Source organism: Podarcis tiliguerta, assembly GCF_965153285.1.
Source record: "Podarcis tiliguerta genome assembly, chromosome: 14".
NCBI classification, from domain to species: domain Eukaryota; kingdom Metazoa; phylum Chordata; class Lepidosauria; order Squamata; family Lacertidae; genus Podarcis; species Podarcis tiliguerta.
In genome coordinates this window covers 23,670,582-23,742,670 of record NC_139547.1, presented here as the reverse complement: position 1 = coordinate 23,742,670, position 72,089 = coordinate 23,670,582, and the positions used below count along the sequence as shown (strand labels likewise).

General features: G+C 42.8%; 2 long non-coding RNA genes across 2 annotated transcripts; one reads left to right on the top strand and one right to left on the bottom strand.

Moving 5' to 3' along the window:
- Window positions 1-16,530: 16,530 nt before the first annotated feature.
- LOC310663889 lies at window positions 16,531-64,426 on the bottom strand. Its single transcript, XR_014504636.1, has 3 exons — window positions 64,230-64,426; window positions 50,597-50,830; window positions 16,531-16,771 (listed from the first exon to the last, which is right to left on the bottom strand). It is a non-coding gene; the product is annotated as an uncharacterized lncRNA (long non-coding RNA).
- Window positions 62,116-71,792, top strand: LOC310663903. Its single transcript, XR_014504653.1, has 4 exons — window positions 62,116-62,222; window positions 62,749-62,869; window positions 66,554-66,657; window positions 71,615-71,792. It is a non-coding gene; the product is annotated as an uncharacterized lncRNA (long non-coding RNA).
- Window positions 71,793-72,089: the final 297 nt, after the last annotated feature.

Genomic DNA, 72,089 nt, shown 5'->3' with positions numbered 1-72,089 from the left:
ATATCCCAAAGGCGGCATGTAGAGGGAACCACCGAGGGGTCTGTGTGAATTAAATGGCCGCCTTGTCCCTTATTAAAATGAAATCTATCTCTTAGGGAGGTCTTCAGGGTTCAATGTCCTCTCTCACCCTCCTTTATATCTGCGCTGTTTGTACGGATTAAATACCCAGGATATCTCTCAGATGTAAAACTGCATCTAATGTGAAAGCGCTACACTGGCTCGTAAAATCTATTAAAGCCAGTCAGATGTTCCTGTCTAAGCAACACGCAGCTCATTGTCTTTGGACAGTCGCAGTGAAGCATGGAAAGGGCTGGCTTTGAAAACCTGATTAAAACAATCTGCGGTAAGTAAAGAAAACTCGTCACAACACAAGGGCAGCCTTCAGCAGAATGGAAAGGTTTGCCAGGGGTCCTTGTTCCACCCCCCGCCACACCCAAACCTCAGCCTGGCTTAAAATAAGGACACGGGAGTGTAGGAACCTACTACCAACACTTAAAAGAGCAGGAGATTCTGGAATAAGGACAGTATTGTCCTAGCAGCACCTCCACATTATATCCTGAAATGACTCTTCCATCACTGTGAGTCATGGAGAATCCTGTGAACTATAGTTTGTTTAGGGTGCTGCAAACTAGCTCTAGAGGTCAACGTTTCATGCTGTGGCACAGATGCTGACAGGACTGAGACTTTGTCAGTACACCAGTTGCTGATTTGCTTCCAGGACAAGTTCAAGGTGTTGCTATTAGTATACACAGGGCCATCTTTCCCATAAGTGCTAGGGTGTGGGGCACCCGGGCGCTGGGCTCTCAGGGGCGCCAGGCCGAGAGTCCGGGGCCTGAGAGTTGAGTTCGGGGAAGAGCCCGCCTGTTGGTCAGAGCTCAGTGGCAGGCTCTTCTGCTGCAGGCAGCTCTGCGCCGCAAGTTCGGGGGTGACAAAGCCAGCGAGATGCTGAGGCGGCTGGCCAGTTCTGCCCTCCTGCTCACCTGGGAGTGGGCGACAGGCAGATTTTTGCACTCCGGCGCCACATATGCTTAAGACAGCCCTGAGTATACAAAGGCCTTAACATCTCGGGACAAGTTTAGTGGCAGGATCACCTTACTCCATATATGCCCACTTGATCACTTTAAACTGGCACTGTTACGGGTGTCTCATAATACTCGTTCCAAATTTAAAAGAAATAAATCTTCTCCTGTGGCAATACCTACACTTTGGAACTCACTGCCAGTTGACATCAGGCAAGTGTTTCCACTGTACTCTTTCTGGTGCCTGCTCACAGCATTTTTATTTAAGGGCTTGGTCCTGTATACCTGAAGGAGTGTCTCCACCCCCATCGTTCAGCCCGGACACTGAGATCCAGCACTGAGGGCCTTCTGGCGGTTCCCTCATTGCAACAAGTAAGGTTACATGGAACCAGACAGAGGGCCTTCTCAGTAGTGGCGCCCGCCCTGTGGAACGTCCTCCCTTCAGATGTGAAGGAAATAAGTAGTTATCCTATCTTTAAAAGACATCTGAAGGCAGCCCTGTTCACTGAAGTTTTTAATATTTAACGCTGTATTGTTTTTAATACTTGCCTGGGAGCCGCACAGAGTGGCTGGGGAGACTCAGCCAGATGGGGGGTATAAATAAATTATTATTATTATTATTATTATTATTATTATTATTATTATTATTATATCAAGCCAACTGCTATTTTTCTAGAAAAAGAGGTGCCAGAACTCACCATGAACGCCTCCCTTGTTCTCTTATACAGTCGTACCTTGGAAGTCGAACAGCTTAGTTTCCGAACGTTTTGGCTTCTGAACGTCGCAAACCCGGAAATGACTGTTCCGGTTTGCAAACTATTTTTGGAAGCCGAATGTCCAACAGGCTTCCGTGGCTTCCAATTGGCTGCAGGAGCTTCCTGAAGCCAATCAGAAGCCACGCTTTGGTTTTGGAAATCGAACGGACTTCCTGAACCGATTCCATTCGACTTCCAAGGTATGACTGTAATGGTAATGGGGCCCGGAGAGGTTCCAGAATTAAGTTCTGGTGAGTTCCGGCTGGGAAAAAGAAAAGCCTTGGGTAAGCCCATCCAATCTTTTAGAATGTTGACATGTGTTTTAATCTGGTTTTTAATCTGTGAACTGCCCTGAGACCTCTGGGTATAGGGTGGTATATAAATTCAATAAAAATATATAAAAAATAGCTATTGTTAATTATTTTTTGAATGTTCTGAATACCGTAGTTTTTAAAAACCTTTTTAATTGATAATTTCATCATTTTATTTTAACTGCTTTGAGGTTTTATCACAACTGAGTGATAATCAATCTTGTGAAAGAAACAAAAAGGAATGAATACAGTTTCCAGGATTCTCCATACTCTTATAATGACATAATGCTTTCTCTGCATAGTGGGGATGTGACCTAGAGGTCTATTCACCTTTCACTCCATTTGTGGGTTTACTTTATTTGGGGGGGATTTTTAAATATACACTGATGGCATCTGAGCTGGTAGGAAGTGATCTTGGGGTTATGGTGGAGACCTCGGTGAAAATGGCAGTGCAATGTATGGCAGCTGTGAAAAAGGGTAAATTCCATGCTCAAAATGGTCAGGTCAGAGTTGCAGAATAAACTGGCAAATATCCAAATGCCATTATACAATACATATGTATGGTGCAAGCTGTCCTGGAACAATGAGTACAGTCATATCTCATGTAACGTCCGCTTCATGTTGTGTTCTTTCAGGATACGTCCCGTGGCGACCCAGAAGTACCAGAAAGTGTTACTTCCGGGTTTCACCGCTCGTGCATGCATAGACACACAAAATGATGTCACACGCATGTGTGAAGCAGCGAATCGCATGTATGAAGCAGCGAATTGCAACCCGTGCATGTGCAGACGTGCCGCTGCGGGTTGCATTCTTTTCATGTTGCGAACGGGTCTCCAGAAAGGATCCCATTCACAACCAGAGGTACCACTGTACATTTCTGGTTGCTGCATCTTCACACATATATTGTAGAGTGGGGAAGGGTGAGCTGAGTAGAAGCTGAGTTGTAGAGCATCTCTTTTACATGCAGTGGGTCCCGGGTTCAATTTCTGGTATCTCCAGCTTGGGCTGGGAGAGATCCCTGACTGAGCCCCTGGAATACTGCTGCCAATCATTGCTGGCAATACTGAGCTAGATTCGAGAGGAAGCTGCTCCTTACACATATAGGATGGGTGGACGAAAAGGATGGGTGGACTGGATCCCCTGTGAGAGAAGTTTGCAACATTTGGGACTTCTTTAGTTTGGGTGTGGGGTGAGGGAGAAAGAAATGCCAGACATAATCAAGGTTTATAAGATTATGCAAGATATGCGGAAAGTGGACTATAATTTTCTCATTCGATGGCGTATTGTGGAAGATCCAGCACAGACAAAAGGAAATACTTGTTCATGCATGGGTACATCGTAGACCTATGAGAGAGCTGGCAGAAAATGTGGTGATGTCCACAAGCTCAGATGGCTTTAACAGGGATTAGATAAGTTCATCGAGGACAAGTCTACCAGTCTCAAGCCACTATGGAAAATATGCAACCTCCATGCTCAGAGACAGAATGCCACTAGGTAGCAGTTCCTATGGAGCAACAGTAGGAGATGGCTATTGTTTCAATACCAGGCTGACTGGGGCTGATGATAGCTGGAGAGCCACGGACTCCCCACCCTGGGGAGATGGGATGAGAGTCGGAGATGGTGGTGTGTTATGTTGTGAACCACCCTATGATGTTCAGATAAAGGAAGAAGAAGGAGAAGGAGAAGGAGAAGGAGAAGAAGAAGAAGAAGAAGAAGAAGAAGAAGAAGAAGAAGAAGAAGAAAGCTAGATGGACCAAGAGAACAACTCAAGATAACTTATGTTGTACCTATTAAAGACTTAAGGCACTGATATGTTGATAAAGCCTCCATTCTTATTATCTTAAATCAGCCTTCCCGATCAGCTACAGTTGTCACCATCACCATCAAACCTTTTATTGGCATCACATACTGCAATTGTCAATGGTTGGGGGGCACCAGGATGGGATGTTGCCATAAATAAAGGAGCGGGGAGGTCTATTGATTTGGGGCTCCTTTCCCCAAGAAATTACATTTGCAATGTGCTCATCTACATCCCAATGAATAATATTTATTATGCGGTCTCGAAATAATGTTTCATTTCATGGGGAAAGGGGTCAACGTGTGCCTTTCAGAGAACCCACAATCGAAATGTATGTGGTTGCCGCCTGTCACTTTCATTGCAGTTCAACTTTAAAAAAAAAAAGTCCCTGGGAAAAAAAATTGTCTTGCTACCAAATTGCAATCATAAAGGCATGGCTTCAGCCTCTGTGAATTGCTTCAGATGGTGAACTTCTGGGTAATATATAACATAAAGAGTTTAATTGAATCAGCCTGCTGGGTTTTTGCCCAGAAAAAGTGGGAATTTAAATGCTGAGGCAGCTTTCGCTGCCAACACCACCAGTCAGCACTCCTTAGATTGGATTGTAAATAATCTTATTTTAGGCCACGCAGTGTGATCGGATAGGCTTCTCCTTAAACTTGCTCACAAAAGTAATTAAATAACTCCATACCAAGACACTTTTTAAAAAGGAAAAAAAAAAAAAGCACACACACAACAACCAATGCTCATGCTCATCCCAAATAAATGTTTAATAAGGATTTCCCAGAACCAAGAGAAAGACATAACTTCTGAGGAATCCACCTTGTCATGGTCTGGAATAGTTCCCCCTGCAGACAGGGAAATTAACCCAGTCTCCCACATGAGAAAGATGTCTCGACCAAGGACTCCCCTTATTTATTCAGTTATTTATCTATGTATTTTAGGCATTTTATATGCAAGCATGCACAAAATGTACCCAAACAACCTCCGAAAGCTATAAAAGCGAAGAGAGAAATGCCAATAAAGTCACATAAAATACAATCCAAAAACGATAAAGCTGATGGCAGACTAAATAAATGAAATGCTATCCAAATCCTGCCTAGGTGGTTAATATGAAGCTCTCTCCAGAGCAACAAATGTCCCAACTTCCCAGGATGCAGCCTGATAGCTAAGCAGGCTTGGTACTGGTTCTCGTCCTCTGCCTGGATGGGAGATTCCATGTGGAGTGTCTTCATGCTGGAAGAACATAAGATCTGCTGGATCAGACCCAATGCCCAACTAGTCCAGCATTCTGTTCACACAGTGGCCACCCAGATGCCTGAGTGAAGCCTGCATGCAGGACCCGAGTGCAATAGCAACACTCTCCCCTCCTGAGATTCCCAGCAACTAGCTTTCAGAGGCAATATTGAGCTAGATAGACAGATGGTTTGACTCAGCATAGGGCAGTTTCCTGTGTCCTAAATCAGCCTCCATCATAGGAGTTGTGGTAGGAAAGCCTAACTGCTGGATCAAGCCAATGGGGCCATTTAGTCCAGCATTTTATTGTTGTTTCCTTGTTTATTATTTAGTGCATTTCTATCCTGTCTTTCTTCCAACTTGGGAATCAACATTTTGCAAACATCATTATAAAATGCAAAGTAATAAGAATAACAATAAACTAGTTAAAAACAATGGTTATCATACAGTAAGACACATTTAGAACTAGTATTAAAATACCAATTGCCCTGTACCTAGTTTTCAAAGGCCTGCTTATTTGGGAAGCTTCCTGGCAGATAGAGTACAAGGAGAATTTCTCTTGGGCAGAAATTCCACAATACAGGAGCAGCCACAGAAAAGGTTCTCTCATGTTACCAACAACGGGGCTTCTGATGTTGATGGGACTGAGAGAAGGTTCTCTCGCAGTGGTCAACCATATAACTCTGAAAAGCCTACAAGGTGGGATATGAATGTATTCTATAAACCTGACAGTGGAAAGAATTGAGAGAGAAAACATAACTCTCTGTCTGTCTGTCTCAGTTGGAAGAGTATGAGATGCCTAATCTTGGGGTCATGGGTTCGAGCCCCACGTGGGATGAAAGATTCCTGCATTGCAGGGGGTAGGCTAGATGACCGTCATGGTCCCTTCCAATTCTATAAGGGCAAGAGAAAGAGAGAGAGAGAGAGAGAGAGAGAGAGAGCGCGGACTGGTGCATCAGATCAAAGGCTCACCTAATCCAGAATTCTGTTTCCAAAATGAACAACCAAACATGATAGTGAGCAGACACAGAATCAACTTCAAAATATGCAAACCTGTATCTGCAAGAAACTATGGAAAGGTTTGGCTTCCATGAAATTTCAAGAGTGAGGTAAAAAAGAAAACATACACCACATTTATAATTAAATTATGAACATACAGCTCTTGCAAGAAAAAAAAGCTTCATAGGTAGATTTATGGAATTATTTTACTGAAAAAGACTTATGTTACATATTTCAGTCCCTAGTGACTACTAATGTTTTATTAAATACAGTGTAAATCCAGCTGCGACCAGGCAATAAAGACCTGCAAGGGGCCAAAGAGAAAAAGAAAGGGGAAGGTGTTTTATATTTTAACCGTATGTGGCTATTGAGAGGCCTAAGTGCTCCTTCCAGGCCAGGTCCTGCTCACCTTGGTGACAATTTTTTTAATATGCATTTTGCACGACGCAGCCCAGCTTAAAAGGGGAGTGCAAAATTTTTGAGCAGCCTGCAATATTCCATAAATCTGGTTCCGGCACCGCCAAGCAAATCTTGTGCTAAGCTATTAGGTAAACACATTGAACACTGTTTAATAGAATACACAAGAACTCAACACACAGTGTGAGAAGTAGATTTCATTACAGATGTTGGAGTCCAATGATGTAATTGTGGACAGATATTAAGCTAGGATAATTAGCTCTACAGATAAATCCCATTTGTTTTGGGTTTTCTTTTTAGGACTGGGGGTTAAAAATAATATTTTGATTTGTTGAAACATGCATTCCCCCCGCCACCACTCCCTCGCTCCTGGCGTCTGGATGGTTTACTTTACATAAAATTAGACCTCTCTAAACTGTTGGCTTCGTCACTTTTCTAATGTGATTGCCCCTTCCCTTGAAAGGGGCCGCCTAATTGAGACCATCCATTGTATGCGACGCACGTCAATAAATAGTGAGCATGAATGCGAATCAATATTGTGTTAGTATTGGGATTAAGTGAGCTATGCTCCCGTTCCACCCTTTCCCCATCACCTCCTCCCCACCGTGTCCCCCACCCCCCGAAGAGATGGATATGAGTAAATAAAGTGAGTGTTTGTTTGAAACTGTGTCTAGGGATTAGGGTTTGTACTTCCCTGCTGAAAGCCCATCACACCAAGATCTCAATATCGCGGTCTATGGGCCAACAATGCAGCCACAGAACATGTTCTGGCCTACACTTGGAAAAGGAAGAAAAGAACACTCTCCCCCCAGGTCAGGTGGAGTTGCAGAAGCAAAAGGTTAGGCTTCTTATGCCTTACTGTTCCTACAAATTAGAGGGCAATTTATGAGGCTTTCTCTGGATGTTAATTTATCAGAACTATCTCGGGTGATGCTTGGGACTGCCTGTTCTTGTAATAGATATGAAATGGGTCTGCTCTGATTATGACTATTATCAAATACAACCCAGTTACTGCAATTTACATTGAAATGTGATACATCTCATCATAGTGGGGGACAAGGATGTGAGCAGGTGACCTATGTGCCTGCCTGCTCTATCTGCTGTCCAGGTGCTGCTAAGTAGAGATAGGCAACTTCAGGGCCCTTCTGGATCTCCTATGGTCCATCTTGAAACCAGACAGCCCATCAGATCAAGGGCACCTTCAAATAGAAGAACGTCCTCTGTAGTAAAGTTCAGCAGGTGTGAGCCACCCTTTAGAGTGGGGTGGGGAACCTTGTCTAGCCTGAGGGGCTCATTCCCTTCCAGGGAATCTTCTGAGGGCCACATGGCAGTAGGTAGGAGCCAATGCAAAACAAGGTAGGAGCCAAACGTGGGCAGTGCAACAAATGTAAATATTACCACTGCACAGTAGGCTTGTTTCTACACACACCACTTTTGTCCTCCATCCAGGCAAGAAATAGACAAATTCCAGCCAGACAACTTCAAATCACTCAGTGATCTACCAGTAGATCTGAGTCTAGCTTCTGCCTGCCCCTGCTCCACACATTTCTACAAATTATTCAGTTATGGATATTGATGCAGCCCATGACCAAGCAAAAATGTCTCCAAAAACACACCACTGAAAGCAAACTCAATGGGCTAGGCTATCTTGCAATGGATTAAACTGCTATGAGTTGGGGACTGGGGTAGAGTGTATGCTAAGACCCTTCAAGTATCTGGCCCCACCTTATAATTCTTGGAATAGCCAGGCTAACTTTCTGGTGAGGTAATGGGTCATTAAGGCAACACAGAAAGTAGATATGTGCCAGACAGCAGAAAGACAAAGGTGAAAATTGAGAGAGAAAAGTGATATGAGCAAGAAGCAAAGCAGCAAGAGAGTCAGAGCAACATTTGGTTTCTGTTTGTATCCAAGGCTGTGCTTCCTATGGGGGAAGCAAGGCCCTTGTGGGGTGTTAATGCTCCCCATCATAGGTTCAGGTTGTATATATGTGTAAATAAACCATATATCATAAGGACACCATAGTCTCTGCTGTGCCTCATTTCTAAAAGGAAACACAAACCCTGGGTAAGTGCCTGAAATCCCTGAAATTTCACACCACTCAGAAATTGTGGTGGCATGCAACATTATTTGTAATTTCCATATCTGAGCACGCATCGAACTTCCTTACGCCCTTGACAGTTTGTAACTCCTCCTTAAAAGGAAGACAATGAAGACTCATCCCCTCCTCGTTGCCCTTCTCTTTCTCCAGGACTGCTCCATAACTTCACAGTACCGATCAATGACTGCGAGTGTGCAGTTCATAGTTTTATTTCAAAAGCACTCTGCTCTTAAGAGCACATCTCGGCAGGCCATCCAGTTGAAATACAGCCAGTCCATAATTAAATGAGCCACTCTGAGAAGAAGCTCAAAGGCAATTCTCTTCCAGGGGTGTTTGAGCATCACCGGATCCATACATTACGTTGGTTAAGGGTATACCTAAGATGGTTGAGGAGGGCGCCTGACAAACCTCAAGTGTGACACGGAAGTGCTTGTGAGCACATGGCTTGACATCAGGCAACTTGGGCTGGCTATACTTTTCTTTTGATTGTACATCCAGGTTTGCATCCACATACATGAATTGGCTATTTTCTTCCAGGAGTGGTAGCTGGTGACCATTGGGACTGGTGGGGCCAGGGCTGTTTTTCAGCTGGAACTCACTGCCAGCACCTCTCAGGTGGGCGTTATTGCCATTATAAGAGAATAAGGGAGGAGTTCATGGTGAGTTCCGGCACCTCATTCTCTAGAAAAAAATAGCACTGGGTAAGGCAGAGGGCAGGGTGCCCAGCAGTAGGTGCAGTTGCGGCCAATAATAGATGGAGCCATAGCCCAAGACAGGCAATGCCAACTAATTCAACTTGTGTCCCCAGACTCCTCCCTGATGAGTTATACAAGGGCAACATGGAAATTATGGTGGAGGAAGCCAATAGGCATTGACACCCCCAGTCTTGCTATAAGTAAGGCAAGCACAGGCTGGCTGAGGGCAGACTGAGGTTGGTGGGGCAATGCATTTGCCCTAGTGAACCTGCCTCCACTGTGGGAGGGGCATTCTAGACCAAACTACTAAGAACACAAGAACAGCCTGCTGGATCAGGCCAATGGCTCATCTAGTCCAGCATCCTGCTCTCACAGTGACCAACCTGATGCCTGTAGGAATCTCACAAGGAGGGTGCAAGCACAAGGGTATTCTCCCCTCCTGTGGATTCCAGCAACTGGTATTCAGAAACATTTCTGCTACATCATTTTTCACCAGTTAGCTCATTTTTGAGAGTAATTTTCAGTGAAATGTACTCTTTTTTTCTACTGACCATTTGTTTGGAGATCTGCACCGCAAAATTCAAGGGAGTGAGAATTTTGGAGGAAATTTCTGATTTGGTTCACATATTGGTTTGGGAAGTGCAAATTTCATTGGTTCTCATTTAAATTGGAAGCATATGAATTTCTACGCCACGCCACCCCCGCTCAAGAAGAGAGTATAGAATTGCAGTCATATACCTTTTTGAATCTGTACTATGACCTGCCCTCTGTTGATATAGGTGATTTTAATTGCCAGTTAGAATTCTCTTTGAAGTTGTCAAATGAAACAGCATTCAAGCTCTAAATGAATGAATTAAGGGGCTTCTATCAGCACACTCCCAGTAACCTAGTCCCTAAAACGATCACACACACACACAATTTATAAACCCTTCTTTTCTTAATTTTGCCTTTTGTCTCAGGGGGCTCTAGTTAAATATTTCTCTTGACCTGAGCCCATAAGCAGCTAACACCTGCATAGTCAAGTGTACATATGCAATTGGGGAACAGCTTGCTGTTTCAGAAAATGTTTAGTTAAGAAACTAGAGATTATCTGATTTCACTGTCATGGTTGATAATCAATCATGTTATGAATTATGCTTACTGATTGTTTTATTCATGTATGCATGTGTGTGTGTTTAACTATGTTGAAACAGGAATGTGTGCTATTTCCAGATAGCATTTAGAACAGTTTTCAAAAATTACAACACTTCCAGAAAGGCAGTGTTTGTGTGTTTCTGAGTTAATACATACGTTTTAACAGCCCAGTTTTAGGACTATACTTTCTCTGCTGCTATGGCCCAGGAGCTGCAGGTCATGAATTCTGCACATCATTCATTAATCCAGATCTATAAAAAGAACCTCAGTTTTTTCCTCAGGTGTCCTGATGATTTTATTGCTGCCCACTGTGAGGAGCAGGCTAAAGAGGCAGGAGCCATATCTAATGCAGAGTAGACACATCACCCAAAAGAGGAATTACATTGCCAGAGAGAGAGAAGTAAAGACACAGATGTATATACAATTTACATATACATTTATGTGTATAAATGTAAATTTAGAAAGAATTACAATAATCTAGACAGAAATGCAATACATCTCACTATAGTGGAGATGGCCCAGTGACCCATGGGCCTCCGAAATCTGCTGCTCAGGTGCTCACTGTGGGTGGGCAACCTTGGGCCCCCTCTTGATCTCCTTTCTTAGGGTTCCTTATCTTTAAACCAGACTTGGCCAGGGCAGCCTTTCAAACAGAGGACACCTTCAAATTGAGGACTGTCTTCTGTAAAATCGGACACATGGTCGCTTCATCAGGTGTTTGTCAACCTTCGATTTCCAGATATTGTTGAATTACAACTCCCTTAATCCCTAGTCATTGGCTAAGATGGCTGGGGAAGATGGAAGTTGCAACTCAGCAGCATCTGGGGCCTCAAGGCTGAAGAAAACTGCCCAAGATCCGATACTGGGTCCACATACGCAGTAGAATGTAGCGGTATAATCCAGAGGTCATAGAGGACTGTACCATTTCAGAGTGCAAGTGAGGAATGAATAGTATGTGGCTTTATGTCATGTGAAAGATCACATAAAATGTGAAAATTAACAGGCAAGGAAATGTCAGGAACAAAGTGCTGTCTGAATGAAGCCATTGCCTACTACTTGATTGCTTGGAGAACAAGGAGGTGTGTGAATGTGTCCCTTTGTGCAACCGAAATGTAGTCTGCTGTACAAAGCTAAGACACATCCATTGCTCTCCCCACCCACCACTGGTATTTGGACCCTGACTAGTCCCCAGTGATGGAATATGGACATTGGGGTGGGAAAATGTTCCCTGCCCCTATTGTAGATGGCCTGACTTGGTATAATTAGGCGCCTTCCTGTGTTCCTAAAGTATAGCAGGCAGTACATCAAGCTCTGTTGAACAGACACGGGAAGAATGCCAAGCTTCTCATATTTATACAAGCCACTGCCAAACCGGAGGCTTCCTTCGTTCTGCCCATCACAGTGGCCGATGCTATGCAACCTTTCTTGGGAGACAGATGGCTGCTAACAATCCCTAGAAGGCCCCTGTGTGATCCAGCATGAGCAACCCTTTAACACAACCTAAGTGATCAAGCTTTGGGAATATGTTTTGGGAGAACAACCTTGGCAGTGCAATTTAGATTGGGTATATATGCACATATATATCTTCATTTCATTGAGAGTAATCATCCACACAAACCCCACAAAAAATCCTTTTATTGGCAGGGTGTCACTGCTTCTGGGGAACATCTTTTTCTGACGAACCTATTATGTTCCATGAGAAACATGCAGTCCCATGAGAAAGACAGAGTATTTCTGTGGGAAACTCCAGGAGTGGTAGGACATGAAATCCTGGGAGACTGAGCAACTGGAACCCAACACGAAAAGTGTTCTTGTTTTTCTTATTCCTATGGAAGGGGGGGGGGGGAGATGCAGGGGTACACACACACACACACACACACACACACACACACACACATCAGGATCAAAGGATGTAAAGCAGTAAACCCAGGTTTTGATGAAATTAACACGGTGCGAATCTTCAATATTTTCTTTCCCTTTTAAAGAAAACACACTCGGTTTTATATAGATCCTCAGATTCCCCATAACTTCCAGTTGTTGGTTTATGATCTTGAAACCATTTTTAAAATTGACTTGAACCTTAACTACATCCCCCTCCTTTCCCCTCCCTTCCACCTCATCTTGTACAAGGCAGGTTTTACAGATGCCATCTTAAAAATCAATTCAAAGAACAGCCATAAACTTGAAAGCTTCCCATTTGAAGTGTATAAGGCACAATGCAATTTTGTTTAATTTTAATTGACAGAGATGTCAGCCTAAGAGAATATTTGAGAATATTAGCCTGAACAGTAAACTCGAGCTTTGACACTTTTATGATATAATGATATAATTCTCTGGGGGAAAGGAGGAGAGGGGGGGGAACCCTCTTCCACTGTCAGATTTTACACAAAAGCTGTACGTGTATTCTTTTTCCTTGGTGGAAGAATGACGAATGTATTACTAATTATGCAATTACTTTATTGCACAGAGCCTGTAATAAAATCTTTGACGTATATTCAGCAAAAAACCTGGTTTAATGGAAGTCAGGATTTTTATTATTATTATTTTAGTTCAACTTCTCAGTAAGAGTAGCATTTAAAGTATGCCTATTATGGAATCAGACCAATTGGTCCATCTAACTCATGACTGTCGATGCTGACTGCCAGCGGCTTTCTAAGATTTCAGAAGGAGACATTCCCAGGCCTCTCCATGGATGCTGTGGAACTGGACCTGATACCTTCTAGATGCAAAGCAGATGCTTTACCACTAAGCCCTTCCCCACAAAGTACGTTTTAAGAACTCTAGAAATGAACGATGCCACAGGTCAAGCCTGTCTCAGAACAACATCCTTTGAATACAAGGTCATGCTCTCTAATACCATAGGTGTGATTACTTCCTGGCTCAAATTAACCCTCAAATTTGAGCCCCCTTCTTAAATTTTAAGCCGATACAGTGGTACCTTGGGTTAAGAACTTAATTCGTTCTGGAGTTCTGTTCCTAACCTGAAACTGTTCTTAACCTGAGGTACCACTTTAGCTAATGGGGCCTCCTGCTACTGCTGCACTGCCACCGCGCAATTTCTGTTCTCATCCTGAAGCAAAGTTCTTAACCCGAGGTGCTATTTCTGGGTTAGCGGGGTCTGTAACCTGAAGCATCTGTAACCCGAGGTACCACTGTATAATGTAAAGGGTAAAGGACTCCTGGACGGTTCAGTCCATCTTGGCTATGGGTTGTGGCGCTCATCTCCACTTTCAGGCCGAGAGAGCCAGTGTTTGTCTTCAGATAGCTTTCCAGGTCATGTGGCCAGCATGACTAAACCGCTTCTGGTGCAATGGAACACCGTGATGGAAACCAGAGCAATACCTATTTATCTACTCACACTGGGAAGCTTTCAAACTGATAGGTTGGCAGGAGCTGGGACCCAGCAACAGGAGCTCACCCCATCATGCAGATTCGAACCGCTGACCTTACAATCAGCAAGCCCAAGAGGCTCAGTGGTTTAGACCATAGCGCCACCCATGTCCCAATGTAATATGGTAGGCTAAAGTGTAGACTCTGAGCCAGGAAGTCTCTGTTTGAAATCTCACCTCAGTTAATGATTTCTTACCCTCAGCTTACATCAGCAATATACCACTAACCCTATGCTACAGAGTTTTGCAAAGATTATTGTGATGATGTACAAGCAACGTCTTGGACACTATATAACAACTTCTCCTTTCCTTCTGACAGGGTAGTAGTAAGGCTATACTGAGATAATGTGCATGTAACATTTTTAATATTCTAATATGCTGCAAATGCTTCTACTCCTCCTTCAATATGACTATTCATGCTTAGTTTTCGTATGCAAGCATTAAGTAATCTCCTTTCCTTCCTACTGGAATGGCCCCACATTTTCAGATAACACCCCAGGCCACTAAATTGATGCTTTCTCAGAATTGAATGACACAGTCCTTACACCAGAATCTGTCACCTTATGCCAACATTAGGAGACTTTTGAACTGCAGTACCTCCTCATGGAACACCCTTAAGAGGACCCTTAGCCATGACCCTAGGATAAGTCCAAAAAATAATAATACAGCTGTTATTATTTAAACTGCTAGTTTGAAGCTGGAACCATATCAAAGAAAATGAAAGATGTGCCCAGCCTCTGCCTGTTTATGTTTCCTAATATTGCTAAGCTGTTTCCTAGTTATGCTAAAAACTACTATTGTTATACAAACAACAGTAAACTTGAAAGCCCCATTATCACTTCATTCATTTGGCAGAGCAAAGAGGGTCTATCCATATAAGGGCAGGGCAGTTTAAAATCTCCCCTCTTAGCTTGTTTCAGTCATATGTGCATTTACAGTGAGTGATAAAGTTATGACTATCTTAAATTCATATTTAGTGTCTACCTCTTTGTTTTCTCATCACTGTGACTATCTAGTGAAGAAGTGCACATTAATGGTAATGATAGCAGCAGAAGCAGCAGAATTTCCTTGCTAGGTCAGTTCAAGGACTATCCACAGTTTCAGGCAACCCTACTTGGAGATGCCAGGGATCAAACTGGGGACCTTCTGCATGCAAATCAGATGCTCTACCAACCACTGAGCCATGGTCCATCCTTAGCTGCAGCCAATACCTTTTGTTGTTGTTGTTGTTTAGTCATTTAGTCTTGTCTGACTCTTTGTGACCCCATGGACCAGAGCACGCCAGGCACTTCTGTCTTCCACTGCCTCCCACAGTTTGGTCAAACTCATGCTGGTAGCTTCGAGAACACTATCCAACCATCTCATCCTCTGTCATCCCCTTCTCCTTGTGCCCTCCATCTTTCCCAACGTCAGGGTCTTTTCCAGGGAGTCTTCTCTTCTCATGAGGTGGCCAAAGTATTGGAGCCTCAGCTTCACGATCTGTGCTTCCAGTGAGCACTCAGGGCTGATTTCCTTAAGAATGGATGCGTTTGATCTTCTTGCAGTCCATGGGACTCTCAAGAGTCTCCTCCAGCACCATAATTCAAAAGCATCAATTCTTTGGTGATCAGCCTTCTTTATGGTCCAGCTTTCACTTCCATACATCACTACTGGGAAAACCATAGCTTTTACTATACGGACCTTTGTTGGCAAGGTGAACTAGCCAATCCCTAGTTCATGGCAAAGGTTTGCAAATCTTTGTTAGCCACGTTCACACATTCTATTTGTAGGCATATGCTTCAAATGTTTTAGGTGCACACCTGGGGGAATAAGGATGTAATAATGTGTGAAGAGGCTATTAAATACAAATATTAAGAACCTAAGAAGAGCCTGCTGGATCAGACCAATGGCCTATCTAGCCTTACATCCTCTTCTCACAGAGATCAACCAGATGCCTGTGGGAAGCCAGCAAGCGACAATAGCACCCTTTTCCACCAGAGTGTGATAGCTCTCTCTTCCACGAAGTTGTCCAATCCTATTTTAAAATTACCCGGGTTGATGTCTATCGCTGCCTCCTGTGGAAGCGTGTACCATAATTAACTAGGCACTGCGTGAAGAAGGACTTTATTTTACATTTGGATTAATTGCTTTCTTAAAAGAAAAAAAGAAAAGAAAAGAAAAGAGAGTTTTGTCTTGGACTAACTAACTAACTAACTAACTAAATGGTACCTCTGAGACAGAATGGCTGATGTGGTACCAGGGACAGCACTGATTTTAGCACCACTGAACCAAATTTGTCATTTAAGGAAACTCCTGCTCCCTTTATTGAGTTCCACTGTAGCAAACAATTTCTGTCTGCATCCCTTGTGTGTCCTTTTGGTTTATTATCTTTCCCTATGACTTCAGCATCCACAATCAGTTCTGCGAGGAGCCTAATTTTCACTCACCGCTTAGAGGGGAGACAATGAGGCCTTCAACCTCCCCCCCCTTCCTGCAACCCCTCACCCACCCACCCATTCAACCCCTCCCTGGCTGCACAGCCGCTGCCCTCCCCTCTCCTTCCCTCTTTCGTCTCTTTTCTCCGAATGTTCTTATCAAATGAAGAATTGTGGATAAGGGTTAGGTGCGGATAAATATGAGTGTAGCACTCCCAGAAAAGGTCGTGATCTCCCCATAAGGTGCTTCTTGTTATTCCTGACCTTCAGATTTTCATCATCAGCCCGCCTGACAACTTAATAATGCAGAGGTTCAGGATTCATTTCTCCCCTCTGAGAGAGCCAGTATGGGACGCCCTTTTCCCTGATTATTTCGCTGCTCTCCGGGCTGCCCTTTATAAGCCAACCAGAACTCCATCAATCACGCGCTCCTCTCCTTGCCTCCTCAGCCTGCAGTCCTGGAAGCTGCAGCAGTGTCCCCTTTTGTCTGTTGCCAGAACGTGCCCTAGAAGAACAACAGGGAAGAAATAACTAAACTAAAGAGAGAGAGAGAGAGAAATCCTCTGTGCCACGCTAACAAAAGCGAGGGATGTATAAAACATGCATCCATTTCAATTATTCAGAACCGTCTCCTCCCCCTGCCCCACAATAATAAATAAAAGAAATGCATGATTTGAATGATCGGGTAATTTTTGGAAGCAGGGTTCAGAATGCACCAAAATATTTGACATTAAAACCAAAACTTTATATATTTCCTCTCATCCCAGCAACTGGAAATACCCATCATGCTCTGTTTTCAATGTAAAAAAAAGGTAAAGGTACCCCTGCCCGTACGGGCCAGTCTTGCCAGACTCTAGGGTTGTGCGCTTATCTCACTCTATAGGCCGGAAGCCAGCGCTGTCCGCAGACACTTCCGGGTCACGTGGCCAGCGTGACAAGCTGCATATGGTGAGCCAGTGCAGCACACGGAACGCCATTTACCTTCCCGCTGGTAAGCGGTCCCTATTTATCTACTTGCATCCAGGGGTGCTTTTGAACTGCTAGGTTGGCAGGCGCTGGGACCGAACGACGGGAGCGCACGCCGCTGTGGGGATTCGAACCGCCGACCATGCGATCGGCAAGTCCTAGGCGCTGAGGTTTTACCCACAATGCCACCCACATCCCACTCAATGTAAACACTCACCTATTTTTTTTAAAAAAAAATTATAACAGAAAAAGGTACAAAATAACATCAGCTCATATTAACAATTAGAATAATCCATCAGCCCTAAATATATCTCATATATTAATATACACCGTCCATATTTCCTAAAAGATATCCAAATGAGATGGGTGATTGTAAGATATATGAACAAATGCAATAATGACAAGTAAGACCACTGAGGAACAGATGATGAGAGTTCCAACTTGAAGTATAAGTCTCTTTGCAATTGTAAGGGCTTATAGGGTCCACATTTGTTTTCTATCCATTAGTCTCCACATTACAGGAATACACTTTAAAAGTGTGTGAATCTTCCTGAATATCAGGCATTTCCCCTGCAAAAAACAAACAATATGAACAGCAATGTGTGACCAAAAAAGAGGACACTACAAGACACACTCACCTCACAGTCCTCAAAAAGGCATTAACAACATTAGGTTGCCCGCATCTCTCTGATCTGACAAATTCCTTCCTATGACGACTCTGTGGAGTTGCCTGATATAATATTGTTATGAGTTGGAGGGGTCTGTCTGGACAACGCTCATGGTCCCTTTGACACTTGTGACCCTGTGACTGCAAGGTTAGGCTCTACAAGAGGAAACCCAGCAAACTGGTCACACTAGTTCCTTTGTTAAGGTAATAGTCACCTGGTCAGTTAAGTACGGCCATCCATATGTGCTAGGAGGTTGCCACAGATAGGGTTGCCATATTTCAAAAAGTGAAAATCTGGACAGAAAAGTTGTTGAGCTTTTTTGTTGCTAAATAATAATTTTAAAAACTAGGTGAGTGTTTACCTTGAAAACAGAGTATTTCCCTGGACATTTCAGTGATTTCCACGCAGACACTGTTTCCGACGGCCAATTACCGACTATGTCTGGGAAATTTCGGATGTATGGCAACCCTCACCTGGCTAGATTCCATGTCATCCTAGTAGGGGGAAGAATAAGCTAAGGGCTGTGTTTGTGTGAAAGCTTTTGGCTGGGGCTGAAAGCTAGAGACATAGAGATATGCCTTGCTCTGTGCTAGACCCCAAAGCTGTGGCTTAGGGCTTCTATGGGAACCTTTTAGAGAAGCAAGATCTTTTGGAGTGCAAATGCTGTGAGTCCCTCCATCAGGTTGCATATATGTGTAAATAAAACCATATACCCTAAAGAAACCACAGTGTCCATCGACCTTCATTTCAAGAAGACTGTAATATGGGTTAGTCACTTGGGGTGTGTACATCTGGCACGATCACCTCTGCTTCCATTGCCTCCATCTTTTACCTCCCTCTCCCTGCATCTTTTGCAAACAGAAAATCATTCCTCTCCTTACTGGCACTAACTGCCTTGATGTCATCACAATTACAGAAGCCGGCTTCTTGACACAATGAAATCTGATACTTGGTGAGCATTTCCAAATATGTCCAAAAACAGTTGACAATCTATTGAAAAGACCACTTTGCCATCCTATTTTAAAAAAGTGTTTTCCTGTTTGTGTTAAAAAAAATATGTGTGGTCTACTAGTCTTAAAAATGGAATAATTATAAAAATATAAAATAACAACACTAATAATAATAATAATAATAATAATAATAATAATAATAATAATTTATTATTGAGACCCTGCCCACCTGGCTGGGTTTCCCCAGTCTGAGTGGCTCCTCCCAACTGAATATTAAAAACACAATACAGCGTGATATTTACAGTCTTTATTACATATGTACAAAGAACAGCTGCAGTTCAAAATCACGCATCCGAACCCATCGAGTCAGATTCGGGGAGTGGCTTCCTTTGATTTTGGCACCAACAAAGTAGGTGTGGAAGCCTCGCAATACGTCTTTGCTCTTTACATTTCATTTCCCTCCTTGCCTGTGCTGGTGTGAAAGCCCCCCTCGCCTTTTCTGAGTCTGAACTTCCTCCTACTGGCTCTGGTGGGTTGTAGGGCTCTTCACCATCCCTGACCCCCTGCTCCTCCTGACTATGCCCCGCCCCCTGTTTCGTGTGCCAGCTCCCTGTCTTCCTCTTCTTCCAGTTCCTGCTCAGAACCTTCCCCTGCTATTGATGAAACTGTGCATTCTGACTCTTTCCTGACATAAAGATACAGCTGTTGGGGATATGAGATTGTCTGAAGCACCCAACTGGGCACACACTTGCTTGCAAACCCTAAGTTTATCTTTGTTGAATGTGGGAAATGGGCTATGATGAAGGAATTAAATAGTTAGGGTGGCATGCACAGAATGAATGTATTGAAATCTATGTATGTATGTATTGAATAGTTTTTAGTTTGCACTTAAATAGAAGCGTAACAAGTCACATACAAAATTATAATAATAAAATCAGTATAGCATCAGTAATTCCCCAGTTCTTGAGAATTATTGATGCTATACTGATTTTATTACTATAAAATATTATTATATTATAAATAGCCTCTACCAAAGGCATTGTGGATTTTGAAGAGACACGGATTTAGAACGAAAGGGAGAAACCATCTAAGAGAAAGACATGTTTGGCATATCCTCATTGTGATCAACTCCTGCCTGGAAACCTATGTCCCCACAGTGGAAGGATGTGTGGATCCAGAATTGGCCTCCACAGTAATTTATGGACACCACTGCCAAGACTGCATTCATGGAAGACAATCGTACTTGGCCATGAGTGATTGCCAAGTAGAGAAGAAGCATCAGTAAAAACATCTTTTAAAACTTCAACAAAGCCTCAGTAAATACTGGCTGGTTAAAAGAGAAATTCATATTGCAATGCAGTTTTCAGAAGACATCTTTTTAAAAAAGCAAGTATAATTACTGATGGACATCTACTGGCACTAAAGGCCTTAGCAATGGCCAACTAAATCTCAGGGATGCAGGGCACCACCAGAAGTACCCCATCAGAGGATCCCAGTGATCAAAGTGGTGCATAAGGGATCAGTTATGCCCATAGTTAGTTATGCCAATTGATTGCTACTTTGACTATGACAGTTGGATACAACCTTCAGAATTTGCCTTAATGAGTCCATATTCTTTTGCCTTTCTATTTCTTTCTGAATTCACTCTTGTCCACTTGGCCACTCATCTCGTCAAACTAGATGGGGCATTCATAAACAGCAACAGATTCTAGTCCCAGCCTTTTGGCAACTCTTCAGTCCTATTAATTTGCCAGGGGTTTGCTGGTGGCTGCCTTCCACTTTGGGCTGAATCAGTATCCCTAGACCTCAGTAGGCAATTGAAGCAGACTTCAAGTCCATATTTCATAGCAACCATAACCATGTGAAGGTGAACTTTGGACACAAACCCTGAGAAGTACGCAACCCTCCCCTTGCCTTGCCTCCCTACCCGTAACCGGAGTACAAAAGGCAAATGCGCAGACTGGCTCTGATGATTCCTTGGCTGCAATTTTCTCTCGGTGGACTGTTAATTAGATAGAGAGGGGAAATGCAGGTTGTCTTTTGCTGAGCTTTGCCAAGAGAATATGAGGGAATATTCTGGATGCAGACCAAAGGTCTGTGGAAAGATCTAAGGCCTTGCAAATTGAGTTGGCAGGAAGGGATTCTCTTGAGGAGCGAGAAAAACTAGAAAGTTGTCAGTCATCGTAGTAAACACCATATGTTTGTCTTGCAGTATTGGGCAGTGGTAAAGTGGACAGAATCTGAAAGGCTGAGGGATGGAGAGAGAGAGAGAGAGAGAGAGAGAGAGAGAACCAAGATCTGTGTACACCTGTCTTGCTTCCCACACAAAAGGTAGAGTGACTTCTGTCAAAACACAAGTCATAACTTAGTGAGCCTCTGTGAACTTCCAGTGTTAACCCAGTGTTAGTTGGTAAAATATTTTCACATTGTGGAAATATTTTAGCAACTAACTGCAGATTTTGAAGAGATGCCTCTCTAGAAGAAAAAGCATGAACAACACCAAAACTGTCCTTGATTCCTTAAAGAAGAAGGGTGGGGCAAGAATTAAATCAACAATAACAACAACATCTTCACAACATAGGAACATAAGAAGCTGCCTTATACTGTAGAACACATTGGTCCATCTAACTCAGTATTATCGGCACTGACTGGCAGCAGCTCTCCAGGGTTTCAGTCAAGAGCCTTTGTGGAGATCCCAGGGATTGAACCTGATGTTTTCTACATGGAGGGCAGATGTTCCACCACTGAACTACAGACTTTCCCTTAAGTGGCCTGTTTGTGGCCTGAGACGCCACTGATATGCAGCCTCAAGAACGCTGCTGAGAAGGCAATGTGGTCCTTGGGCATGAGCAGGTTTCGCACCTCTGGTTTCAGCTATGCTGCTGCCCCTGAAGTCTATCTCAGGTTGTATATAGTAAATCAACACATGCTGAATATTGCAGAAAACCCTATTGGCATTTGTTCTGCTTCAGTAGTAAACTGTGAGTTTTCCTGAAGAAAGTGGTGGGGCAGAAGAAAAACTTCTCAGACCCGCGCCTAGAAATCACAGGATAAATAGAAGCATGGATTAGTCCTCACTGCAAAGCCAGGGAACTAAAAAACCCCATAGATATACATATATAAAATACACTGGTATTCTGTTAAGAACAGAACAGAAAACACATAGCAAGGCAAAGCTTTGTGAGGGCCCTGATCCAACTCATGGAGGGTATAGGCGTTGAGATTTGACTCGGAAAGGGAAGAGACCACCCCCTCAAAAAACCACCTCAATTCATTTAATCATTTCACCTCCACATAAGTCAATACACACTACAAATCTTATGGTGCAGTGTGGAATTTACACAAATACACATGCACCCAAACAACCCATTGTTTCTGCAGTCTTAACTTAACTGCTATGTCTCAGGGAATATTCTTCAAACCAGACTTTTCAAATTCCTTTCATTCAAAAGCATCAGTTGCAACACCTGATTTGCGACACCTGATTTGCATAACAACAGCCTTGTACTAAGATTCAGCCTTTTATTGCACAGAAGACCATGGGGTTGCCTAGTTCTGAATATATATATATATATATATATATATTAAGCAGAGGGAATGAAGCAGAGAGAGGCATCTGTATTGCCTCCCCAGAATCACAAGCATCATGATTATAAACCAAACAAACATGTTTTACTGTTGACTCTGTGATACTAGCCCCTGTGAATATAAACTCATTAGTTTCTGGCAACATTCAAAGCCCCACTTGATGTACTAAGCTACATGCCTAAAGGCTATCTTCACCTAACCCAGTAAAAACTGGGTGAATACTGGATCTAAAAGGCATGGATTCAGTGTTTGAATTATGAGTTGGAAAGGGAGAAGAGCTCTTTGAAAAGAACCCACATGCCCCAAATTGTAAAAACCACAAATTGTTGCAGTAATGTGGAGAAGTGAACTTAAGACTGGAAAAATGAGAAAGTGGGAGAACTGAAAACTGACAAGTCCTTCCGTCGCTATTCATATCACTTTAACAGTCAAGGTTTTTTTCCAGCACATCCTTGGAACTTCAGCTTGTTATGGGTGCTGAGAGTTGTTTGGAGATAGGCTGGCAGAGCTACAATCCCCAGAGTTCCCTGGAAAGAAGAATTGATTGTGAAACCACTTCAGGAATTCTGTGAGCAGAATAGGGGGTCTCCTAATGACTTTCAATACCCTCAACATTCCCAGGATGTTTGGGGAGTGAGCATTGAGTGTTGTAGTGGTATAAGAGTGACTTAAGTCTGTGGTGTAGCTGTGGCCTTGCTTTCTGCATTGATGCTAACATTAAGTGTGTGGTGCCCTGTGCTGTGTGGTGATAGTATCTGTAGTCTAAAACATCTGGAGAGCATCAAGTTGGTGGAGGGGATGGCACCGTTAAGCAAAGCTCTAGAAAGTTTTCATCATCACAAAGAAACATGACATACATTTCTGTAGCCGGTCATGGTAAGCCATTAATCCTCCAGTGTCCGATAGAGCAGATCATATTTGTGGCATTAATTGTTGGCATGCATTTTGAGAAAATGCTGTGTGAGAAACGCTGTCACCACTGAAATAACCCTTTGCAAAGCAAAGCAGTTGAGTACGTAGCCACAGACAGATTTTTAAAATGTTACAATAAAAACAAAAAGATTAGCTAATGCTAGACATGATAGACAAGCTCTTGAACTTCAAGCTTGAACTTGAAGTTCCTAAAATGTTTATTATTGTGTTATCCTGGACATATTTTGGCAGCTTTGAAGCTGTAGCGGAAATAGCTGAAATAGAATGCTCGCAAGCCTGGTCTTTGCCCCTTCCTAATCCAAATATTTATTGTGTTGTTCTCAAAACTCACACTTTAAGACTCTACTTCCAACAAAAGTCTGATTTTTATTTCCTGCTATGATCCAATTTCTTTCTTGGCTTCACTAGATGACAACCCTGATTTCTCTTTCCAAGGCATGCACTGAGCATGGAGGGCAGGTTATGGAGTCTGTACCTGGGGATCTTGATTCAGGTTATGGACTTCTTGTCAGATTTGGGTATTAGGGGTTGCTGTCTACTGCCCCTCAGCTGTTACTTCCGCCAGTGTCCTCATGAAAGCTGAAAAATCCTGGTGTGTCTCGCTGCCAGACATTAAAATGGAATCATTGCTACTGTTTCTGTATTGCTGACAATGTTTTGAATGCAACATGGTGCTCAGAATACAGCAGTGAGACTAGTATGTACTCCTTGTAATTTGCTATTTTTGTTTCTGAGCTTTTGAACACTTGTCTTCTATTCAGGATGGAATCTACAGGATTTAGGCCTCTAGCATGTTGCTTTGTTCCAAGAATGAGAGGTGTGGGGCCTGGATGTGGCCCTCTGGTCCCTTTTATTTGGCCCTTGGGACTCTACCCAGCCAGGTCCTTTTCAACTCTTTTTGCCCTGATGAAATGTGTCATTGAATTGTGATGATTCCTCTTGTTTCTCTCTCTGGAGGTTGGAGAGATGTATGTCCATGTTTGCCTCTGCATATCCCTGAGTGCATTCAGATGTGGGAATTACTGTTAGTTTTCCTGGTTATAATGCTTCTGCCTCAATTTCCAGTGTCCCTTTCCCACTGCATTACCTGTTGAATCACAGAACTGTGGGGGTTTTTTTATGGATAACCACATCACACTAAAATTGGGTGTGGTTTGACCCCCACAACAGACATCATCAGACATGTCACCACCACTACCGTCGGTGCATATGTGTGCTTCTGTTCTCCAAGACTTTCTGGGTTAACAGAGCTGCACTCAGATTCTTTTTTTCTGGAAGCAATTAACACGGAAACAAGCACCAAGCTTCTCCTCGAGGCAGCTAGATTTCCAGAAGTGGTTTTTGAGGTCATGTGAAAGATCACATTAAATGCAGAAATTCACAGGTAAGGAAATGTCAGGAATATGCAATAAAGTGCGGTGTGAGTGCAGCCTCTGTGTATGAAAGCCTCTCTGATTTTGGAGTGGCTAGACTGTAGCTTCCTGCACAAAGGTAAGAACCGCATCCATTGTTCCCCCCACATTGCCTCTTGCTCCTGACATGGACCCTACCCCCAGAAGACTGTCCATGTGGGGATATGGCTTTAAGGCTGAAAAAGGTTTCCCTCAACTCTGTTTCTTAACTTGCAGTAAAATGGACATAGCCCTTGAACTGACGCATGGATCAAATAATACTTGAGCCATCTTGTGACCTGAGAAGTCAAATACATGTTCATCCCTCAATGAGTGCCACATCAAGACATGAAGTGCATGCCTGCATGAGCCATGACAGATCTCACACCTAGAATTTCCACACCTCGCCCCACCATCCGCCCCACCATCACACACTGCTTTTTCAGTGGGGTCTGTTGACAACTTCCGCTGTTGACCATCAAAGCATATAAAGAGCACTTTGGGATTGAACCAATGGTCCATCTGGGAGTTACCTCAGAGTAACTTCTACTGGATTTATACTTTGGCCACCTCATGAGAAGAGAAGACTCCCTGGAAAAGACCCTGATGTTGGGAAAGATTGAGGGCACAAGGAGAAGGGAACGACAGAGGACGAGATGGTTGGACAGTGTTCTCGAAGCTATGAACATGAGTTTGACCAAACTGCGGGAGGCAGTGAAAGATAGGAGTGCCTGACGTGCTCTGGTCCATGGGGTCATGAAGAGTTGGGCACGACTAAACGACTAAACAACAACAACAAACCTCTGAGTAGAAGTGGTTCAGTTCAGTTGCTCCTTGCAATGACTATCCAGATGCTGGGTAACTCACACGCAGAGCTGAAAGGCAAGGATAGCCTTCTCTTGTGGTTGTTCCCCAGCAGCTGATATTCAGTGACATACTGCAGTGTAATATGGAGGTTCAAAGTTGAGTAAACAAGCAAAATGAAATCAAGAAATAAGCACATGGCATCCATTGGGCAACCAGCCCAGAGTCACCCCCAGAATGAACAGCTTTTGATTATTCTTCAGTGGGGCCATTGAATGTAAACCTAGATGCCCATCATAGATGTTCTCTCTCTTTTTCATTGATAGTTTGGCCACAATCATAGTATGAAGGGTTAAGAAGCCACTGAACTGCTAGGTCAATGACATACTGAGACAGCTCGTCATCCCTCTCTGGCCTCTGCCTTATTAAACACTTGATCAGTTGGCTTAAAAATTAACCATATGGTGTGGTTTGTAGGCCATGGATTCAGGGCTCAGGCAGGGTACAATCTATTGTGCTTGTCAGAGGGAGAAAAGCTTGCTGCAATAAATGCACTGCTCACTTGCTGTTGTTTTTTCAAATCAATGCAAGGGGAGACTAAAAGGAACAGATGTAACATGGGCAGTGGCAAGCAAGAAAGAAAGAAAGAAAGAAAGAAAGAAAGGCAGGAAGGCAGGAAGGAAGGCAGGAAGGGAGGGAGGGAGGGAGGGAGGGAGGGAGGAAGGAAGGAAGGAAGGAAGGAAGGAAGGAAGGAAGGAAGGAAGGAAGGAAGGAAGGAAGGAAGGGTGATGGTGGACACAAAGCTTATATTTCTCATATCAGTCAGGTATGAGTGTATGTATACAGATGCCTATCTAGCTCTCAATGTTGGCTACAACCAGCAGCAGCTCTTCAAGGTGCCAGCCAGAGGACTTTCCTTTCTTGCCATCCTTTTAGCACTGATATGATACAGAGCAAACATGTGAGCTTCTATATGCAAAGGCTAGTCTCTGCTACAGAGCTATGGTCCTGGAGTAGGATGTCTCTATGCAAGTTATAGGGATGGGGGATAAATTAGATTCATGTCCCACTTAAAGGCCAATCTATCACATTTGCACTTTCCAAACAATATGAGGACCCAAACACAAGCATCCTTCAAAATTCGCAGTTACCTGAATTTTGTGATGCTGTTCTCCAGTTGAACAATGTTTTCAAAAACTGCATATACTGGGGAAAACGTGCATAAAAAATGAATATGTGAAAATGCAATTTTGTTAAGTGAAATTGCTTGGGGGAAAATGCATACATAAGTCAAAACTGCACACAGAAATGTATTTATTAGGATAAATTCACACTTAAAGCTGCAGAAATGTGGAGAATTGACTGTAAGATTTTGGAAATTGAAAGAACCAAAATTGATAAATCCTTCCATCCCTGTATCCTGCTATGTTGAAAATATTTCCTGGATTCCCCCCGCCCCCACCAAAATCCATTTCTCCATCAACTGATTAAAAAAGAAATCATGATGAAATTTTCATGCTGGATTGCAGGGTTTCTTTCACAGTGTTACGGAGGAGTTTTTGAATGTCCTTCTTTTTGTTCTACAAATCATCTCTTTGGTACTCTGTGTTCTGAGGCATTCCTGTGTACTTGTATTTCCCAAAGATCCTACAATGTCCTCAGGTGGGCTTTCCAGTAAGTATGGGGAAGCTGTCTAAAGTGTGTCTGAAAGCTGTTAATTGTTTTTCTTAAAGTAAAAATAATAATAATAATATGTATTTGCTTTTAAAGAATACTTTTACTTTTAAATAACTTGTTACTGCTAATACTGCTACGACAAACCATCAGTCTCAAGTGCTGATCGCTAGGGATGCAGCAGAGAATGGATTTAGTTCTCATTTAAAGGGAAACTTATCAAATTCACACTTTCTGAAACAATTCATGAACTGAAACACAGACATCCCTTTGAAATGTGTAGTTTTCTTCTAAATTGTTTCAGAAAGTGTTTCAGTTTCAAAAACATGCATTTTATGTGTACCTTAATGCATGCCTGACACATATTTTGACACACATTTAGAATAAATTTTCATAAAGACTTCTTTTAAAATGCAGTTTAACACAGAAATGAGATAGAACCATCATATTCATAAACAAATATACATATGAAATTGACACAAACTGGGAATACGTTTGACCTGCCCGTTCTTAAGTGCTGCACAGTGCAATATTTCATTGCAGGGTTGTATTGTTGTTGTTGTTAACATTTGTATACCATAAGCCGTAGATCTTATGTAGGTTCACAACATAAAAATACAAGAAAATAACACAAAATACATAATAAAAACAATAATGGAAAAAACCACAAACCAATAACCCCCCACCTGCTCCCACAAACACATTTAACAGTGTATGGGATGTTAATCAGCCTAAGGCCTGGTTGAAGAAGAATGTTTTCGCCTGGCATCTAAAGGTGTAAAATGAACACATCAGGCAAGGCTCCCTAAGGAGAGCGTTCCACAAATGGGGAGCCTCTATAGAAAAAGCCTGGGCAAGAGAAGCACCCAGAAGGGCCTCAGAAGATGATCTCAGGGTCGGCTCATATGGGAAGAGCTGGTCCTTGTGGTATTGAGGTCCTGAGTCATTTAATGCTTTAAAGGTCAAAAACAACACTCTGAATTGGGTCTGCCACTAATTGGCAGTCACTGCAGAAACCTTCTTGCCCCTGCCCACTGAATTCTGTTCCATCTGAAGTTTCTGAACCATATTCAGAGGCAGCCCTATGTATAACATGCTGCAGTAATCTAATCTAGAGGTTACCAGAGCATACAGTAGTTAGGCTATGCCTTTCCAGATAGGGGCACAGCTGGGCCACCAGCTGAAGCTGATGGAAGGCTCTCCGCGCCACTGAGGTCACCTGAGTCTCAAGTGATGGCAAAGGATACAGATGTACCCCTATGCAGAAGACTGGGATCATATTGTTCTTTTAATAAATTACCGTATTTTTTGCTCTATAAGACTCACTTTTTCCCTCCTAAAAAGTAAGGGGAAATGTGTGTGCGTCTTATGGAGCGAATGCAGGCTGCACAGCTATCCCAGAAGCCAGAACAGCAAGAGGGATTGCTGCTTTCGCTGCGCAGCGATCCCTCTTGTTGTTCTGGCTTCTGAGATTCAGAATATTTTTTTTCTTGTTTTCCTCCTCCAAAAACTAGGTGCGTCTTATGGTCTGGTGTGTCTTATAATGCGAAAGTCTTATAGAGCAAAAAATACGGTATTTAGTACATTTATATTCCACCTTTTCCTCCAAGGAGCTCATGGTGCCATACAAAGTTCTCCACCTCCTCATTTAATCCCCACAGCAACCCTGTGAGGTAGGTTAGACTGAGCGACAGTGACTGGCCCAAGGTCACTCAGTGAACTTCATGGTGATAGTCCGACATGCTAATCAATACACTACTCTCTAGTCTGGTATCAGTTTATTCCTGAAGAAACTTGGGTGTTTTTCATCTTCTCACAATATTCTTGTGAGAGTGCCCATCTTCATTTTGTTGTCTTCTCCACATAAGGAACACAACAGATCCTCTGTTGGTGCGACCCAAAATCTCACTATTTCAGAGTAGCTGGGTCTTTCCTTTCCTTTTTTAAGCTAAAGCAAAGATTACTTCAAATGATTTTCCGATTGTCTTTGAGCCATTTCATACTGAGAAAGTAAAATGACTCGGTCAAATAATAATAATAAAAGAACTCTGCACTTGCACTCAGAGTCCATCATCTCCAGATGACACCAAAATTCAACCAAAGTAGGAAGAGAATCTATTTCTATAAAGCTGGTTTGAATAGGCAATTGTCCCAAGCTGGGTTTTTGTTTTTTTGGGTTTTTTTAAAAAAAAAGACTCTAGAAGAGTTGGAGGCACAGTCATATACAAGATGAACTACTTCCCCGGATAGAGAGCTGCACATATCTGCTCAGATTGATGGAGTCATAAGTCAACGAGAACCTAACCTGGGCACAGAGTGAAGGAAATCTGAAAGGATAAAGTCATTCCAGGTGGGACTGAGGCGAAGGAGGCGGGGGACCCTTGACATTCTCTATGCACATATGAGGTCATAACGTCTGTTCCATTTGAAGCCCATATATAAATATTTTAGATTTATATTTTTGGAAGTTTTTAAGCCTCCCTATTAAAAAAGCATTTAAGTTTTAGGTTGGGGTTTTCTCTCTCTCTCTCTCCCCCTTTTCTCCCAAATGGTTCTTTGCACTCACAGCCTTCAATAAAGCAGTCTTGACCGATCCAAATGCATAAGTCATGCTGGGTGCTTTTGAAGGCCTGCTTTTGCCCACTCCACATCTGGAAATGATGGAATGCACATACATGAATATATATATATATATATATATATATATATATATATATAGCCCAGCTGGGGAAGAGCGGAGGCACTGCATCCTGGGGAGCAAATTGCACCAGCCACCCCCAAACAACCAAGGGTTAATGTGAAGAAAGAAAATGTAAGCTGAAGCAGTTTGAGTTCTAGAATTAAATCATGTTTGCAAACTTCCTCCTTGGAATTTTTATCCAGGGTTTGCTATAGTTTTGTGGGATGCTTAGTCCAAAGCCTTGTAACAGAAGCATAACATTCGGAATTAGGGTGGTGCTGACCACCATCTTGCCATGAAATCACGGGCTAGGATGCCCACTCTCTCCAATCTCAGATAGCTGTACTCATCGAGGAAAAAACACTCTGCACATGCTTAGCCCTATTTTTTCTTCCATTTATAACAATAACAATTTTATCATTTGTACCCCACCCATCTGACTGGGTTGCTCCAGCCACTCTGGGTGTCTTCCAACAAATGTAAAAGCATGATGAAACATGTAAACCTTTCTTATACACGGCTGCCTTCAGATGTCTTCTAAAAGTCAGATAGTTGTTTATTTCCTTGACATCTGATGGGAGGGCGTTCTACAGAGTGGGCGCCACTACCGAGAAGGCCCTCTGCCTGGTTCCCTGTAACCTCACTTCTTGCAGGGAGGGAACCGCCAGAAGGCCCCTGGTGCTGGATGTAGGAATAACCGAGACAATGGGAGGTTGGATGCAGGTGAGCTGTGCAGGAGCACGCTGGGCAAACATGCTCCAAACAAGCTGCCGGCTAGCTCTGCTGAAGCTCCTTTTATTAGCAGAAGTCAGCAATTAGAAACAGTAGTGAAACCACCCTGAACTTAACGTATTTCCATCTAAGCACATTTCCAGCATTAGTAAATACACGTGTCAGCAGGTGTTTCCCTGAAATGTTTTCCCCAATACTTGATTATGTCTGCATCCCCGGTCATGCTCCAGCCAAGCGTTATGTCTAGCAAACAATTTGCAAGAGGACAAACGGTCATGGGAAAACCCCTGTTTTCTAGCCAAGGAGGCAAAAGGTCAGGGAAAGCAAGCGCAGCACTCCTTGACATACTGTTGCATGTCTGGTGTGAGGTTTGCCTTCACAAAGTGGAGCATTAACTAACACTGGACCACAGAATGATGGAGGTGGAGACACTCCTTCAGGCACTGCTTTAAGTGCAGGTGGGGCCCTAGTGAGTGGGGATATAGAAAGCAGAGAAGTGGGAAGCAAGAAGGACCAGAGAGAAGCTCGTTTGCCTCAGAGGAGGCAATGGCTGGAATGCATACCAGGGGGAAAGGCCCAGGGAGGGTCCCAGTGTCAAGCCAAGAGGTGTGGAGAAAGCAGGGTTTTAGAATCAGGCTGGGACCAATACATGACTGAAAAAACAGAGAAAGAGTCCTGTGATGAAAGTGGTACTTAACAACCAAATTAAGGGTCCCACCAGGGGATCTCAGAAGTTAAGAGACAACCTGAGGCTCTGAGAATCCGAGGGATCTTGAGGGATCCCACCTTTCTGCTTCCAAAAATGGAAGCACTCAGAGCAGCTTACTCATTTAAAAAGTAATGAAGCAATACACTTTTTTTAAAAGCAGCAGATTAAAAATAAATGGCAGATCCAGTGAATGAACCACCAACATCTGAGCAGCAGGTGAATCAAAAGTATGTTGAAAAAGGAGAAGCCTCCATCCTCCTGAGAGGTCTCTGGGGAAATTCAGAGAAATTGTCTCCCCAATCGAATTACTATTTGTGCACAGCTCCAAATATAACTGACAGTTGTTCCTTAGTCTGATGCAGCTTTGTAATTTGGGGGCCCTTGAGTGTGGGAGTTGCAAAGGAAGGCACTTTGACCGGCTCAAGATGGTGTGTGAGAGACGGGCCGGGAAGGTGGTGGCGAGACGACAAGCTCACAACCCTTGAAGAAATTCACCACCTTCTCCATGAGGCTGGGAGATTGAAGCAATGGATTTTTTCAAGTGACTAATTTATATGGATATCAAGGGTTCAGTTGGAGGATTTCTTAAAGCGGAAAAAGAAAGACTTAGCAATGGGGAAATATGTTGCTCTCCAAATCCCAGTGGTGCGCCACACTCATTTTACTAGAGAATTTATTCTTTAGTACTTTCATGGATTGACATGAGGGAGGAATCCACATGTCAGGAGAGATAACATCTCCCTGCTGCCAAAGGAACTCTATTCAGACATGCATGTTAGTAGGTTGATAACTTATTCTGTATTTCCGAGAACTCAAAGATAGACATTTCTCCTTTTATCTCCATCTCTCTGCTCCCTGCATACTAAAGATATGGCAAAACAGCAAGATACATCTTAACTAGCCCTTGCAGAGAAAGGAGAGCTTTTCCATTCCTCCCAGCCCCCACCCCTCAGTCCATGTCAAGAGGTGAAAATGTAAAAGAATAAGATGTCACCCAGTCTGATAGGAAACATATTATCAATGCTTTTGTTTACAAACATAAATTGAGCTTTGTGTGGGTGTGTGGGACTTTGGGCATGCGCGCACACACAAACACCTCTCCTCCGAAAGCTGCGGCCCAGGAAAGAGTTCAGAAAAATCTGTTTTCTCGCAAAGACCTCTTCAGGAATCTTTAAAAATGCAGGGGTTTTCCACCACACGTGTGTGTGTGTGTGTGTGTGTGTGTGCGCGCAGCCCGGGAATGAACCAAAAATACTGGGAACATTTTCATCAGTGCCCCAAAAATGTCTTCCCTAGTAGGGTTTTGGGGGAAGAAATGGATGTGTACAGAGCTCTCAGTTTCCAATTCTCTCATTTGTCCTCTGTGATGTAATCACTGTTTTGAGAAGCTTTTAATGTTTGAAGTTGTTGTTGTTTCTTGTATTTTTACTGGAAGCTGCTCAGAGTGTCCGGGGCAACCCAGTCAGGTGGGCAGGCTATAAGTATTAGTATTAGTATTACCAATATAGAATCAGTATGTCACCCTGTTCACCATGCCTTCCCTGGCTGGGCTGGGATCCAAAAAGAACTTCCTCAGTCTCCATGCCTTTATTTGCCCTCAGTGACCCCATCATGATTGACTAGGCCTGGCACAGCTCACTCCAACTCCCATCAGCCCTTGCCAGCTTGGCCTATAGTTGGGGATGATGGGAGTTGTAGTTCAATTACATCTGGAGGAGACCACATGCAGTGTCATAACATCAAGCTATTTACCATGTGAATATTCATTAGGTGGAAGGTCCCATTAGACTAGGAGCAGAAAAAAGCAGCTGGAAGGATAATGACACTGAAGAAGCAGCTTCAGCCCAGAGATCCCTGGTTCTAGAAGAGTGGTACAGAGCTCCTTTATAGCCACCAATCCCAATAATAGCCAGGGAGGAGCTCACAATTCCTTACTCAGGTCTACAACATGGTAGAAACCCTCAGTTTTTAGGATTCTTTCATATCAACCTGTTACTTTATGATGGCATCACGCAGTGCCGGATTTATGTATAAGCTAAACAAGCTATAGCTTAGGGCCCCACTCTCTTGGCGGTCCCAAAGAATTTAAAGGAAAAAACCTGGATACTTCTTCTTAATTGTATTTCAGTTTAACAATTACTTTGATAAAATACATATTTTGTTATGTGCAAAATTAGATCCATAAATTATGATATAGCATACAGTGGTACCTCAGGTTAGGTACTTAATTCGTTCCGCAGGTCCGTACTTAACCTGAGACTGTTTTTAAGCTGAAGCACCACTTTAGCTAATGGGGCCTCCTGCTGCTGCCGTTTCATCCTGAAGCAAAGTTCTTAACCTGAAGCACTATTTCTGGGTTAGCAGAGTCCGTAACCTAAAGCGTATGTAACCTGAGGTACTACTATATATTCAACACAAAAAACAGCGACAATTAGTTGTTGACAAGGACAGTTGGACATATAAAGGGCCCCATTACCTTCAGTAGCTGAGGGCCTCATCAAACCTAAATCCAGCCCTGGCATCACCACTAGGGATGGGGGGGGGGGACTGGTTTGGGTAAACTAAACAGATCATGCAAGAGGTTCGTGCACTTAAGGATTTTTTTTTGGGGGGGGGATTATTTGGTTCACATTTTAACACCAACCTGCCTCATTTGTAGTTCCTAAAACAATGCACAAAAACAGCTATGCTTTGAAATCCACACACCTCCAAATCTTGGCATTTTGAACTTTGAAAGTTCTCCAACAAAGAGATGTATACCAAAATGTATATATTGGGGGAAAGTGTGCATAAAAATGCATGTATGAATGAAAATGTGAACATACTGAATCACATTGCATTAGGAAATCTCTTGCAAAACAAAAGTGTGTATTAAGCCAACTTGCAAACAAAAAGATCTATATTAAGAGGAGCATGTTCTAATGGATTTTCAAGGCATTTTAAAAATAAATAAATCACAAAGGCCAGCGTGGAAATCCCTCCACCTTTTTTAGGAGGGTGTGAGTTGTGCCACTTTGCACACTACATGACTTCGATTCACAGCAATACCATCTTACATTTCTATTTGCCTGTGTGGCATTTCCAAAGTTTGCTGGTGAAAGCTTTTGGAATGAGAATAAGCCTGTTCTTAAAAACGATCGCATGAACACCAAGCAAAGGAAGGAAGGAAGCGCCTTTTTATTTTATGGATCAAAGGTTTTCCCAATTGACAGGGATTCTTCTTTCCCAAGATTGCAAATTCCTTGCTTTTAATGTTTTTGTGTGTGTGCCTGCTTCTGGGTTTTTTCCCCTTAAAAGACCTTTTAGCAGCATCATGTCTGCAATACAAGGAGCTGGGAGGGGGGATTTTCCAAGGTCCATAATAAGCCAAAGGGTGTGGAGGGGGGAGAAGGAGGAGGGAGGGAAGCACCAGCTTTCTTGCAACACAGATGTTTACCCTCTAACCTTCCCCTTTTAGCCTGAGTGCCAAAAGAGAAAGAAGGCGGGGGGGGGGGGAGAACACACCCAGAAGCATTATAAATGAAGTGACCTAATTGTAGTGGTGAAAATACAAGGACGTGCTCCTAAACCAGTGTGTGTGTATGTGTGTGTGTATTCCTTAAAAATATGCAGATATGATCTTCACAGCGAGGCAAATCTCAAACATATGCAGAGCAAGGTTTATTTAATTTTACGTGCATGAGAAATTTGAAAATACACAGAGAAGAATTGCCAGCCCGAATCAGCCCATTGGTTCATCAAGTTCACTTCTGGCCTCCAGCAATGGCAAAAGGAGGCCTGACACTCTTGTGGAAGACGACCCAAACTACCCACAATGCACTCAGTCGGTTTTCTACATGGGGAAGGAAGGAGGGTGGAAGTTTTGCTCTGCTCCCTTCGGGCAATTAGCTGGCACGGGAACATGTGCTTTGATCATTTTGCCTTTATTTTATTTCATTTATGCATATTGGTGGAGGGAAAACTGTTAAGATTGATTTATAAGGACCTAATAATTTGTTGTTCTGCAGGGGGGGCTGAGATGTATGCATGCATCAACAATACTGGGCTGTTAATTCATTGTGATGTTTATCACTGATTTATTTTCCCACCAGTGTTCATATGAACAACTCTTTTATTGCTTCATCAAATGCTATGTTATAGTATCATTGCATGCTGGAGCTTGGGTTAAGAAATGAACTATCCAGCCCTTGTGTACCGTGGGGAGCTGGGGAAAAATTGGCACCCCCATTCAGCATGAAATATACTCAGAGTCAAGAGTGGATTTCATGCTCTTTATTCAGCTCACAGTGGTGAGGAGGAATGAATGTTCCCCCAAAGTATCTGCTTTATATACATTATTTACACAATGGGCTGCACATGATTGGCTAATTCCGGAATTCTCCTGTAGGCCAATCAGGTTGTGGATTCACTTCCATCTGGAGCTGGATTGGGTGGCTCCTGCAGACCAACCATACTGCTGCATTGTTCTAGGACCAATCATACTGCTGCATTCTGAATCCTATTTTTCTAGGACCAATCAGACTGCTGCATTTTGGATCCTATTCAACTCAGTACATAACACAGCATATGCATTTTGTGACCTTGCTCCAACCAGGGCAGACCTCAATCTTTCAAATTTCAGCAACTCCCTCTGTCAAAATCCAGTACTCCCTGCCTTCCGTTCTGCTCAATTCACTAAGTCATAGTTGTAATGTCCTGCAGCGCCCCCTAGGCTTGGCACCCAGCGGAACCAGTTGTGCTGCCCAAAATCTGCCTCTGCTCAAACACTTTGTTTACCATTTCCAATTATTCACTGGGAAGTAGCTATAACATCACACTGCTGTGTTGGACAAAAGGGGAGGAGAAGCACCATCACTCCATTTGTGGGGATTGACACACCCTCTCCTCCTAATTTTCTACACCAGCTGGGCATTAGAAGAGCTTGCAATTAAAGAATTTGTCCCTGAGATGCTTCTTTCCTCATCCCTCCCAGATGTGTTTTCCTTTTGTGTCATGCCCTGGCTCATTTCAGAATATAACTCTCATCATCCTTGACCATTGGCCATGCTGGTTTGGGCTGTTGGGAACTGCAGTATTTTTCTTATAAAAAAAACTATCTGGAGTGAACCAGAGTGGAAAAGACTGCTTCAGATATGTGTTTGCTTGTGTGTGTGTGTGTGCGCGCTACTCTAGAAGACTTTGCCAGCTGAAGAGCAACATTTTAAAAATTACATAAATAAAATTAATGAATTTTGTTCCTTGAACTCTATGACTCCAGCACTCCCACAAGTCCCCCACCCTCTTAAAATATGTTGTTTAATCTTTCCTGCTGTTCCTTGTACAAGGAATACATGTCTGTGTAATGCCACCTCTTTCACTTATTTCATTTCCATCTTAAAATCCACCTTATCCAGCGAAGTCTGTGGCTTAATCCAGCCTTCCCTGAGCTTGCTGCCCTTTGCCCAGGTGTTTTGCATCAGGATCCCCATCAGCTCCAGCCAAGATGGCTTTGTTAGCTGGGGTTGATGGGAGTTGTAGTCTACAGCAGTTTGGAGAACAGCAGCTGGGGAAAGCTGGCTTGGCCTTTTCTCCCTACCAAAATCACTTATTCCCCTTGACCCTCTAGTTCTTGTCTTCCACAGCATTGTAAGATTGTAAACAAATGTTATGCCAATTCAGGGTGCTATAGAAATAATGGTTGATCATCAGCTTTTCTAAGGATGAAAAATAGGGTGTGCTTTATGTCTCTACCCCAGTTCCAAATCCCCTGCTTTTGAACCTCCAAACTTGGGGAGCAAGGGGTGTGTGTGTTAACTTTTCCAAACGCTTGTCACCTGCTTTCAGCTCCATGAGTCATGCTGAATATCAGTCTCAAATAAATCAATGTTCTCTACAGCAAAATTTTGCCTAGAAGGGATTCCATCCAGACTCACACAGCCCCAGGCTACAATGGAATAAATTTGTTATTACTTTCTACAGGAGTCACACTGAGCTCACTTTAGAGTCCCCACCAGCTCCATGGATTCAGTGGGTGAATCTGACCCCAGTATTACCTTTCTAACACAAATGGAGGAGCGGAATTTAAATTAAAATGATTTCCCCCACATGGCAGAGACTTGTTGTGTTGTCTTTAAATATATATATAAAAATATATATGGTATCTTTTTTCCATATTTCCCAGACCTGTCAATTTAGGCTCAACTGATGAGGAGGGTAATAATTTCTAGGATATATGCAGGAGAAACTTAGAGGTTCACTCTTCCAGCTCCAAACAAAGAATTTTGTTGTGACCATTACCTGCTAGAGTTCCCGAGTCCATCTTGAGAACTTCTCAGAAATCCTAGTGGAAATGGAATGTCTAAATCTTAATACTAAAAAGTTGTTCACATAGCAAGAGAGGGCTGGTGGAGCCTTCCAAAAAACTTCCCAGAATTAGGTAGACCTAGTTATAGTCAATTTGTCAATGGAATTTTTTATCACTAGGTCATTAATGGAATATCCCCAAATAGCCTATTTTGGCTCTGATTGCAGATAACATTTTCCCCAGGTGCACAGTTGGCACAGTATACCTGAAGGAGCGTCTCCACCCCCATCGTTCAGCCTGGACACTGAAGTCCAGCTCCGTGGGCCTTCTGGTGGTTCCCTCACTACAAGAAGCAAAGCTACAGGGAACCAGGCAGAGGGCCTTCTCAGTAGTGGTGCCCGCCCTGTGGAACGCCCCCCAAGCTAACATAAACAAACCCTAATGTTTATGTTCAAGCTAACATAAACAAACCCTAATACTTGCAAAACTGCCTAAATCCCTCATACACCCAGTAGACTGCTGTGATCGGCAGAAGAGTTGCTCCTGCAAGTTCTAAAGATTTCAGGAGCCCTCTCTCTAGCAGCTTGGAGCAGGGCCTTAAATGTGGCTGCCCCTCTTCTGTGGAACAGCATTGCTGTAGAGTTACAATGGGCTCCCACCATGCACATTTTTTGGAAACAACTGAAGACATTTTTGTTCTGACAGGCTTTTCCAGCTGGATAAATGGGTATATGCCAGGAGTGCCCACTCATTAGGGTTTTGGTCTTCCTTTAAATTTCTATGCTGCTTTTGTATTACCTTGTTTATTGTTTGTCTCTAACTGCTGTTAAATACAATAACTGTTGTTAATTGTTTGCATTTAACTGTTTTTAATTATGTGTAAATTGCCTTGAGGCGGCGGTTTAAAAGGCATTTAATAAAGCAATGATAAAAATAACCGTTAATAATATCGAGAGGTATGGCTGCAACATAGGCTGTCATCCTCACCTCAGACCACCCTCTTGGCTCGACCTATTGCAGAAAGCATCCTTTCCAGCATGAAAATCGGCATACTAGAAAAGAGATCAATTCCTGTTACGGTTACATTTGTTTTGTTTTCCGCCGTGCCTTTTATTTTGCCGCTGCTCTCCTCTCTCTCTCAGACACACACACAAAACCAAAAACCGCAGGCGCACAAACACACACACACACACACACACACTGTCACTCCGCACTCTGTTTCGGCCCCTCTTCCCTCTGGCTTCCTTCTTGAACCATGTGCGCAAGGCCTGAGGTCCCCAGTGTCAAATGTCAGACCTTGTACTGAGCTGTCAGAGAAAGAGAATAGGCCAAGATGATTGATGACTGGAAAGCCCGAAATCCAAACCGCGGCTGCAAGTGCTGCTTTGACAAAAAAGGGTGGAGGGGGGGGAGAGAGAGATACCCACCATGGCTCTAGTCAAGGTCAGCTCACATTCCATTACACCCACTGCTTTGGGGCGTCTAACAAGCCAGCGCATTCACAGAGACTTTGCTTCTCTCCCCCCCCCACCCCCACCGTTGCTGGTCCACACCCTCCCCTTTCTTAAATTTTCCTGCCAAATTTTGCAAGCACTTAATCCCAATTTTTAAAGAGAGGAGACAAGACTGGTTCTCTCCCTCCACCAGCCTCTCTTTCCTCCCCCCTTCGCTCCCCCCCCCCCCGGCTGCATTCACTCTGAGATGCCACAGGCTGTGTTTTTATGCCGCACAAGTCAGATGACAAGATTATTAATGGGAGCGGGGCAATGTCATATCTGATTTCATGCATATTCATGAACGGTGTCATGCAGCTGGGACCATGCGCCACGGGAAAAAGAAGGGGGGGGGGAGAAAGTTTTCCACCCTCTCTCAGCCGTGGAGAATCTGATGGTGGAGCCTTTAAAGTTACATTTATTTTATTTATTTTTTGAAAAAATTAAAGGGTGAAATCAGCAACAAAGGGGGCAAGTTCTTGGAAGTGCCAGTGCTGCACTGATTGCTGCACTGATTTTTTTTTTTTAAAAAATGGGTATTTGTGGGTTATTTAATTGATAGAGCTGCCCATTGATCAGTCTTCCTTGGGCAGCTCATTTAGGAGACAATGTTGAATATCACACACACACACAAATCAAGAAAAAGCAATAAAAGATAACAACACCGCCGCACACTTTTCCTTATTTCTTTTAATTACTGCATTTCTATCCCACCTTTTTCTCCAAGTACCTCAAGGCAGCGGACATGGTATTCCCCTTCCTCGCTGAATCATTTAACCGTCACAACAACCCTATGTAGTAGATTAGGCTGAAAGATAGTAAGTGGTCCAAGCTCACCCACTGAGCATCATGCCTAAGTTGACCTTTGAACCCTTGTCTCCCAGGTCCTAGTTCAACCGCTATACCACAATGGCAATAGAGACAGGATAAACAATTGGTAGCCCAGATTTAAAATGTATTGACCAGCACAATCCTTCACATGCTTACTCACAGGTAAGCCCGTTGAGTTCAATGGGACTTACTCTTAGGGAAGTGTATATAATAGCCTAAACAGCTGGGGGTCCAAAGGTTGCAATCCTAACTCCACTCACCTGGGAGTAAGTCCCATTGGATTCAATAGGACTTCTGAGTGTACAGGTTAGGATTGCAGTATTTAAAGGTATTCAACTGACACCAAAAAGAACATAGAGGAGGCGCCAGGCAAATTCCTGGAGAAGTTATTCCACAATGGGGATGCCACTACAAAAAAGGCCCTGCCCTTTAATAGATTGCTTAACTAATTAAGGCCCCATCCTTAATTTATTAATCAATCCAAGAACAATATTCTTAGGAGGAAATAATGGTTATGGGCTCCCTTGCTTATTTTGCTTTAGGTTATTTTATTTCTGGTGTGAAAGAAGAAATGAGAAAGAGAAATTATTCAAGATGGCATTCCTTGGCGATGCTGTGTGGCAGCTCCAAAGCTGACTAAATGACAGGTTACTTTATTCATTCTTCAGCAACTCAAAACACACCCAACAAGGAAATAACCCCACAACTGGCAAAAGCATTTCCACTGATGTTTGGGTCCTATGCAAAGTTTAAGTGATCAGTCAAATTATCAAGTGGCAAAAAGGCAGCTGGTTAATCAATTACAAAATATTTAATTGATTCAGAGCCTGGGAGTGAGCATGAGAGGTGAATGAAGGAACATCTTGATGCTTCATCTTCACTTAAAGCAAATATACGCCAATAGTGTGGAGGTGGAACACCTGCTGGGCATGCAGAAGGTCTCAGGTTCAATTCCTAGCATTTCCTTATAGGGCTAGGAAGGTCCCTTATCTGAAACCCCAGTAGAGTCACTGCCAGTCAGTGTAGAGAAAGCCGAAGTAGATGGACAAATGGTCCTCCTCGATACAAGACTGCTTTTTATGTTCCGACTGAATATCAACCCTTGTTTTAATTTTGGCGATTTGGCACATTACATTGTATCTGTGATCATCCCTCCAGTAGCGGGTAATTTAAAGCACTAAAAATGCCATTTTTCTCATTCAGGCAAGCAAGGAAGGGAAAGGGGGGATTTCCTAACCAACAGATTAGAGCAAGGGGAAGAACATGACAGCAATATCAGAACAGGGGAAATAACATGTTAATGGCATTCAATATTCTCCGGGCGTCGCGTCATCAGCATTTTTATTGCCACTTTCCCTCTGAATAGAGTATCAGAATTTATTGAGCCAATATGTCTCCATCAGCTTTTATAAAATATATTTTATTCAATAAGATATGGAATAATATTTGTCTATGAACTAAAAAAAAAAAAAAAAAGGTTGCTGCCATGTGCAAAGATATTAAGAGATGGGATGTATGTGTCTTCTAAAAACTAGGATGATGAGGTGGTTGCCACATGAACATGAAAGTTACCTTTTACTTGGACAGCCGTCTGTGACTATGCAAGCTTTTGGGTTGTCCTTAGTTCCTCAGAACGCATGGCAGCTGCACACCACCATTTTCCAGCTCCGAGAAGCTGAACAACAGAGGGACAAGAAAATGCCATTTGCTTCAAAAGCACCACTGCTATGTGTCAAAGGGAGGCCCATCCCATTTCATCACCTGAGGCAAAATGGGAACGTGCTGCCCCCACCACACTCCACCCCCACCCCACTTCTGGCACACGCCAGAATTCTTCCCATCTCACTGAACTTGGCGAGAGGTGGGAGCATTCCACAAAATGGCGGAAGCAGGGGTGGGTGGGGCACCATCTCTTGTGTTTCTGCCGCCTGAGGTAGGTGCTTCACCCTGCCTCCTCAGTGGGCCGGCTCTGCATGTGTCATTCCCAAACATGCCATTGGTCACATCTCTCTAAACCAGGGGCAGGAATCTACAGCCCAGAGGACAAAGACAGCCCTCTGTCAGGACTCATCCCAGCCCATACATCGTCCCATGCCACACTCCCATCAGCCAAACTCTCCTCAGGCTGCACACCTCACCAGCTTTGCTTCACACATTCCTTGAAGTTTTTCACCTGGCTGGAATGTGTCTCATAATGGAGGGTAGAGAGGGGTGTGCAAGTGAGAAGAAAGCAGTCCACTGTGAAAAGGCAAAATTAGCATTTATTGATTTGTGCTCTGGCCCTGCCCATCTCTGGTATGTGCCCCCACTCCAAGGTTGTCCAGAAAGGCATGGAGCCCTCAGGGTGAAATGTTTCCTCACCTCTGCCAGTTAATTCCCTCTAACCAAATGCCCCGTCACTGAATGGCAAATCAAAATTTTACATTTGTGACATTGGTCTTCACATATGCCACATTCAAGGGAGTGTTTATATGTTCATCTCATGGTCTGAATCTTATAATATTATGGCTGCCCTTTGCATCCCATCAGTGTCCATTAACTCAACTAAAGGAGCCAACTCTTAGGAACTGAGGTACCTTCACCCCTCCAATAAAATATCTGAAGAGTTCAGGCGTCCAAAAAGCCAAGTAATGTGTACAAAATGCATATACAGTGGTAACCTGGTTTATGAACGTAATCCATTCCGGAGTCCATTCTTAAACCAAAGCATTCTTAAGCCAAGGCGTGCTTTCCCATAGCAGCGGGGGACTCAATTTATAAATGGAACACATTCAACAGGAAGCAGAACATGTTCTTATTCCAAGGCAAATTTCACAAACCAAAACATCTACTTCTAGGTTTGCAGTGTTCTTAATCCATGTTGTTCATAAACTAAGCTGTTCTTAAACCAAGGTGCCACTGTCCTGGGCTAATATGTGCATAAAAATGCATGTGTTGGTAGAAAGATCATACAAAAATGCATTGTACTGAGGGAAATTGCTCTGCAAACATACGTTTATTCGGAGAATTTTGCTCTAAATTGGTGGTGGAATTTTCATGAGGACTGTAAAAAAAATTCACAAATTTTGAAATGTGGGTCTTGGAGTTTAAAATTGGAAAAATTAAAAATGTAGAGAAACAAAATTTGATAGATTTGTTCATCCCTACATACACACACAGAAATATTTCCCACCCCAAATATATTTGGTCCATCCACTGAAATCAGACATGTTGGTCCTACCTAACCTCCCTCATAGGACTTTATTATCCATAATTCCTTGGATGTGTGTAACTAAACCAGCCCAAGGGCCAAACTAAAAATGATGATGGGTGAATTGTGACCAAATCTTCCGTATATTTCTTTTAAAGGTGGGACAAATAGCATATTGGGGAGGGGGATTCAGGAAAATGGTGTAAGGGTACAAATTAAGCTCCAATATACTCCAGCAGTCCACTCATGGTGGAATCTTTACTTTCTCTCTCTCCATTTTCAACCTTATGGCTCTTTCCCAAAGTATTTCAGTGCCTCTGGCTCTTTCCACACCCTTTCTTGGCTGACTCCTAACTTACCTGGCCATGCCAGAATTCCTCCCCCCCTCTCTCTCCCTGATTCCACTGACTTCCCTGAAAGCATCGAACTTGTCATTACAACACTTTCTATACCCTGCTGATCTTAGGCTGTGCTTCCTGCAAACAAATTTCAAAGGTCTTTTTCTCTCTCTCTCTCTCTCTCTCTCTCACACACACACACTAGATTTCATGGAAAGAAAGCTTGAAAGGATGTGATGTGTACTTTATGTTATAAGCGGAGCACATCACATGCTTCTATCCAATACATATGTGCTACATCTGCATGTATCGGATGCGGTATCTTCTAAAGATAAAATCATGTACCAATTGCTTGCTTCTCTCCCATCATGCTCCAGGCTGGGACATGCCAGCCCTCCTGCTGTTTTCCATCCACTTGTCACCAGGGTCCCCCCGTCTATCAAAACATGTAGCAGAATGAAGCTCCTGGCACAATTATTGTAGGGAGGGTTTTTTCATTACTCCATTAGAACAGAAGATTAAGGGCTTTTCACCCCAACCTTGCAATGACTCCTCTGCTGGTTTGTAAGCCTAGAGGCCAAGCAAGACAAGACATCGGAGATCACTGAACAGATTTCCCATCACATGCAAAGTATTCTCAGAACAAATTTGGGATTTCTGAAATGGGTTGGGATGGTGGCAGTTGGTGAGGAATTAATCAACTCTTCCTCCATTCTTCCATTTTAAAAAATGTACATCCCTCCAAAATATTATTTCATGGTTCTCCCCTTCTTCAGTCAGTCTCCACAATAACTGTGTGAGGTAAGTTAAACTGCAAGTCCATGGCTGGCCAAGGTCAACAAGTGAGCTTCATGACCAAATGGGAAATTGAACCCTGGTCTCCCATGTCCTAGCTCAATACTCTAACCATAACACCACACAAGCTCCTTTTGCCCCACTGGTACATGCATTTTTCCCGCTAATGGAGAAAATAACAGTGGGGAGAGGAGCAGTTTATAGTGGTGAAATGGCATGATGCAAAAGATTAACACCTTCCTCCCAACATTATGGTTCTGTCAACTTGAAAAGCCTCCACAGATGCTGTTAAAACAAATGTTAAGAATCAGGATACCCAGACATGGATTCCAACATCTAATTTGGCACCCAGAAATGTTAGGAACAATGGTTGTATTCAAAAAAGTTATACTGAAACTGATAGTTTAACTGAGTTATACCAAAACTGATTAACCCAAGTTAGTAAGGTCCATTAACTTCAATGTATCTGCTCTGAGTAGTGCTCACTTTGGACACAACCCAATATATATTGTTTAGTATTATTATTTTTTCTTATCTTCAGTTTACTTGAAAGATTGCTGCATCTTATATGTGCCTGCTCAACTGCTTCAATCTGCAGAACTGACTCTTTTACAAGTCTCTTTAAATGCACATTTTGAAATGCATGTTGATTGGCTTTTTCAGAACTGTGTTGGAACATTTGGTAAAATTGGTGAATGACTGAACTGTGATCTGCTCATTCGTCAGGGACATGAAATCAGGTCAGATCATACTGGGATTTGCAAAGATTAAATCCACAGAGGATATTTAGACCGATCTTCTTGCTGCCTCCCTTTTGGTCAAAGGCAGGTGATGGTTCTTCAGGTTAAATGTAAATCTTCTCTCATCTTCCAAACCTGTTGTGAGCTTCATTCCTGACACCAAACAGAGATATGTGGGGAGACAAAACCCAGCCAGGTTGCCTTGGGACACAGCTGTGGTTTTGCTTTGTTTTAGAAGCTCCTGACAAATTAACCATACTTCCAGTAGACACAAGTACCTATTAGGCTGACTCCTCAGAGGAACTCAGGAAGCTGCCTTGAATTGACTCAGACTATTGGCCCACCAAGCTCACTATTGTCCACACTGACTGGTAGCAGCCCTCCACAGTTTCAGACAGGGGTCTACCCTAGCCACACCTGGAGAAGCTGCAGATTTAACCTGGAATGTTCTGCATGGAAAGCAAATACTCCATCACCAAGCTAAGTCCTCTCCTCCAAAGATTGTCACCACAGGGAAAATAAAATGTCTCCCATCTAAACCAAAACAGAGAGAACGGGGTTGGCCAGGAAGGAGACAATTGACTTGAGGTAGTACAATTGTTTTTCTTTAGTTGGAGAAGGAGCAACTGTTTCTTCCAGAAGTAGGAGAAGCATACAGAACAGGGCAAATAGGTCATACCCTGAAGAAACATCTAAATCTCCTCAGAATAGTGGGCAATGCAATATGCCACCTTGTACGATAAAAGAAAATAGATTTGTGCAGGCAACTACATCCTTAGTTGTTTGACAACTTACCCTCAGTGTCACCGCATTAATGTCCCTCTTCCCCTGAGGCAACAGTACCAAAGAGGATTCCACCTTCCTGATGAAGGTGCAGGCTAACTAACAGAGCAAGCGGCTGGGGTCTGAAGGCCTTGCTGGTGCCAACTGGCAGACACACCCTGGAAGCAGCTGAATACACTAATCCTTTCTCAAAAGATGCAAATTGCTAAGTTGATTCCTAATGCCAAGTTGACTGATTCCTCCAAACCAAAGAATTTAATATAGCACCAGTCCCCTGAGAAGGAAAAAATAGATTAAACCCCCTTCTTGAAAACTTTGGTAGTTGGGTTTTACATACTGTGTGCCTCAGGCTTGCTACTTGAATTTCACTTCAAAGATTCACTGCAAAGTATCTGCTAATTTCCTCCACCACCCCCTTTCCTATCTGCCTGGTTAGCCTTTAAAGGAGAAAATTTCATTAACAAAAACCATGGATATAAAATATGAAATCAGAGATCAGCTCCTGCAGTGCCAGAGCCAAACATTACTAAAAAGGATTAGTTTCTTTCACTGTCGAGAAATTTCTCATGGAAGACCTTGGCTGCCCTTTCGATATTAAAACTTCCCAACAAGTATTACACAGGAGTTTTAAATTAGAACACACTGTCATTGGGACAGTTATAAACTGTTAAATATGTCCTTTTTGCAGGCTGGTCTCCAGCAAAATGCAAGCCCACCATGTTGTGTGATCTGAAGTAGTAGGGATATCGGTGGACATTTGTGGACAGAACCATTCACTGACCTTGCTGAGGGTGATGGGCTCTTAGATTTAGGTAGTGTTGTGCTGAAATCCGCCCTCCAAATTCTCTCCAGTTTTCTTCCTCTTCAGAAAATGTTTTCATTTTTCTTCCTCATATTCAGGGCATGTCAGATTTTCTTTAGAATTCTTTAGACTGTCTTTAGAATTCCAGTCAGTATGGGGTTTTGAGCTTACCTTGCTGTTACACAGTTGCCAAGGCTGTTTTGTGTATTCCCTGATGTCCCAGCAAGCATTTCTCCTGCACACTTAAGTTTCCCTGGCTGCCCATACTTCTGGAACTGAGAAAGCTCCTCAGAAAGCTAAGCAATATCACCACAAAATGTATTGAGGAAAATAAAGTATAAAGTAATAAAGTGTGTATGAGTGCCTGCAGGATGTTACAATGGCTGTAAAACAATGTTCATCAACCTTGTGACCCCTGATGTAGCTGGACCAAAAGTCCCACCATCCTCAGCCAGCTTAGCCAATGGTCAAGGATCATGGGAGTTGATCCCATGATCCCAAGGGGGACCCTTGGTTGAAGAGTACAGCTATAAAACATGGATTAGATAAATTCATGGAGCATGGGTCCTGCAATGTGTATATGCCACGATTATTACTAATATAACTTCCATGCTCAGAAACTGGATATCTTCAACCTATGAGTCTGGTTTGTGGCGGTCCTTTATCAGGCACGTTGGCGCATTTAGCTGAAAATGGAAATAGGAGCAGAACTTGCCAATGCTCGCTTATTCGTACCATGTCTGGAATGGAACTCAACCCAGCGAATAAGATCAGCATTTTCCATCGTTGTTGCTTTCAGCCCACAAACAGTGCATAACTGATTACATTCCCCTCCCTGATTTGAGTTGTGTTTCCTTTGCACCGAAACGAATGGGGTGGAATGATGTAATGACAATGTCTGTGACATAATTAACTACATAAATTATGCAGCGAATGAACTGCAGTGGAATGGAAACAGTACTGCCAACAAAGTTTGCAGGGTGGAACAGAAAACAATGCCTTCTTACAACCCATAGGCCCTTATTTGCTCTTGTGACAGCTGCCTCTCTCCAACTTTATGCCTCCTCTAGATGCTGACAACCAATAGACCAACTTAATGCCAAGGTGTCTCACCCACCATCTCTCCTTCCCATCGTCTCTGTTCTTTCCCTTTGTAATTGTCTACAAAGGCAGAAACTCCAGACTCACAAACAGAGCAAAACATACCCTACTCCGTTGCAAACCCCTCTATTTAATTTCCCCTCCTTCTTTGTTTGTTTTTGAGCGATTTTTCTGACAACAATAATCCCCTTTTAAATGCTGGTTCCGCCAGTCACATAATGGACCTTCCCTTCTGTTATTTGACCGGCAGAGCTGGTAATGAGTGTTTAATTATAGTTTATACAGCCCACTTTGGTCTGAGTGGGAAAAGCTGCTTTGTTACAGTCAATGAAGTATTTAAAGCTACGTCCAAGGTAGGGACGGGTTTATTAAACACTTGGGTAAGCAATAATAAACTAACATTGATCGAGCAACTTGATAGCTTTCTTTTATGTGCTTGAGGAAGCGGTGGGGGGGGGGGTGTCAGATCCAGGTAGAAGAATTTAAAGTAACTTGGCACAGGGAAAAGAATGTGTTCACATGGCTGCTTCAGGAGGCAACATTGTTTGATGTAACTCAATCTTCCACTTGTATAAAAAGAAAGTTGCTTTGCCACCATTACCACCAATGGGCAGGCTGGTGGGATCCTTTGTAAAAGGGGAGAGGACAGATTCATGGAGAATAAGGCTATTAACAGCCACTATGCTTCTGGGCACCAGCTGCATCTGTGCTCAGGTCCAGGTCCATCTGGGTGGCCACTGTGAGAACATGATGCTGGACTAGATGGGCCATTGGCCTGGCACAGCAGAACTCTTCTTCTGTTCTTATGAGGAGGAAGACAGTTCCTTCTCCAAGTCACTACACCAGCCGTCAGTACCCTGCTGTCCTCCAGCAGTTTTGGACTGGGGGCAGTAGGAGTTGTGTTCCAAAACAGCTGGAGGGCTCCAGGATGTTGGTAGCCTACTGTAGTCCTTGAATATGAATTATGTCTCAAATGTTTGATATACTTTTACATTGTTAATTTAAACTGAACTGATGATGTTAAGAAATGGCAGGCTTTAAAAAACAAAAACTTGCTGTTTCAGTGGAGTTCTCGCAAACTGATGCAGACGTATTGCTGTCAGCGGTTACATGTTACATTGCAATGCGATATCGCTGCATCTTGGGGAAATGGAATTTGCACCGCATGCTTGCTGCAGGAACCTTGGATAAATTTTCTATTGTCCGCTATCATTTATATCTAATATGAAGCATTCTACACAGCTCATCTTTAATCCCCATGCTTGTTAAGGAGCTTAAGGAGTAAAAATCAGTTGATTTCAGGGTATTTTGGAGTTCAAGGTCAATATGATTATGTCCTCTTTCTCCTTCTCTCTCTCTCCCCCCCCCCCTTCTCTTTATTTAAAGGCACGGTCTCATCACAGTTTCCAAAGTTCAATTTCTTTTTCGGTCCCCTAATTAAAAGCTGTCCAGGAGTATATCAGGAGGCTTTTATATGTGAGATCAACCCCTTGCCCTGGGACCAATTATAGAAAAATAGCTTTACACATTTTACTGTTTGAATATCTGATGTTCATACATGCTGTCATGTTTTATGGTGAAGGCATGATAAGAAGCATACCATTATCAGCCCAGGACACAACAGCATTCTCACAGCATTAAAGCCCAGAATGGAAACATCAGATATTATTATTATTATATATTTATTTAAACCCCAACTTTCCCCCCCTGACAGGTACTCAAGGCGGCTTACATACAAAATAGGAATAGCTAAAAATAGGGGGGGGGAGGCAATAATTGAAAAAACGATTAATCATTAATAGAAAAATACAATAAAAAAAATCACAGCACCAACCCTTTCCTTAAAAACAGTCAGTTCCCAAAAGCCTGTTGGAACAAAAAAGTTTTCGTATTTTCGATGGAAGGACAAGAAGGAGGGAGCCAGTATAATTTCCCTATGAAGGGAGTTCCAAAGTCTGAGAGCAGCTGCCAAGAAGGTTCTCTCCTGCATCACTACCAAGTGTCCTGAGAGGGTCCTGAGAGGGTGGCAGGACCAAGAGAAGGATAACAGACAGCCCACAAACAGTTGGGGTGGACCAGCTTGAGAAACAGTTGGGGTGGACCAGGTTTTGGGGTTGGTCCCCTTATAGCAAAAGCTGCAACTGAGGATCCCTAATTGATCACTGGTAGGGGCTGCTATGATCCTTCAGCCCCTGAGCTGGGCATCTGGATAGGAAGTGCTGCCCTCTGAGATTCCTTATGGGGATTACCCATGGAATGGGTCAGGAGGGGCCCTACCCCACCTGTTTCCCTGTAAAGACCCAACCCAATGCCTCTTCCTCCCCTTGTATTGGTGAGCCCATGTCAACCTGCCCCCAGACCCATTATACCTGTAAGCATTCCATCAAGCCATTATGAATGTCCACCTGTTGTTCCACAGTCACCTGTTGTGACTGTTGCTAGTCACTGATGAATGTACTCAGTCTGGCCTGCACAGTTCCATCTTTCACACTTCTTTGACGTCTCTCAGCCCCACTCACCTCACAGAGTGTTTGTTGTGGGGGAGGAAGGGAAAGGAGAATGTTAGCCGCTTTGGGACTCCTTAAAGGGAGTGAAAGGCGGGATATCAAATCCAAACTCTTCTTCTTCTTCTTCTTCTTTGTGTGTAATCTTTGGGTGTTGAATCACCTAACTGTCATGTGTCTGCACATTCCACCAGATCACCTTGTTAACTTTTCCCCAAGGCCCATTTATCTGGGCAGGGTCTGTCTGTGGCCCTTCTTCCACAGTTGCCTCTCAAGGAGCTCCAACCAGAAAATTAACATTTGAAGGTACTTTGAAAGCAAAGCATTCAGTTTGGCAACAGCTTGTTGGACAGAGGTGAATTCATTTCCTCTTACCAAACTCATTGTCCCCGAGTTGTATGACAAGCACACCTTGAGGTCCCGAAGATGCAATCTGAGATGTCACCAAGGGCATGAAGCTGTCCCACATCATGGCCCTCTGTCCCAACCAGGAAATGTGCATTTTGTCACCCAGATGGAGGTGGGTTTTCCTGTCAGATGGTGCAGCATGCTGATGAGCCCAGTTTGCCATTCTGTGCCCGCAAATCCACACAGCTCTGTAGTCAGGACCTGTAAGAGTTCAACAAAGAGAGGTAAAGCTAGGGGTTTGGTGTGGGTGAAAATATGCTCTATAGCATGCCAAGTTGCCATGCATGATGGCCTTAGTACTTAAAGATTCAGGGGAGGGAGAGAAACCGTGTCCTCCCTAAAAGAGGGCACGTGTTGCGGTGAGATCTGGAGACTGACCTCCTGATTGTGGGTGGGTATATTGGACAGCCACAACACTTGATTGGTAGGTCCCTCATTGCTGGGTTTAATCTGGCCAATGGGGTGCAGTCTAAATGGACCAAGGGACCTATGCACATGACCCAGAGCTTCCCCTTTTGACTCGTGGATTGGAACACCCACCCATCTCTTCCTACTTTTAGGGCATTTTGCGATTGACCTTGCTATGCCATCATGTGTCGGCTGTTGTTGGGACAGGGGCACGGCAAGAATTTTCCCCACTTGGCTGATTGGCTGTTGCCATTTGGGTTTCACCTGCCGTGCAGCAAATCGTCACAACTTGTAAGGTTGCAGATAGACACTGGTTCAGGTGATAGGGACGGGAACGGTCTCGCCATCCCTATGTGAGGGGTATTCCGTTAAAGGAATCCAGGGGCTCAACTTGGTTTGGTCAGCCCCCAAGAGGGGGTTGTGCCCATGCCTGAGTCCAGGGGAGCATCTCGGGAGTGAACAGAGTCTGTTCCTGGGCTTTTCACCTACCTCAGGTGTTCACCCTTGGCTGACCTATGCTGGTGCCCTGTGTCAGCGCTACCTGCAAGGGTGCAGGGAGCTAGTCAAACCAGAGCCTATGCAACCACTCACTTTTCCGTAATCAATAAAGTTGTGGCCTAAATTCTGCCAAAAACCAAAACTAAAATTTGAGTCAAATGTGTGTGTATTTAGGGGGGAGGTCTGGGTCTGAACACGCAAAGGAAAAGTGGCCCATTCTCCTTAGTTACAGCAATCTGGGCTAAAGAGCAAAAATTAAGAGTCTTAAATGGTCATTCCTAATTATTCTATTAGTATCATCCAAATCTTTATTTCTCTTGCTGTATCATTATTTATACTAATATTGTTACGATTACAAATGATGAAGCGCTAGCCAAACTCAAAAGAACATGGAAAATATAGAACATGATCACCCCAAAGCTTAAACCCTTTTTGGTCTGATTTAATGAGAGCTAAGCATGTGCTTAATTCTCTCCCCTTTCAATCAAGGCTACTTAAAATTACTTTAACTTTAGCTGAATAGTTGTGTCCCTGCTTAGCACATGTCCTTAGATAAAAAAAATCATGCATTTCTAACTCTCTGCTGTGCTTGAGGAGAGTTTAAAAATACATTTTACGTGATATTCAAAATGCCATTTCATTCTATATTTCTGTTACTATCCCAAAGGAATTGACTTAATCATGGCGGATGTTTGTTTGGGGTGTATGTGCAGGAAAGCATGTGCCAATGAAAGAAAAGTAGACAAAGAAAAATAGGAGACTTGAGATAATTTTAACTATGGGGATGGATTGGTATATTTATGTAGAGTATTTTTAGCAGTTCATCATAATCATCCCAGTTCTGCATGTTGCATGTTGCAAATTACAGAAATGTAATAGAAAGCCACTCCCGACATACGGGGGGGGGGGGCTGCGGGCTCACGCCCCATTCACACCCTCGCGGGGTGGCTGCAGCCCCGCGGGACTTGGGGAATCCCGGGGTCATTAAGATTCATCATTCACCGCGCCAGCCAATCGGCTGGCAGCGGAGGCGGTACTTGTAAGGGGCATTTAAGGTCGGGGCAGCCCATGCTCGTCCCTTTCTTTTCTTTCAGCAGCTGCGGTTTCCCACCCTCCCGCCCTTTAGGTTCTCATTTGGACTTTGCTATGGGCTTCGGCTGGTCGCCGCAAGGGGCCTGGTAGGAATTTTTCCATTTGGCTAATTGGCTATATTTTGGAAGCCACTTGGTTTTTTCGCCTACCTCGTAGCAAAACGTCACAACACCTTTGGTTTTGGTGGTTAGGCATTGGCAGGGGTATTATTATGCAAATGAGATGGGGGAGGAGGAACGCCATCACCTCCCCCAAATGTTGAAGGGTAGTTCATTAAAGGACTCCAGGGGGCGTCGCCTCATCCGAAACCTATGGAGGCTAGGGCCTAAAGCGCTCTCCCGGGCGGTAACCCCTCGGGGAGTGCCTAGGGATGTGCATCTCGGGGGCTCCCCCTGTTGGTGCTTAACCCTTCCCGGTTATACCGGTTAGTCTGATAGGGCCAATGCCTAAAGCCAATACCGCTCTTACCTGTAATCAATAAAGTTGTGGCCATTTTTCGCCCATTAACCTAAATTCTGGTGTCCTGTGTCTTTATTTATTCCATCTGTGGGAGGGGGCGGGAATCACCACGCAACTACCATCCCCTCTAATAGCGATCTTTGGTCGCTGAGTTCCTTCCAGTTTGGAAGCAAAATGCGGCTAACCAGAGCAATGCAGGAACAGCGATTTTCACTGCATTGAAACAGACGGGGATGTAATGTATGCATTATGAATTAACTATCTGGCAAATGTCCCCTTTAAAAGAAACAGGTATGGAGAGCTGACTCAGAGATGTGGCCTGGCAGGATCACTTGGTGACTACTTTATGCAGACTCCCAGGCCTCTTCAGAAATAAAATTTGTTAACCATTCACTCCAGACCCTCCAAGTGTCCCTATTTCTTCAGGGACATTCCTGATTTAGAGAAGCCATTCCGGTCTCTGATTTGATCCTGGAATGTCCCACTTTTTCTTAGGATGTCCCTATTTTCATTGGAGAAATGTTGGAGGGTATGGAGTTATCCAACCCCCGAGCCGTCTGAAGGCAATCCTGTATAGGGAAGTTTTTTTAATGTTTAGTGTTTTATTATGTTTTTATATTTGCTGGAAGCTGGCCAGAGCGGCTGGGGCAACCCAGTAAGATGTGTGGAGTATAAATAGTAAAATTATCATTATGGAATGGGACGTCCTTCTTTTCATCGAAGAAATGTTGGAGGGTATGTTAACTCGGCTTGTAGTAAGTTTCAACATAATCTACTCTAGACTAGGTTAACATGGAGCAACTCTTACAGGGATAAGGTGAAGAATATCTGAGCATGAGCAGGTGCCAGAAAAGGGGAAATTAGAAATTCACTTGCAATCTTATTTTTATTTATGAACATATTACAGTGTTGGTGACTCAGACTCAAGGCTTGAAATACAGGTGGGGATTATGAACAGGCTAGATTTCTATTACAAGTCAGGTAGCTGCAAGTTTTACCAATATTGCTAATTTGATCCACGTTTTTTAATTCTCTGCAGGCCTACATATTCTCCCAGGAACCAAAGTCTGCATAGGTAGTTCTATCCCTGCTCTGACTCCCAGTCTGTGAGGCAGAATAGGCCAGTCACCATCTCTCAGCCTAAAGTCACACAATGAGCTTCAGGAATGGATGAGATTTTGAACCTAGGACTTCCCAGTCCTCTTTCAACACAATATTGGAAAGCATTCCAGGTGTGCTCTAGTGGTGCAAACTTAACACAGAGCAGGTCTTTAATCAACTTACAATCAAGTTTAAAGACTTTTCAGATTTCATTAAGTGCCTGGGTAGAGAGGAAAATCCTAACCTGGTGCCAAAAGGATGTCAGTGTCCACACCAGGTGGACCTCACTGAGAACTAGGAGTGCAAGAAGGCAGCTGTTTCTGTCCATACCTGTATTAATCACATTCAGGGCTGTTTCCATTCCACACTTTCCACCAAATACTACATAATTTGTCTTGCTGCCCACTATTTAACTTGGATCAAGTAAGACCAAAACAAAGTAAAAACAATGTAATATCATTCATTCGCAGATTTAAATACAACAGCAATATGAATACCATATTTGCTTGGTTGATTGCTATTCCTGATCAAAGACAAACAGGCAAACTGTAGCCATTTTAGCTTCCTTTCCTTTTCCATCAGGATTTCCTCCCTATCACGACAGCGCCGTCAGAAGCAGGATGTTGGGGATTGCAGGTGGGGGATAATAATCTTTGAGAAAGCTGTCTGTAATCTTTGAGAAGCCTTGGAGAACAGGTGAGATCCCTGCAGGCTGATGGTGAGCAAATGTTGTCCCCAGCTTCTTAAAGCGGGGAGAAGAAGACACAGGCAATCACCGTCTGGTCAGTTTAGGTCAATATCAGGAAAGGTCGTAGAACACATAATTAAACTAAGTACATGATCACTTAGTAAAGGATGCTCTGATTACTAAGAGCCAGCATGGGTTCCTCAAAAAAAAAAAAAAAAAGTCATGCCAGAGTAATCATAAGATTTTTCCCCCTTTTTTATATATAATGTTACAAGCTTGGTGGCTCAGGGGGATGCTGTGGATGTAACATATCCGGATTTCGGTAAGGCCTTTGATAAAGTGGACTGGGAAGGTGATGGTTTCTCCTCCACTGGAGAGCTTTAAACAGAGGTTAGATGACCATCTGTCAGAAATTCTTCACCTGTGATTTCTGCATGGCAGGGGGTTGGACTAGATGACCCTTGGAATCCCTTGCAACTCTATAATTCAGTGATTCTATCAGAGTGCTGTTGCGCTCAGCTTTTGCTTGTGGACTTCCCACAGGTATCTGGTCGGCCACTGTGAGAACAAGATGTTGAGTGAAATGGACCATTGTTCTGATCCAGCAGGGCTTATGTTCACAGGCCAACAACCCGAAAAGACTCTCTCTGTTGTTGCTATACTATGCTTTGATTAAGTTCTAACTCTTAAACTGTAATTCTTTGATTATTGTGTTTTGTAATGTTAGCTGCTCTAAGGGGTTTCAGAAAAGCAGGCTCATCATCATCATCATTGAAAGCAGAGGCATGATACTGTCATGGCAATGCACTTTTAAGCTGATCTCAGCAGGAGGGATTTCAGCACATGCTTAACCCTTCCACTGACATTAAAGAGTCTTTGAAGTCCTTAAATCTGGCTGGTCCTGCCCTAAGTCTCTCCTGTTGCATTTACAGGTCATTTCCATCATTCCAACAGTAGGAAAGTGAAGCCCCCCTTTTTTTGTTTTAAAGAGTTTATAAATTATGGAAAACAAGTTGACAGCTTGTCCTTATAAATATGAAGATTGCCTTCCATACCCTCATGAATCTGAAAAGTCACTGCTTTTTTTAAAAAAGCGCAAAACTACTGATTCAGCAAACTGAATGAAACTAAGCATTCCCTGGGTAAGTTTTGCTGACCAGGGAATACTCCAGCAATTTAATTTTTTCTTTTTCTTTTTTGGTGGTCCAACATTTGCTGTGCTTTTTCCCCCTCTTCCAAATATTATTATGTTTACAGAAAGAGTCCTCATTTCCCGCAGAAAGGTCCCATTATTGACAATATGAATATAACAGTGAAATATACTCCAATACCTGAATATGCTTAGAGAATCCAGTTACAGTCCCTGTGGAATGTTCCTTATTTGTTGCTAGCAAGGAAAGCTCTGGGGTGCTCCACATTTTCTGCTTATGCTTCCGACCTTACCATGATAGAGAAAATGCACAGAAATTTCATCTGATGCCACCATCACTCCACAATTCAACACATGGGAGATATAGCTCCTAAGGGCTCATTCCATGGTAGGAACAGAGGAAGCTGTCTTAGACAAAGTCAACCCATCTAGCTCAGCACTGACAACCCCAGATGGCAGCAGTTCTCCGGGGGCTCAGACAGGAATCTTGCCCAGTTCTACTTGGGGATTAAACTTTGGGCCTTCTGCATGCAGAGCAGGTGCTCAACCACAAAGCAAGGAAGCTTCTTCCCATCAAGGAACATAAGAAGAGCATGCTGGGTCAAACCAATGACCCATCTAGTCCAGCATCATGTTCTCACAGTGGCTGACCAGATGTCAGTGAGAAGGCTGTAAAGCAAGATCTGAACATAAGAGCATTCTCCCTGCTCTACAGTTGCTAGCAACTGGCATTCAGAAGCACACTGCTCTGACTGTGGAGGCAGAACATAGCCTCCATTGTAGCTAGCAGCAATTTACAGACTTGTTCTCTATGAATTTGTCTAATCTTTTCTTATAGCCTTTTAAATTTGGGGGCCATCACTGCCTCCTGCAGGAGTGCTCCACAGAATGACTATGTAGTGCATGAAGAAGTTCATTTTTATATGTCCTGAATCTTTAACGTTCTGCTTTATTGGACGTCCATGAGATCTAGTGTTGTGAGAGAGGGAGAAAAGCTTTTCTCAATCCACTTTCTCCATGCCATGCATAAATTTGGATGATCATGCCTCCTCTTACTTGCCTTTTCCTTAAACTACAAAGTCCCCAAAATGCTGCAACTGTTTCTCTTAGGGGAATCGCTCCATCCCTTTGATCAAGGCTTTGACCACCATTTCATCTCCCCATTCCTTCTCAGAAGTCCTCCATTGTTTTCACTCATTATACAGTGGATGTAGAACATATCCATCAGGTTTAGTGGCCACTGATAAGCCACATCCTCCATGAATTTACCGAATCCTTTAACTTCAAAAGATGTTTAATTTGGGGAATTTGAAGTGCCAGTTCCCTGTTGCTGAGATTCCAGAGATGAGTGTCAGTTTGCCTCCAAAGGTAGAATGGAAATGGTAGGGTGGCAGGAGGCAACAATAGATAGTGGAAGTGGATAAGCGTTCTTCTGCCCCTCTCAGTTTGCTTTTGAGACCCAATGCCTCATGGTAGGGCTGGCCTTGATTGTCATTTCATTTTCCTCTCCCAATTCTCCTCCTCCAAAAGCCCCCTGTATTCGTTCTGATTGCAGAATCTTCAATATTCTGGTTGCAGAAATTATACTTTTGGGTGGATCCCACCATGTGCAGTTCTCATATATAGTGGGAGTGAATGAAAGAACAAGGTGTTTGGGAAGTGTTTTCTCCCAAACATAGACACCCCATCCTACTCTTGGGTATTTAATCACCCACCACTTTCAATTAAGTGCTTCCCACTGAAAGAGGATGGGAAAGACTGTGAAGGAAATTGATTTCCTCCTAGCTAATGCATCTTTCCCAGTCTCTGGCCCACCCTTATAAGCTCCCCATTCCTTTCAGAAGGACACAGATTAGAAAGTCACTTGGTCAAGGGGCAGCAGAGGGCACTCCAGGCCAGAGCAGGTTAAGTTGTGGTCACTTTATCTCTTGTTGTTGACGCAAAGGCCCGAGGCCACGGCCTGAGGTTTTCCGGCAAAAAAAAAAAAAAGTGTTTACAAGCAGGTCAAGGACTTGTTAGCAGATAACCATTAGCAAAACAACTTTGCTATTGACAAAAGCAGCAAAGAAAGGTATGTTTGCAGATGCAATCCTTCCTTTCTAGGACAATAAGGTTAAATCAAAATGGCATTTCTGAGGGTCTGCTTACAAGAGCTTCCTTTCCCCTGCTCCCCTTGAGCTTTTAAGAAGTTGTCCTGCCCTCTCTCTCTGTCTCAAAAAAAGAGCAAGCTTTTTTTGTGCACTAAACTTTTTAGAAACTTAGAACTAAATCAATTCTGGGATTTACTGCTGGTCAGACAGTAGCCAGGGCTTGTTAATGTCTCTTAGCTTTAGACTCTGCTTTCTAATTAGAAAGATGCCCCCCTCCTTCCTTTCCCAACCCATAGCTCATGAAAACGTTTGGCTCTGAGTGAACCTCACCTGGTGTTAGCTTTCATGATTGCCTTCTGAGCACGCCTCCCCCCCCCGCCCAGCCCAAAATCCAGAGCAGGTTCATCAAAAGGTTCCCTGAAAAGTTCAGGAGTCGTTCAAGCAAGCCCGAGCCAATTTATGGTTTTGTACACCAGCAGCTGGGATTCAAAACCAGGGCAAGCTCACCAGACCAAATGAGGCTTTGCCTTCAAATGACACATCTGTTCAAAAGCCAACTAGCCTGGAATTTGCAAAAATGTACTGGGTTTTACACAGGCTTTTTTCCTAGCAAAGGAATTGTTTTGATCTGCCCATCTATCCATCGATCTATTCATCTGTCTCATTCCTTCTAACTAGGACAGGCCAACCCAATTTCACACTCCTGAATGCAAATCCCAGTCAGACTGTGCACTCCTCTGAATTTTTCAATGTACTATTCATGTGCAAAAAATGCACACAAAATGTATACTTTCTGTGAACAACAAACACAACAGGCGTACTTTGCTGGCAAATACATTGAAAAACATTGAAAAAGTATGCAATACATATGCATTTATATATGTATGTATGTATGTATGTGTGCGTTTATGTATGTATATATGTATGAGTGCAAGGAGATTGAGCAATCTATGACAGAGTGCCAGCAAGACTGAAATGGGATGAAATTAACAGCTTTGCCTATCTTTACTGCTAATATTCCATGCAGAGACTTTTCTCACCCCAAAAACTATTGCTAAGCATCCCCCCTCTATTTTAAATGAAGGAAAGGCTCTGTTTTGCTTATAAATTAACTACTAGCAGTCTTGTAAACAATGCTGATAAGGAATTCGGGGGGGGGGAGCAGTGCAGTTTAGAAAGGTACAATCTGCCATCTTGATTCAAAATGGTGTCCACTGGTAGCCAAACACAGAGGAAAACCTATTCCGTGATCTCAGGAACCATTACACACACACACACACACAAAATAGTTGTGATATTGTAAGAGGTGTCTAAATGCATGCAGATTTGAATAATTCAGTCCACCATTTTGAATCAGATTGTATCCAAACCCTGCTCCTTGATCACAGGAACCAGCATACAAAATTTGATTAACATTGGTGCAGGCTTGATAGGCTCAGTTTGCCATCCTAATTCAAAATAGTGCCCAAGGGTATCCAATACCTCCTACCCGATCCCAGGAAACATCACATCAAATTGGGTTAAGACATCTTCAAAGGTCTCCAGATGCATAGAAGAGACAAACAGCTTCCTAAAAGATCTAGTAGAACTGTGAAATTGCAGATTTGGAAGTGACCCCAAAGGTCATTTATTCCACCCCTTGCAATCAGAAATCACAGCTAAATAAACCCCAACAGATGGCCATCCAAGTTCTGCTTAAAAGCCTCCAATGAAGGAAAATCCACTACATCCCAAGGTAGTCTATCCCACTGTCAAACAGCTCTTGCCATCAGAAAATTCTTCCTAATATTTAGTCATAATATCCTTTTTTATAATTTGAATCCATTGTTTGGGTCCTCCCCTTTGGAGAAACACAAAATGAGCTTGCTCCATCCTTCATATGACAAGCCCTCCAGAAATTTGAAGGTGGCTATCATATCACTTCTTAGTCTTCTCTTCTCCAGGATACACATACCCAACTCTTACAACCATTCCACATAAGGCTTGGTTTCCAGACCTTCAATCATATTGGTTGTCCTCCTCTGCATATGTTCCAGCTTGTCAATATCCTTCTTAAATTGTGTCCAGTTCTGGACATTATACTTCTCTTGATGCAGTCTGGAATTGCGTTAGTTAGTTTGTTATTCAGTTTTTTGCTGTTGCTTAACACTGTCAACTCATGGTGGTTGTTGTTTTTTGAATATTTTATTAGTTGAATATAAGAACAACTTATAATCAAATACAACCAATCAAATTCAGTTTTCCTCTAGCTGCTCCCCCAGCCCCAACTACATCCAGGTAATTACATTAGTAATATAATCAAATCAAAAATTATTTCTACAGTTGCTGGTTTTAAAAAAAAAAATCATTCCACATGCTCCCATGTGTCTTAGGTGGTTTAAATGCATGTTCTTTCTCTGATGCGTATGTATCAACTCATGTTAAGCTTGTGGTCTACTAAGACCTCTAGATCCTTTTCACACGTACTGCTGTCAAACCAGGTGTTCCCCATCCTACATTTGTTCATCTGATTAGTCCTGCCTAAGTACAGAACCTTACATTTGTCCTTCGTGGAATTCATTCTGTTAGTTGCTAGATGGAATGGAATGAAATGAAATAGTCCTTCTCCACCAATTTGGAATGCAAGAAGGTGACTTTGCTAATAACGCTGGGGAAAAAATATTGTTATCCTACCAATATATTACGAAGAGTTCAAAATATACTTTGCCAACAGCAGTGTTTGGAATTGCACATTGTGGGTTGTATGGTGCCTTACTGCTCATGTGTCAGTATTTACCCACATTTTTCTGTTACTGCTGGAATATCTAACACTATCGCAAATCCAATACCCATCCATCTTTTCCTCCTAATTCTTCCCTCTTCCCCCAGTGTATGGACCTATAAAAACAGAGTTGTGCTCAATAAGCTCTTCCTATTAAAGATGACAGGTTTTTTTGCTTTTTTTAAACACACTTGATTTTTTTTTGTAAAAAAAAAAATGACTGTGATTCCGCGAGAAGTGGAAGAAGTTCCTCCAAGTTCCTTTCCAAGCTGTTAAAGATTAGCTTGATGTAGATAAGCCTATTCCCCAAACTCATTATCTGTCTTCAAAATGCACCTTAAGGACTACTTAATAAAGTCAAGGTTATGTGAAGAGTATTTCAGTGAAAACCAGTGAATGACTGTTAATAAATCTGCATTACAGATTGGAGATTTTGTCTCTGTCTTTCATCCCAGCGATAGATGATCCCTCTGTTCTCTCCCTCCCTCCCTTTCTTTCCTTCTTTTTTCCCCCTTCTTCAATAAACACGTGTTGCTACTTTGCTAAGGTCACCAGTTTGAATCAGAGGCAGCTGCAGGAAAATAGGAAGAGCATTTTCCAGCATGTTTACAATTACCGTGTTCAACGCATTGCAAAAATATTTCCACCACTCCCTGGAAGAAGACTACAGAGGGTGGTGAGGTTGGCCATTTGCTGTGGCCTCAAGTCCAATAAGGGCAGCATAGCCCTACCAGCACCATCATTTATTCTTTTGCTCAAAAATTTCAAGAATATTTAATGGTAAGGAAACAGAATCTTCCCTTTGGCTATACATATACTCTCTTTCCAATTGGGAAAGGTCAACAAGGCTGCATTCACACAGCAGTTTATTCCGTTTCTCTGATCTTTCCCAAACTGTTAATTTACACATTATATTTGAGCTTTCAGAATCCACTTCCAAAATTCTAGTGGAACGTTGGCACTTATTTCCATGTTAATTGTTTCGGGGGGTGGTCTGTTTGGAACCCCAGGAAATCACCCAAGTAAAGTCATGAAATTTGGGTAGTATACCAGGTACAGTTTTCATGGGGGAATGGTAGAGGAACAGAAGCATGCATGTGCAGAAATGGGACAGAGCAGCAGCATTGTTTAATGATGTTTGCTGTGTCACTTTTTCAGTCTGAGGGCCACATGCCAATGGTGGGTGGGGCCAGAGGAGAAAGAGGGCAATTTTACTGTTGCATTGTAGGCTAGTTTCTACACTCACTCACACACACACAGGCGCCTCTCTATCTGCCAACCAGACAAGCAAGAGCCACTATCAAGCAAGGGTTCAAGGACACACACCAAAGACAGGCAAAAATAGGGTGAGTATTTCTGAGAGCCATATAGAGAGTCTTTCAGGGCCAGATTCAGCTCCTGGGTTTGAGATTCCCCCTGTACGCTTTATAGGATAAAACCAGAACCTTGAATTAAGTATATTTCCTTTCCCTGAGATCCTGGTGAGCTGTGCAGTTAAGAAACCGAGGTTAAGGCAAAGAAGAACAGAACAGATAGAATAAAGGACGGTGTGATATGAAAGTCCAGGCATCATTGCACGAAATGGCATTCCCATACACTTGTCAGGGCTCAGAAGTTTTATTACCAAGGAATTTCACTTCTGCCTCTTATTCTTAACACACTGCCCAGCGCTGGGCCTGAGAGGATTTGCTGATCTAATATAGATAGCGATTTTGTAGGTTTGTTGAGATTTATATAGACAGCACCTTGGGATCAGGAATTACATTTTAAAATGTAATAAAATGCTCCTTGGCATTTTTTTTTCTAAAAAAAAACTTACAAATACCCGTACTCAAAAAAGTAAACATCAAATAATCTCTGATATCTTTCAAGAAAATGTTGACATAGCTCAAGGAGCTTCATCCAGATCCCCGAGTCGTTTGCTAGAGTCAACTTAATAAACTCATTTTCTTCATCCTGCCATGAAGTTTCCTATCCCTAGGAAGATGGAAAGGTAAACCAAAGATTGTTTTCTTTTATACATGTATTTATTTATGTGTAGATCGATAGACAGGTAGATTATTTTTTTACATGTACTGTATGTATATATGTATGTATGTGTGTTTGTACAGTATGTATGTATGTATGTATGTATGTTTGTACTGTATGTATATATATATTTCTTCCACACAATTCACCAAATCCTCAGCCATGGTAGGGGCTACTCCACTACAGCAAATGGGCACTTTGCCTGCAAATGTGGTGTGCAAATTTCGGGGAAGGACTGTAGCTCAGTGATAGAACATCTGCTTTACGTGCAGAAGGTCTCAGGTTCATTCCCCAGGTAGACCCCTGACTGAAACTCTGAAGAATAGCTGTTAGTGAGGGTCAACAATACTGAACATATATGGATCAATGATCTGGCTCTTAGGCAGCTTTCCGTGTTCCTATGGATTATTATTATCCTCCTTATCATTACTAATATAGTGTACCTCTTCAGAATGGGTCATCTCCTTGTCCTCCACCATCTTCTGCAACTCTAGAACTGGTGGAGGACAACTGTCTTAGACTACATCTCCCAGTAGCCCCCAAATTCCTTCAGAACTCTTCAGATGACTTGCCTGAGAGCCAAAGTACATGAGGTGAAGGAGGAGGCTCCTGATTTTGCTTTTCAGTAAAAGACACCTTTAGGGGTGGGGAGAGACTGCAAAATCTGAGCTTGCTTCAAGCTGGGGTGAAGAATTGTGAACTGGAAAAGTTCACATCCTGAACTCACCCAATGTCTCCATCACTAGTCAACATCTACTTTGCCTTGAACTTTTTCCTTTAGGCAAAATTCAAGGCCAACTCTAGTACAAGAGAATTCCACGTTTTGACCTATGAGTGGAAAAAGTGATTGTTGTCTTCCAGCCATAAGCCCTGGAAACCTAGAAGTAATAACAGCAACTGTTGCTTTCATAAGATGAATGGATAAATAGGTGGATTGTTAGACTACTACTACTACTACTATTATTATTATTATTATTATTATTATTATTATTATTATTATATTTCTTACCTCTCATTCCCTGAAAGGTACCAGGGTGGATAACAGCAATGTAAAAATACAACATTAAAGTAAAAACTACTTAAATAAGATGCCAGACATAGCACTGTGGGGAAGGAATGCCCTCTCCCAGGCCATTATACCCCAAACTTTTGAGGGTGGTGGAACTACAAGGAAGGTTTCCTAAACATAGCTATGGCTGTATAATCTATATACCACCCCTCATTAAAAAAAAATCACAGGATTTTAAATTTTAATTAATTTACCTTTTTTGTTGGCCTTATCACAATTCTATTTGTTCTGCTCTGACCTTCATCAGATGTCTCACCTGAGCAGGACTCTCCAAATCCGATTCAGTGTAACTCTAAGCACAGTCTTCTCATTTTGTCTTCTCCAACAAACTTGCCAGAGCAACATTGGTTTTCTTGCTCCTGCCTGTCATGAAAGCATTGAATCCAGCAAGCCAGGGGGAGCGAGGAAGCATTATAGAGAGCCCTCTTTGCATAGCAACTTTGCACACTACCCAGGTCCAGGTGACAGCAGATAGGTTCCACTCATCAATAGTATATGAACAGCTAATTAATCATTAACCAAGGCTTTAATAAATGGTTACTCACTTGTTTGCCAATGTGGAACAAAGAACCAGTTGCGTGTGGGATGATCACATGACATTCTACAAAGGCAGCTTCAGATGAAGACGATGCTGATGATGTGCAGGCTACTTTTCAGTAGGGAAGTTCATCATTCTATGTGGCCCCTGAATAATGAGGGTGATTTGGGGAAGACTCCCATATTCTCAAGTCAGATCATGCCATTCAAAAAGTGTCTAGACCAGAAAATCTTAAAAGCAGTTATTTTGCCTCTGATTTTCCAAAAAGCTAAAAACACAACAAGGGATGAGTGTCAATTTTTTTGTTAGCATCTCATTTTTCCAGCCTTAAGTTCAGTTCTTCATATTTCAATGACAAAAATTTTTTAAGTCTCTCTGTAAATTCATCTGCATTTTAGTGTGAATTTTACCTAACATGCACATTTTTGCAAAGCAATCCCCCCTTTTGTATGTTATTTTCACTAACATATGCATTTTTATGGGCACTTTACCATCATATAGGCATACATATAGACACTTTACCATAGTATAGGAATACTATTACCTGGCTGGAAAATTATTACCTGGCATTGCAAAATTCAGAGAAATGCAAACGTCAACAGATGACTTTTTTGTTCTTGTTGTTCTCCTAGTGTTTCAGAAAGTGTGGGTTGGGCAGGTTCTCTTTTAAATATGAACTGAATCAAATATCTCCCCCATCCCTACACACAACTTTCCCACCCTTTCTCTTTTCATACCTTGAGAAATGAAAGCCATATTGACTCAAGAAACACCCAGAGCTTGAGAGGCGAAGGGTGCAGATGAGAGGGAGGTGATGGACAAACAGAGGAGGGGATATTTTGCTTTGGCTAACAAGTCTAGCTTTTAATCACAATAAATTATTTCCCCGGTGCACTCCCATCATAGTCATTTGTGGATGGAATGAACAAAGTAGTTCCTTCATGGGAGTTGCAATTCTTCTCCAAGTTTTGGCTGAGAAAGCAAGGCATAAGTGGTGGTAAACAAAGCAAAATGGGAGGAAAATTATTGTTGTTGTCTTACCCACCCTTCACCATAAGGTCTCGAGCCGGATTGCAACAATTTAAAAATAGCAGATAGCCATTGCACTACAGAAGGCACAGTTTATTGTGTGGCCAGCAACCTGCTTATGCATTCTCTTGCACAACAACTGCCTGCTGGTGGAAAACTTTTTGCCAGCAGAAGAGGAATGCTGAAAGTAATTTAGGATAGCCTTGAGGACTAGACACTTGCTGGATATCCAGCATGCCCTCTGTTCTGCACCAATTCCCAGACACCGCCCATAAACTCACATCACGGCCTCTGGCTATATACTGTCCTGATATACTTTGCTTCATAGTTTTGCAAAATAATAAAAAAGGTTAGTGGAAATGAAACTAGAGCTCTCCTGCTCAAGAGCCAATTTGCCAGGACGGCCTGGGAATCCCCTTGGAAAGGCGGGGGGGTTGAAAGATTTTATGCTTGCTCACTCCAATTCCACTGACTTAAAGGATTAAAGGGTTGAAGAAAAGAAGAAGCAGGAAACTGAAGTTGACATGAATGCCGCACAACTGTTGAAGTGTATACTCTCCTCCCTCTAGCTTTCCCCTTTTCTTTCCCAGTTAATGAATAACTCTGGATGTTGTAACTTATCTTGCTTGTACTTGGGGGGAAATGCACTTGGGCAGTATCCCTTAATTGGTGTCTTAAGCATGTCAGACATATCTGTCTTATCACAAAGCTTGTAAAAAAAAAAATGAAGAGCAGGGCTCCCCCAGATGTAGGGGTGGACTGCTTTGACTTGAGATTAAATACTTTGTAGAGATCAGGCCATGCTCTCTCTCTCTGACACACACACACACACACAAACACACTCTTTCCATTTATTCTGGGAAAGTTTGCCCTACCAAGCAATGCAGAAAAACAAATCACTTTTCTTCCAAACAGAAAAAGGAATGGATGCTAATTCTTCTACTGAGCTTGAGTTCTAAGTGCAGCCTAGAAAACCCTCTTGGCATTGGCCAGCTGACAGCTGTTTTTCTTAGGGCCTGCCAGAAGGGGTCGCTGCGGTGCACAGATTTCAAAGCTAGATACGTGAAGGGGAAGAGGAAGATGCTTTGGAAACAGAACTAAAGGAGAGAGATATTTGGTAAGCTTCCCACCTCCCCTTCTTTAGAAATGTGATGTTTGGCTAAAGTCTAAGCGGAAGTCCTTCCATTGTTGCCACAGCCTTTTTGTGAGTCTAATCCCTCACGCAGGACATTCGATCCTCAAGCCCATGCTATTACCCCACAGTGTATTATGGATGGCAAGCTAGCTCGGGGATTAGAAACACATAAAATGCTCAGAAAAACATTTGTTGAGATTTCCCATGCACACTGATGCAGATGGACAGTTGGATTCCACTGCTGGAATTCAAAGCCGTCCATTGCCACAGTGTGCAGCGATGACTGCGGGGAACAGAGGTGTTTGCAAAAGTAACATTTTCACAATTAGTAATGGCCTCTTCCATTAATTAACTCTTTCAAGGGTGTGCATCAAACTAAGTTATACTCAGAGTAGACCCACTCAAATCAATACACTTCAATTCGTTGTGTCCATTAATTTCGATGGGTTTACTCTGGGTAGGTCTAGCAGATATAACCCACTGGATCCCCTTCAGGTGGGTAAAGCTGCTTCTACACATTGCTCCTGGGGGCTTGCAAACAGGCAAAGGATATACTTTATTCAAGAGCTTATTGAAGTAAATGAGCAAAGAACCGGGGTTTGAGAGTTGAAATCAAACCCCAGTTCTTTGCTCACACATTTCTCTCCTGCCTCCATCCCTAAAGGTACTGTACGGTTTCTTCAGAGCCCTCTCTTGCCTCAGACTTCTGTCATCTCTGCCTTTCCCCTCAAATTTCTTATATATCCCTTTTGCATCTCAGTTCATTGTCTACACAGTACCCTTCCTTCTGCTCCCAAGTTTCTGGACTCCTTGTCCTTCAAATCCCCTACTTCCTGAGAACTTCTCCTGTCCTTGGCCTGCTCCACAAATCTACTCCTGTTCCTGTGGCCTCTGTGATTTTGTTAAATCCCAGCCAAACCAACAAGTTTTCCTTCCTATGATAATCCTGTACTGTAAACATTCCAGAAAACTTACTGTCTTTCCTGTGGAGCTGGAAAGCTTGTGAACTCTTATGCCACTCCACCAGATCAGCCAATCTGAGGATTCATTGCCACAATAGTGCAGATTTCCTGTTGAGGGCATTGCTGTTTAGGCATGGGGCTTGTCCATTCCTGTAGGTCTTTGTCATGCTTCTTTAGGATCTTGCTTCCTTGTTTGTTCTAGCAGTAATCAAAAGAGGAATCACCCTTTCCTCCACTCAAGTGACCCGTGTTTCTCACTGATGAAAATGCTTCTATTCACTTGCCTTAGAACAACTTATAATACACATTTTACAGATCAGGAACTGAATTTGGGGGGTGTTGTCCTGATGCTGAGCTAAGATGTGAAGCCAAATATTTGGGGCAGATCCACACCATCCATTTAAGGCCCACCCAAAGCACATTTAAAGCATATTACTATCTCCAAAGAATCCTAGGAACTGTAGATTGTTAAAGGTACTGTGAATTGCTGTTCTGTGAGGGGGGAACTACAGTTCCCAGAATTCTTTGGAGAAGTCATGTGCTTTAAATATGTGTCGGATGGGCTTTCAGTGTATGGGGTGGATCTGCGCATGGTCGCCAGCCACACATATGATCCTTAGGTACCATTTTCTCTTGTTTTTATTTCTATGTATAACTACATATACACAAACTCTGCTTGTTTTAGAGCTCAGCCTCCCCTAAATAAAGAAAAAAAATTTCTGAGAAACCTTTTGAGATCTCTCATTTACCCCATTCCAAATGAAAGGCCACATTGCAGAGTTTTCTCAGAATATATCACACAATTTTTGTAATGGACTCCATCTCCCCCCTGCCACATATGTGCACGATGTCCTCCGAAAAAAGCTAAATCTTAGAGATTGCAGATGATGCACAATTGTTGTCAGGCATTAGTAGCAAAAAAGGAAAACCCGGCAGGGGGTAGGAACTGCGTTCTTGCCACAGTTGAAGAAACTATTGGAGAAACTTCTTGAGAATTTATCCTGTCCCTGGAGAAATTTGATGAAATGCTCCCCCTGCTCACCATTTCTCTGCCTTCAAATAGGATGGAGAGTTTTCATCGGGCCATTTGCACACAGCTCCTGTTTATTTGCACACATTATGAATCACTTTTTCGAATGAGCCTTAATCTTCTCCATTAGTTCCATCAAGGAAAAGCATCATCCTTCTCAAAAGAGGCATTACACAAAAACGAGAAGCCTGTCAGCCCGACAATAAGCACATTTATTCAAAAGTCGGTCCCTCTCCTTTCAATGGACTTTTCTGGTAAAATGTGCTTAGGTTGGCAGTCTATCCTTGCAATTCACTTTGCGCAGCATGGAATTTGACTCCAACCATTTGTGCAGAAAAGGCAATGAGGCAGGACTAATCTTACCAACTAAGATAGTTACCGTCCCGTAAAAACTAAGATCTCAAAGAGGGAGATAAGTTGGCTCTCCAATTAATATGGCCACCAAGGGTGTTTCATTGAGAAGTAATTTTTTTAAAAAACTTCCTTACATTTGGTAGATCATTTAGTACATTCAGAACAAGCTTCAGATTCCCAGTCAGAAGCCACCTCAAAGCCTTCATAGAGATGGATTTGTGTCATAATTATACCATAGCTTTGAAAGAACTATACCATATTGAAGAGAAGATGACTAAGATTCAATATTGGACAGACATGAATGAATGATTTCATGGAAACTACTGAACAGAGTCAACATTTAGAAATCAACATGCCAGAAAATATTTAATCCCATGGTGTTTAATAAATATGTGATAATCAGGCAGGGAAATTGACTTCATTGAACCCCACCCATCATAATATTTCCCTCTAAACCATGATGGGAAACAGTGCAGAGTAGCTTTTGTCTCACTACATCAGGAACATAGGAAGCTGCCTTATATTGAGTTAGACCATTGGCCAATCTAGCTCAGTACAGTGGTACCTCGGGTTACATACGCTTCAGGTTACAGACTCCCCTAACCCAGAAATTGTACCTCAGGTTAAGAACTTTGCCTCAGGATGAGAACAGAAATTGGGGTCCTGCGATGCGGAGGCAGCAGGAGGCCCCATTAGCTAAAGTGGTCTTCAGGTTAAGAACAGTTTCAGGTTAAGAACGGACGTCCAGAACGAATTAAATACTTAACCCGAGGTACCACTGTATTGCCTAGGTCAGGGGTTAGCAAACTTTTTCAGCAGGGAGCTGGCCTACTGTCCCTCAGACCTTGTGTGGGGCCAGACTATATTTTTGGGGGGAAATGAACAAATTCCTATGCCCCACAAAAAATCCAGAGATGCATTTTAAATAAAAGGACACATTCTACTCATGTAAAAACACAGTGATTCCCGGACCATCCACGGGCCAGATTTAGAAGGCGATTGGGCTAGATCCAGCCCCCAGGCCTTCGTTTGCCTACCCATGGCCTAGGTTGACTGGCAGTGGCTCTCCTGAATTTCAGACAGGGTTCTCTCGCAACCCCACCCGGAGATGCCGGGGACCGAACCAGGGGAAAAGTTATAGCTGGTGTTATATTTCCCATTACAGAGCCCGGTAGAACACAGAGCATCGTTTTATTCAGAGCAGTCGAGGAGCTGAATCACAAACTGAAGCAGAGAATGCACAGAGCGGCTCACAAACAGACCAGAATATTCATACACAGAGAGATTCATGGTGAATCTTGGGGTCTGTGCACACTCCTCATATAAACAGCTCTTGGACATTTGTCATTTGGGGCAGGCAGGAGATTTTGGGTGCCCTCCTAATATTTTTTCTGCAGAAGTAGGATGTTTCATTCGGGAAAATACTCTTCTGTTCTCCCTGAATATAGACTGATATCCAATGTATGTATTTTTTTTATAATATAAATAATATCATGCTCAGCATACCGCACTTGCTGACCATCGTACAATTTTTTTACAATCAGGAGAAAGGCTGTTTGTGCATTTTTATTGATATCCAAAATTGTGCCAAGCATCATGGTATTGCTAGAATGAAGACCCTTTCTCCCTTTCCTCCCCCACTCTGTGTGTGTGTGTGTGTGTGTGTGTGTGTGTGTGTGTGTGAAGGCTTCCTTTAATAGCTCTGAATTGTGGGCAAAGCATAAATATGGCTTTTCTGTGGCTAGGACTATCACCCATCTTATTTATGACTGACCTGGTTGGGTACCGGTGACCTTGGGGAGTTTAATTGAGGCTGGGATTATATGACACAGCTTGAAGCCACCTGAATTTAAAGGGTGCGACACATATGCTCTCATTTCGATTCTCCTGTGTGAATGGCACCACTGTTCTTATCTCTTGGAATAATGTCTAAATATGTAAGCCATATGACAGTAAAATGGCCTCCCAGTGCCACTGGAATCCTGCTGCCTTCCCCAGCAATTTCCCCCCTTCTTATATCATTTTTTTACAGCCAACTCTTAACTTTTTTATGAATGTGATTTTGGCAAAGAATTGAGCTTGTAAAATATAGGTGGGGGGGAGGAGGGGGGAGATACATGGACACAATGTACTTAGCTCTCTGTATTGAGATTGTATTTAACATCCCTTTAATTAAATTGTTAACATGCCTGATGAATGTCCCTTCCTTTCACCCTGCCCATTTCACTGAAAAGTAATAAATTCTTAAAGTCACTTAAAGCAACTGAATATTTTTTTTTGTTGGGGGGTGAGATTGAGAAAGCAGGGAAGGTTCATAAGAAAAAAGGGTAGAATAAAGCGGAATGGCTGAGATCTCAGCTAGCCAGTGTGATATTTTCTCACTGGTGGCTGTCCCAAGATAGATATAAACAGCTCTACTTAAGCTTGCCTGAATTTGCAGGATAAAAAGAGAACACCATTGCTGTTGTTTTATGACACAGACAATTGCCACTAGACACTGAACAGATGATCTTCAACTTATATCATTTACATTCTCAGTTGATCTTCTTCTAACCAGAGTCCTCAGTGGGCTTATATATTTTTTCTCTTGCAGCCAAAACCAGCACCAGAAATCAATGGAGTCAAGGAACTGCAAGGCCCATAACCGTTAAGAGCCTTAACTACCGAAGCTGATCATCACCATAAGGGATAGGGGAGATATTTTGTGCAGTTCACATATTAATGCAGACTTATTTAATTCACACTCCCCTCACAAAAAAAGTGAATTAAAATGCTATGAAATTTGCACTTCTCTAGAATTTGCAATGCAGTTCCGCAACCATTTTTCTTTTCTTTTCTGAAATATGTATATTAGGAGAAAGTCTGGGTAAAAATGCATGTATTAGTGAAAATAGCAGGTTTTATTTTTAACAAAAATGCAAATTGATGTCAAAATATGGCCAACTGAATTTAAGATAGGAAAAAGGGAGAAATTTAGAAAAAACGAAAGTGCCAGATTTATCCATCCCATTTACCCTTTGGGTTCTTTCATGGTCTAGGCCATTTTCTTAAAAGGCTATTTTGGCGAC